This window comes from Colletes gigas, unplaced genomic scaffold, assembly GCF_013123115.1.
Source record: "Colletes gigas isolate AHSC1104 unplaced genomic scaffold, ASM1312311v1 Colletes_gigas_Sc00001, whole genome shotgun sequence".
Lineage (NCBI taxonomy): Eukaryota > Metazoa > Arthropoda > Insecta > Hymenoptera > Colletidae > Colletes > Colletes gigas.
Window position 1 is genome coordinate 3,058,390 of NW_025106630.1, and position 60,948 is coordinate 3,119,337.

The 60,948-nt window shown below is 40.9% G+C and overlaps 2 protein-coding genes across 2 annotated transcripts; both read right to left on the bottom strand.

Annotated features, from left to right (window-relative positions):
* Window positions 1–16,838: 16,838 nt before the first annotated feature.
* LOC122395675 lies at window positions 16,839–17,135 on the bottom strand. Its single transcript, XM_043393458.1, has one exon. The coding sequence runs from the start codon at window positions 17,133–17,135 to the stop codon at window positions 16,839–16,841; it is 297 nt and encodes a 98-aa protein (XP_043249393.1).
* Window positions 17,136–17,366: 231 nt separating this feature from the next.
* On the bottom strand, window positions 17,367–60,330 carry LOC122395483 (pituitary homeobox x). Its single transcript, XM_043393108.1, has 4 exons — window positions 60,039–60,330; window positions 41,764–41,961; window positions 38,513–38,769; window positions 17,367–18,140 (listed from the first exon to the last, which is right to left on the bottom strand). The coding sequence occupies exons 1-4, from the start codon at window positions 60,328–60,330 to the stop codon at window positions 17,367–17,369; spliced, it is 1,521 nt and encodes a 506-aa protein (XP_043249043.1).
* Window positions 60,331–60,948: the final 618 nt, after the last annotated feature.

The following is a 60,948-nucleotide window of genomic DNA, read 5'->3' on the forward strand; positions in this document are numbered from 1 at the left end:
GTTGTGGGGCAAGTTGTTATTGCTCTCGGGTAAGTATTACTTTCTAATGAGACATTTCATTCTCTGATGAAGCAAAACACAATTTTATTAATAAAGTTTGGGAAAAATATTAATGGGAGATTCTAGAGGCCAACATAAGACGAAAATCAAGAATACCAATTTGTTGATCGAGGCTTCGTTAAAAAGTTATTAATACCGACAGCCTTACAGTTTTCTGAGTGAAAACCACAGATGAGGTATACGTGTAGACTTTACATCTAATGTATTTATTTGAGCCTTTTTTCTGAGGCTCTACAGCCCCATTAGTACGCGTTGTTTGCATTTTGAAATATTAAAATCGTCCAATCCGTTCAGGAGTTATGATGTTTTAAACATACGCTTGCAGGGGAATCATTCATGTCTCTGGTCAGACGTTGTATTTTCGGTAAGGAATTTTTTTCTCGAAAGTGTGTAGGAATTTGGGGATATGTCTAATAATCAAAAATGATTGTAATTGGCCCCTGCAACTAAAAATATTTTTTTTTAAACGATTTGAAAGTTTTTAGTTTTGTCAAAAAATTTCACACCTTCTCGAATTTTTTTCTTGAAAGTGGTTAGAATTTCGGGAGTATGTCTAATGATAAAAAATTATTGGAATTGACCCCCACTACTGAAAATAATTTTTCCAGGACGATTTGAAATTTTTTTTTTGCCAGAAAAATTTAGGCATCACCCCCCCGTGTCGATTTTTCTTAGAATTTCGTTTCTCATTTTTAATAAATTTGGTTGACTTTGTACAGAAAAGTTGTCTAATACTTTTTTGTAGATATTCACTGACTCTACTTCCGAAAAAAATTTCATTGAAATATATTCACTATTCTAGGAGTTATGGACGTTTGAAAATTGGACAAGTTTTATGGGGTTTTTCTCAATTTACGGTGTCAAAGAACAACTTTTCCAACATTGTTAGAATTTCTACATATTCTCCACTAAAATATGCGTTATTTGCATTTCGAAAAATTAAAATCGTCCAATCTGTTCAGAAGTTATGACGTTTTAAAGATACGCATGAAATTTCGAAGATACATTTCTGGTCTGAACTTATATTTTCAGTAAGCAATTCTTTTCTCGAAAATGGTTAGGATTTCGGGGATATGTCTATTGACCAAAAATTATTATAATTGATCTCCACCATTGAAAATAATTTTTCCAAGTCGATTTGAAATTTTTTAATTTTGTCGATAAATTTCATACCTTCTCGAATTTTTTTCTAGAAGGTGGGTAGGAATTCGAGGGTATGTCTATTCACCAAAAATGATCGTAACTTATCCCTGCAACCGAAAATAATTTTTCTAGAATGATTTGAAATTTTGTAATTTAATTTTTTAATAATTTTTCAACGAAGCCTCAATCAAGAAATTGATATTCTTAATTTCATTAAAATGTTTCCTATAGGTTGCCGAACACCCTGTATATGTCAGAGAAACAACATCGTCCTCTCGGGCGACCAATGCTTCGTCTCGTAATTCGTTTCATATTATTTAAAATTTTCGTCCAGATTATTGAACGACGCGAAGGGATGCAATTAAGAAAAATCTGCATCTATTTATAGCGGACAGATTGATGTGATTCGAGTGAATGAAACGTCCTCACGCCTGATAAGGCGAGCCTATCGCGACTATTCTAACATAGGAGTTTTATGGCCGACTTAATTTCGAGGCGATTGTACATACATGCATGGCCATAATTCTCGCGCGACGACGGAACGGTAAAGTACACAGTACACGCAATAGACGCGTATGACAAAACTGTTTCTTCAACTTCAAACAAGACAGTTTATCTTGAACATCTAAATGTTTCGTTTCTCGTATTAAGAAACATCGAACATACTTATCGACCCTTAACACTAGAACTACCAAACCAGTCAAAATGATCCATTCGTAATTTCTAATAAAACCTGTAAAAAATTTACTCGACTGAATTTTTGGAAATTTACCATAATTTTCTATAAGAGAATGAATAAATACTTATTTCCATTGCATTACACATTTCTTCACGCACCTATCGTTTCAATTCCCTTGATACAAATAAACACACTATAATTGTCGGTAGTTCTAGTGTTAAACATCGTAATTTTTAAAACGTAGAATCGAATCGAACGACTACACAACAACGATAGATTTTAGTTTCCAGAATGTTGTTCGTGTAAGAGTAAATACGTTTTATTGTTAAGTCATCGTTTTGTAAATGTAAGAGATAAGAAGTCTCGTAAAGATTAGTGCAGTCGAGGGAGGAGGAGAATTTGCAATAAAGCGAGAAAACTTGACGGTTTGTTGGATTCTTATCTTCTTCTCGATCACAAGGCGAACGATGATTCACTTTTACGCTAAATACGTAATTGTTATGTAACGTTCGGTAACTATATAAACGTTGTTTTGCAAATATATCGAATATATTCGAATTCATTATTTTTCTCTCGATACCAACGAAATGTTCAGGTTACTCGCGTAAACGTGAAACTTTTACGCGCGTCGCTGCACGCTCATTCGCATTATTCAAATTGTCTCCGCGCGTATGTAGGGAAAGCAAAGTCTATTTTCATTCGAGGCTAGGCTTCTAGCATGTAAGTTTCAGTTACTTCGCATAGTCGTCGAAGAAGCTGATTACCCGAGACCAACTACGGGCTCTTTGTATTTCTACCCACGTCTTTCTTCCTTTTCTGAGTTCTATTTAGGGCTACGTCCACTGGTTCAATACGCTAACGCAACGATTAAAATGTACTAAATTTCGTCAAATTGTTCGAAACGCTTCCCCAAGTTATCCTACCTTTAGCATTCACGGGAAAGAACATTTATATTAATTATTGGAGCGATATAAGCAGTTCGACTCCGAGTAGATGCAGACATTCGTAGCCAGACACAGCCAGTGACAGGATCCACTAAATGTTTCTCGATGCTTATAAATATTTTTAGCGTGCTCTATCTCGGGGTAAAGTACTAATTGTATACATAAAAGCAAGTTGATATAGATAGATAGACATTTATTCAAATCTCAACAAAATCTTGGGTTAGATGTAGTAATAATTGATCGCTAAATCTCGAAATGGTTAAAAAACATCTTTTAATGACGCCCTTTAGTCGAAATGGGCTCGAAAAGAGATTCTGCGTTTCGATTTGAAATTACCAGCGAGCGTCTGTTTAATTTCGACGAACTCGCCGATAGGCAACGGTCGGGATCAAGGAATCAGAAACGACGATGGTTTCGTTGTTGCATTCCCGTCGCGAGTCCGAAGTATTTGTACGCGGCTGTTTTCGGGGGTGGCAGAGCAAAGGGGACTCTTAAAATACTCCAAGAGCTTCTAAATCATGGAGGCTTAGTAGCCGTCGTGCGAGCAGGGATTACCTACCTTACTTCAAAGTGCCCTGCAGGTGCGGGCTCTCCGTTTCGGATCCTCTTCCACGACAGAACGTTGAATGATGCGTCAGTTGCACTTAACGATACCGTGCGTGCGTGCTCGTCGACTCTCTGCTCCTTTTCCCAAAAGATATTTCTCGTTTCCGGCCCCCCTCGCCTTGTTTTCGATATGCACGGTCTCCTGGTCGCAGGATCCGCTCGAAACTATCGCCGATTCGCGTTCGTTGTTCGCGAGATTTTGGAAATGGTTCGCGCGGAAGAACCATTTTGGTTTTTCGTTTGTGACAGTGACGGGAAAATGGCCGAAGAGGTATGGTAATCGACGTTGGGAAGGATCAAAATGGAATCGTTAAATGGATTCGAGAACACATTCTAATTTTTATTCTATGTTTAAGGAATTTTGTTTATTGTGGTGTGACTGTGTAACGCGAACGTCAGAGTCTTGTTTTCATTATCCATTCGACGTAGGGAATACAGTAGCATGATTATTGGTGAATTATAAATGAAATTTCGATGTCGTTGTGTGCCTGTGACTCGACAGGTGCACCGTGGATACTAAATTGTGCTAAACTTTGCATTTTCTTTCGTAAAGAGTTTCCTTATGTTTGTTGTACTTTGGTTCTGTCGAGATATTTAGCTGAAAGTGTAGGAAAGTAGAATATTGATATGCAAATAAAATTTTCATTATTTTAGTGATAAACAGAAAGTGAAACTCAGGGGAGTATTTTGAAAATTAATGATAATATTGATAATTACTTCTTTGTATCGTCGAAACCGTACTTTGCAACCATTTTGTAAAACGCAATCTCAACAGTTGTTAACACTCATAAATTGCACAATAGTCCTATCATCGCAGTTAAATAAATTATTTCGACCATTATTGTATTATGTAGATAAAAGAAATTAAATAGTGCCATTTTTACCATTTCAATTGAACTTATAATTGTACGTTAAATTGTTTTATAAATTGGTAAGTTTTTAAGTAATTCATTTTAAAGTGATAATAAATGGTCCTTTTACCATATACATCGCATAATTAAAAAATCGTCAAGCGAAACTGAGCACCGTCATTGCAATTTGTGATAACACAATAATTTTGGACAGCCTTCGGGAGAGACAAAACATTATTACATTATATACATAAAGGAAATTAAGTAGTGCCATTTTTACCATTTGCACTTATAATTGTATGTTAAATTGTTTCATAACTTCGCAAAGTAGTTCGACTTCGAGTAGATACAGACATTCCTAGCCAGACACAGCCAGTGACAAAATCTACTAAATGTTTCTCGATTCTTATAAATATTTTTAGCGTGCTATATCTTGGGCAAATTTCTAATTGTATACATAAATTTAGTAAGTTGATATACAGATAACTCTAATTTCAACTACGAATGGAGTGTTAGAAAATATAAAGTCCAATTTAAAGTCCCATAACATTAATTCAAATCTTTAAAAAATCTTGGGTTAGATTTTTATTTCTATAGATTTATAGTTAGAGGTTAGGACAGCTATTGTTTCATTTTTATCCAGGTATATGCATATTCTACTGTTTGATATTCGCGAAATGAATCTTATCGCTTTAGGGTCGATTAGTTTTCGGTTAGATTTAGTAATAATTGATTGTTGAATCTCGAATACTATATTGTCAAAAAAACACCGATGACTTCGTTAGTGAGTCGATTGGAAAATAATATTATTCTTTACCGTATAAAATGTCTGTGGCACCCCAGGTGATAATACTTCAGGTTCGAGTGTCGGTCGTCGGTAATCTAATTTCGCGGGGAAGTAACATATTTTCGACCCTCGAGCCGCCCCCACGGCGCGATTAAAGCAAAGAAGGTAATCGCGGGGACCGAAAACGGGGACAAGGTTAAATCTTCAATTCTATTACCCAAACCCTGAGCTTCCGTTACGGAAAATACTCGATTACCGGGATATCCGTGGGCGCCGGAGCCGTGAGATTATTCGCGGGGCGGCAAATTCAAAAGCAGGAATGGCGATTACCATGAGAATTAAACGAGGCTCCCGTGGTGGCGTAGGGAGATCGCGGCCGTCTCGAACGCGTACCCGGGGGCCCCGTGTCATTTCATTTTCGACGGAAACGAAGACGGCGGAAGAATACTCTCGATTCTCTAAGTCCCGGGCACCTTAAGCCCTCAATTTCACTGGAGTAAAAGCTGAACGGAGAGCGTGATAAAACGGCTTCTTATTCCCGCGTTTATATTCAATCTCGGTCGGCCCCCGGCGGCCACAAAGGGCTCCATTTGAAACGCGTTAGTCGATGCCGTATATGCAGGACAGATACACCCCCTCGCGAGGGACGTGGGGTGGTGGCGGAGGGTACGTTGGAGGGAGGGACGCGGCGATGCATTATGTAGCGCCACGCTGATCCTCGTATGCATCTATGCATGGGGCTCCGCGGGCAAGTTTACGGTGTGCGACCCGGTACCAACACCCACGCACGATCCGAAAAACGTTAATGCACGCAACCCGTGCTGGCGGCCTACGCGCGGCGTTTCCCGGCCGCGCAACGGCATATTTCAAAACCTACCCCCCCTCCCCAACCGAAACTCCACCCGAAGCCCCACGGTACTCGAGATTAGTTTTATCGTCTTACTTCGGGGGAGGATCGTCTCGAAAAAAGTTTCCAGCGAAATTATGCGACCGCGGGGCCGCGTGTGCCCCGAACCGCAAGTAGCCTCTTTAACTTCCTCCGGGAACTTCGCCGGCTAAATTAATATCTACACGCGCGGCATTTAGAACGAAAGCCTTACGTTCCCGTCACGCGAGAATAATACTAAAACGGAGGGTAACAGGGTCTTCGAAGAACGTTCCTCTTTTTGGGGAGGAAATTGGGGAATCGAGGAAACAGCGAAGTGCTGTCTTTTAAGGGTGTCTTCTCCTGTAAACCACCAAAAGACTCGATTTTTTTGTTTGCATTTGCTTAAAAGATATAATCTTAGAGATATAAATGTATAAAAGCATATCACTGAACTTCTGAAATTAACGAAAGTATGAGTATTGTTCGGTCGAGGTTCCTTCTGTTTAGATGTGTTTTTCTCAAAACTATCGTATCTTAATTGGCTTCCATGATATCTTAAGATTTACTTGACCAATTTCGTTCAAATTTGGCGTGTACCTTCGGTACATGTGTCGTTATAGCCCGTACTCGGATGAAGTCAAAATCATTATTCTTTCTATTTTTTTTTTTTGCCTGCTAAAGTTAAAACCAAGAAGGAAATCGATAATTCAACTTCGAAAGCCATTTTTTTAATTATCAATCCTTTTCTGTCCTTTTACGTTTTAACAATATTAAATAATAGAGTTGTTCGACATTTCACACTTATCTCTGATAATAAAACATTGAGTTCTATTAAATTAACTTCATCCAAGGTATAGAATCGCTGTCAGTTCATTTGAGAAGAGTACACACTTCGGTTTTATACTAGCGTGCATACGAAAGTGCTATCACGTTTTGCACTCACGCTGATTGCGACCGAGCAAAGGCTGTCAAGTATATTAAATGGAGAACAATTCGTGCATAGTAACTGTCGGAGGAGGTAAAGGAGAAGCACACTGTTCGGTTTCATTTTTTAAAAAAATAAGAACTATAACTCTCTGTTTAATTATTACTCATTAAAATAACAGGAGTAGAATCAAATCAAATATACTTAATATAGATCAGAAAATACTACAAATATTCACATCTGGAAACTAATGAAGTTCTTTATACATTTATCTGTTAATGCTCAATAACAAAAGAAAGCAAACGTTCTATTACTAAAAACTAATTCATTTTTCCTCAATTTTTTTTTAAGTCACACCCCACCTAAATGTTTCACAGATTTTTACAGAAAAAGAAACGTCTGCTAGTATAAAAAACAGTGGTGATTTTTTAACTGTATGACAAAGTAATTTTTTAATTATTCCAAAAATATTGAAAACTACCCCCTCTGTAGAGGGGACGTCTTACTTTGGGAAACGCCAGCCTAATCGCTAATTGTAAGATCTCTTGAGCGTTTCTTGCTGTTAATTCGGAGTGAAGCTTGTTATTTTCATCGCTAATTTCGAAAACGCGATCAAGCTATTAGTTTCTAGCGAACGAATCGTTCGCATGGCTGCTTCGTGCTGCTTCGAGCCAGCTGGTATCGAATGTAAGCCGAAGACGGAGTACGGTCCGCTGGTTTGGTTCGATTCAAGCCAGCGTACCGCCAATAAATAACGTGCTGCCCGAGATCCACTCTATACAGTATATACAGGATACACCATGGCGTAATTCGTACTAGAGAATCTGGGAGGGGGGAGAAAAAAGCCAGGGAAAATCGCTAGTGAACTTTTGGCATTTGACGACGAGCATTTATTGAATCATCTTCAACTTATCGCGACAATATTTCTTAACTAATTGTCAAACGCGTATATTCTTGACGAATAATTTACAGCACCAACCTACCATGTACACCTATTTTCGTCTTTTTTAATTTGAGAAAAGAAAAGAAATTCTGCTTCAACTTCTTCTTTTTTCATTAAGTCAAAGAACGGATATAATGCGTACTAATTTGTTCCAGAACAGCTGACATAAGTAGAATATAAATTTCTATAAAAACAATCATAGAAAAAATGTTCTGAGATCGCGATTAGAAAATTGAAATTTATGAATTATAAATTTTACGTGAATCGAACGAAAAGAATTGCACGCGAGTAACGAACAAAATGAGGGGTATTGTAGACAATGAGCTGATCGGTATCAAGTTGATAATGTTTAAACCGGAGTGTCAAATAAAATGAAGTGACGAAGGGGCAATCAAGGATCGTAGTCATTTTAATTATCCGGCCGAACGAAAGTTTCACGGTGAAATTAATGAAACAACTTAAACGAAATCCAATAAGTGAATTATACAAAACGGAACAGATGGGCGTTTCGATTAAGTTGATTAAACTGCAATTAAGTCGATTAAAACGAGGCATAGATTAATAACAAAGTTGACGGCGCTTAATTAAACGGAATAACTCCGAGTCTCTCGAAAGCCTGGGGCCGTTTTGATTTTCAAACGTAGAAATTATTCGCGGCAATTGCGAGTTCGGGTTTTAAATCGTCCGAAACTTCAATCTCGTTTCGCGCCTTATCTCTCCCAAGATTGTCTTTCGTTTTGAAGTAATTTGTTGCGCTTTTTTTTTATCGCTCGACTGCCACCGAAAACGGAATATCGTTCGAAAAAGAGATCGAAAGAGGCTTTTATCACAAGCCGTTGCGTGGAAATTAATTAAAGCTGGACGAAGATCTACGAACCACGCGAGCCTGAAAATGAAAAGACGAAACATAAGCGTCGCGCGATGATCGCGAATACATTGAAAACGACGATCGTTGAAAAAAATAAAATGGACGCCCTTCGAAGAACCAAACATATTCGCAGGTGTTGTTATTTTCGCGTGTTAATCCGGTAAAGAGTCATCGTAGATTGGCCAACATCACTGATCTCGGACAAAGCGATTCGCCAAAGGCATTTGGAGACGTTTCGAAGGCCGCGCGAACGGGATCAGAGACTACGCCAATGGCCGCGGACAATGATAATGTCGCGATGATGTTAGCGGAGATACGAGGCTTGGTATCTTTATTACCCTACGCGAGACACGTTGCTCAAGTTAATATTAATTGCCATTTTATCTTGCTCAGACGCCTGATATTTCGAACGAGTAATCTTCGAAAATTTTATGACACTCGAACCGGCGCGGAACTAGACCTTCGAACTTCGAGAACAAACTTCGGCCGGTGTTTCGCTTAATATTTGCAGACCCCGATTCCATTGACAACCACCTTGCGCTCTTAAAGAATTTTACGACCGTACCAGAGACTTTGACGTGATTGCATCGTCTGTCGAGCGGGGCTGTAGCACAGAACATCGTGTCAAATTTAATAGTACGCCATTCAAATAATTGTCAAATAGTAAGAATTCCTGGCAAACGATAATTTAGGTTTTTGTAATTATATTGCGATATTTTTTATTTCAAATTCGATGCCTGTCTTCGTAAGCTATATTATTCTTCGGTCAGCCATCTTGTCATAACCCCTTAAGAGGGTGGCAAACAAATACCCAACATCAAATTTCCTAATACGCCATTCAAATAATCGTCAAATAATAAATATTCCTAGCAAACGACACTTTTTGTAATTATATTGCTATATCTTTGATCTCATGTTTGATCAAATTCGATGCCTGTCTTCGTAAGCTATGTTATTCTTCGGTCAGCCATCTTGTCATAACCTCTTAAGAGGGAGGCAAACAAATACCTAACATCAGATTTACTAATACGCCATTCAAATAAATGTCAAATAGTAAGTATTCCTGGCAAACGATAATTTAGGTTTTTGTAATTATATTGCGATATTTTTTATTTCAAATTCGATGCCTGTCTTCGTAAGCTATGTTATTCTTCGGTCAGCCATCTTGTCATAACCCCTTAAGAGGGAGGCAAACAAATACCTAACATCAAATTTCCTAATACGCCATTCAAATAATCGTCAAATAGTAAATATTCCTAGCAAACGACACGTTTTGTAATTATATTGCTATATCTTTGATCTCTTGTTTGATCAAATTCGATGTCTGTCTTCGAAAGCTATATTATCCTTCGGTCAGCCATCTTGTCATAACCCCTTAAGAGGGAGACAAACAAATACCTAACATCACTAATACGCCATTCAAATAATTGTCAAATAGTAAATATTCCTAGCAAACGATAATTTATGTTTTTGTAATTATATTGCGATATTTTTTATTTTAAATTCGATGCCTGTCTTCAAAAGCTATGTTATTCTTCGGTCAGCCATCTTGTCATAACCTCTTAAGAGGGAGTAAAACAAATATCTAACATCAAATTTCCTAATACGCCATTCAAATAATTGTCAAATAGTAAATATTCCTGGCAAACGATAATTTAAGTTTTTGTAATTATATTGCGATATTTTTTATTTTAAATTCGATGCCTGTCTTCAAAAGCTATGTTATTCTTTGGTCAGCCATCTTGTCATAACCCCTTAAGAGGGAGGCAAACAAATACCTAACATCGAATTTCCTAATACGCCATTCAAATAATCATCAAATAATAAATATTCCTAGCAAACGACACTTTTTGTAATTATATTGCTATATCTTTGATCTCATGTTTGATCAAATTCGATGCCTGTCTTCGTAAGCTATGTTATTCTTCGGTCAGCGATCTTGTCATAACCCCTTAAGAGGGAGGCAAACAAATACCTAACATCAAATTTCCTAATACGTCATTCAAATAATCATCAAATAATAAATATTCCTAGCAAACGACACTTTTTGTAATTATATTGCCATATATTTGATCTCATATTCGATGAAATTCGATGCCTGTGTTTGAAATCAATTTTGGAAAGCTGCGTTATTCTTCGTCTTGTCGTAACCCCTTAAGAGGGAGGCAAACAAATTCCCAACGTTTACCCCGTATTCTATTTCCCTTTCCCGGCTTGCTCAACGTCGGCGTCATCAACTTCCAGATTAGAGTCAGCGTCGTAGCGAACCGTCGAGGAAACGACTCGGGGAAGGAATGTTAGCCCGGGAACGAGCTACGATATTTGTTTCGCCCGTCGAACGTCAGAGTTCCAGTGATTCTCTGGGGAGAGCGTCACCGTGGGGAAACGCAGGACAGCATATTCACGAGGCTGTATCGGATTTTATTCCGTCGCTAAATCCTCGAATCTCTGCGGGTGCGGGCCTCCTCAGCCAGTTTCGAGCTCCGCGAGGACGGTTCCTGGGCACGCAGTCGAAATAAAAGGCGGAGAGAAGTTTCGGGAGTTACGACGACTCTTCCTAAGCCGATATCGACTATGACAATCCCGGCGCAGTCTTTTCACCGGGGAAAGTCATTTCATCGGCGAAACGACGCCTAGGAACGGTAGCCTGTCCCTTCGTGCCGTTTCAACGTGTTTCTTCTCGCGTTGAAATCTTGTCCGTATTCAAATGCTTCTAGCAACACAACTGGACAGCTCAAAGATTTAAAAAGTACAAATTTAAAAGCGGATATTTTAGCGGATTCTGTATGAAATGGTAAATGAAAAATAGAGAGTAAAAAGGCTTTATTGTCAAGAAAACCAACGTTGAAAATTTGTAGAATTAGAATAGTGAGAGGAAAGATAGCAACAAGTAATTTGTTCATAATTTTTATCTTCGAAATTGGTATCTGAATGAAATTTGAAATCTTCGTAAGGGTGTAGAGCGTATTAAGGGTTGCAAAAGTGAAGATTTAATTACCAGGTGGATAAAGGGAGGATAGTTTGCTGGCAACGAATTTCTTATTTTTGTAAACCAAAGTGTACGACGCAGGTTGAAAAGAATCTGAGATTACAGAAGTACGCCTATTTAATATAGTGCAATCTGTTAGACAGTCGAATATTAACAAATGGGTGGAAAGATTTGATGGAGATACAAATGTAATTATCATGTGTTTGTTGTTCAGAATGATCGATGCAACGTTGACTTCTTAAGAACCAAATGAGTTTTTTGCAACCGAGATAAGACAGCCAATGGTGTAACGAAACAAATATTTTATCATCGAGAAACGATTTTGCCCCAGAAGCTTTGGTTTATTAAAATATTTTATTCATTCAACGACTATGGTATTGAAGCTTTTCAAATTTATACGTAGTATTGGTGTATTTCTGATGAAGATTGCTGATTGTGTGAAAGAATTTTGCGAAATGAGATATGAATGGAAGGGGAATGCAATAAATGCGTAGCTCTTTTGATGTATCGAAGAAACAATACAGTTTAAACTAATATTTGAAAGATACGTATGATTCGAATGTTTCTTATTTTTCTTTGTTTTCGAATACTTAAACAAAGGAGAATAATAAAGCGACACGTGCCGCGGAAAGGAAGTGCAACGAAGTTTAGTAGAATCCTCATTTTACGCGGAGATTTTTGGTATAAGTGTGTCGTGCGCCAGTTAGGTGATAAGATTACGGAAGAAGATAAGTTACAGAGAGATAAAACGCTGTTTGTACATTGGACCTATAATTAATAGGAGTTTTTAAGCGTCCGTTGGAATCTTGATGAAATTAGAACATTAATCATAGTCATTTATCTTTGTTTCGTTTTGTTTCGAATGTAAATACATAGTGTAATTTTTCTAATTGAGAATTTACGCTTTGCAAAGAGCTTTTCAATGTTAAAGTGTCTCGAACGACGACGAGAAAATGAATCGTTGCGCTTGGTATTTGAAAACTTTAAGAAAAAGAAGGCTTTGGATGTAATTTTGGGGTTATTTATACTTGGCAGGAGCTATTTTCATCGGTCAAATAAAAATAAAACACTAACAATTGTATATCTTAATTACCAAATTGGACGATAGGTTGATAGAATTCTTCGAGTTGTATTGAGAAAGTCGATAAAATTTTGTCACGAGCATATACTATTTGTTTCAGAGTTTCTTGCAATTACGTTATGAAAATTATGCATGTGGGTGTACCGAGTTAAACGTTTCGAATGGCGAGAATTGTCCCGATGTGGTATACAATTGGTAACATACGGACTGCAATATCTTATGACTGCCATACCATTAACGGTACGACGATCATCGTAATATACGTTTAGTTTAGTTTAGCAGACGAGGGGTTGCGAGGCACGGAGAGTCGACCCTTCGGGTGCCACCGGAGGGTGCATAATTTATCGCTTTTCCCCCGACCACCATAATGCAACACGTTACACGCTTGGTATGCATGTAGATTCCGAAGGTTATCGATGCCCCCTCAGTGTCCGAGGGTATAATGGGGCGCCTAACTGCCGATAAATAGCCTAATCATCGATCGGAATTCATTGCCGCGGCTTCTGTCTTAATTCAATATCAATCGCGTATAATTAGAACACCCGATCGAAAAAGAGCTGCTCGTATCTTGAGTGGACGAGGCCTTCGATTGCGCGCAGTTAAAATTTCGATCGGCCAATCGTCGCTTCGGGGGACATTCGCAAAATCGCACAATCACTGGGAATTAAATCAATGTAATTCCTGGTGATCGAACAACAAAACATTCTAATCTACAGTCTCGCGCAGGCCAATTTATATAATCAAAGCACGAGTCTGCTACTATGGACAAAAATGTGAAGTAAAATTAATACAGAAATGGAAACTATGGATAGCAAATATTAATTAAATAAAAGAAAGGAGGGTTGAAAATTCTTCGTTACGGTGAAAGATTAAATTTTTCATTTGTATTAACCGTACTGATTTTTAAAACGGTGTGCAACAAACATAACAACGTTGGAGGAAGATAACGAAAGGCAACGGTGAATATCGAATTATTTTTTAATTTAAATTACGTAGTCTTTACCCACCCCTTTGTTGTAACGTTTAACACGCATATTTCGTTAGTTGAGTGTTACAAATGTAACTCGTTCGAATATTCAGAAAATAAAACTAACTTAGACGTCGAACTGAAAACAACGAGGATAGTATACGAATGAGACGACTTGGCTTAGAATACAATTGGTTTTTATTGTGACTAGATTACAAACGGGGCCTTTCGGCGCTCAATATCGCCCAGTAGGAACGTTTACACGTAGTGAGTGAAACGGCAACGGGAATGAGGACATTCTTTGCGGGCATTTGCAATCACTCACCGCGGGAACTGGGATATGTGATTACGACGAACATTTGTACGACATCGGGATTCATACAAAATAGCGGTCGTTTCTTACGTCTAGCTTACGTCAATATTTGATGTATAGCGTTTAGTATGCATCGACTCTCGAAGTTCATCGTCGTCCCGTTCACCTCTGTTTGATGTCTTTGGTTGTAGCGCGTCGTATCGAGCCGACGACTGTAAAAATTGCGACTCGCGCGCGAGCACGGTACACGTTCAGGTTCAATTTGCCAAACGATCCGATTGATTCGTCGGCGTTCTGTCTATAAATTATCGACGAATAATAATACACATTCGTGGTTAGACGAATCTCGGATATAATAAAATAATAATAACGGTCGAGGGATTATGGGTTGACGGACTTCAAGGGTCCAATCACACGCGCCCTGCAAGGATACCGAATATAGTTTATAATTATTCAATAATGTTAATAATATTTATAACGTACGCCTAGCCGATAAAGTGATTTCTTTCCTCGTACACTGTACAAAGCGCCGAACGCTTGTCGCGACGGCGCCCATTTCGTTTACTTACAGCCTGCAAGGTTTTTGGTATTCTGCTGAATAATGTTATTATTATCATTACAATATAACAATTCCGATAGATATTTACGAATCGCGTAAAATCAGCGTCTACTATACATATATCTACAGAATAGTGAGTACGTGATCCGCGCGGGATCTTTTATTAAAGTCGTAATCAGGACAATCGGCCTATCGAGGACTTCGAGGAGCGAACCCCGTCTCTTGAAGAATTCAGGAACGATTTTTGTTAGAAAATTAGGAACAGTTCGAATGTATATAACATAAAACAAGTACATTTCAAACTTTGAATTTCCTGGAAAAATCTTCGATTTGACTGATACTTCCAAACGCGTCTAAGATATTAATTACTTTTTCTGTCTCGTTTCTAGATTTAAACGGTCGAAATAAATAGATCTAGCGTCCTTCTGTTCGAACAAAATCACGATTTCCCAATAACCGGACACCCGAGACACGTTCTTAGCACGCCAGTTTGTCTGACTACAACTTTAGTCATCCCCCATTTCTCTCTTCCTTCTCTCTCTTCTTATTCGTTTAGTTCGCGATCAAGTCTTTGAAGACCTGCACGCGACGCGGCAGATATCGACGTTGCTCGTGAATTCTGTTTCGAAACGCACGATATTCCGTGTCGGGAAGGAACGTAAACATGGTAAACGTTTAACGAAATAAGGCTCGCGGACCTCTCGACGGTCTCCGAGAAAACCGACGAAAATATTGCACTTCAGCTCGAGTATTTTGTCTAAGACCGTGACGGTATACGTGCTGGAACAAATATAGCGCTCGCGTGAAAACTGCATCGCCATTTGGGCGCGGATCTCGTTAACGCGAGGGGAAGACAACGGATCGGAACGAAAAACCTCTCGAAACTGATCGCGGTCGATCGCTATATTTGCTTCACCAACAATATCTGCGCGTCGTTAATTTCCAAACGAAAGTTCGCCGAACCAAATCCATCAGGAAAACCTAAAATTCTTGCTACGCGAACGTCGTCCATCGTTTACGGAGGAAAGCACGTACCTCGAAACATTAAATATATACGAATATAACCGTTCGATCGTCTGTGTGCATTTACATCGTATGTACAACGCGGTTCTCGTCCGTCCGTTACGCTGGGAAGAACGTCGTTAAATAGTGGTAAATAATTCGACGGACGAACGAGGAACAGCGCAACGGTCCAACCTGTCCGACTAGCGAACGACAGACCTGGGCACTTCTGAAATAATGCTATTTGAAGTATTATTTCAAATAACATGTTATTTTATTTTATAATTATTTGAAATAATTATGAAATTAATATTTGGATGTGCTACTTAGTTATGTTACAAAAGCCTGTTTGAAAGTGACGAAGATGAGAGAAGAAATAATTCCACATTCCTTGTCCAATTGCAAGAGGAAATAAATGCATTGACATTTTTGCAAGATAAAAGGACTGATCTGTCTATGTTAAATGATTATCCGATAATCAAAAACGTTTTTACGAAGTATAACACCCCTCTTCTATCCTCCGCACCAGTGGAACGTTCATTTTCTTTTATAACAATATTAGATGGACCTAAACAAAAATCTCTTACGGATGAACTTTTTGAGGAGAGTTTCGCTCAAAGGAAATTATCGTAATTTTTTCATAAAATAAAATCTTTTTGTTGATTATTTATTTTGATCAATTTGTAACAAAGAAATAACGAAATTACTTATTATTTGAAATTGCTTTATCTCAAATACATCGACATTATTCTTATTTTTAAACAAAGTGTTGAGAATAAGCATTGCATGTACATATGTACTTTTAATGAAAATTTGTATCCATTGGTGCAGTCCCCTAACTTGCAAAGGTCAGTACTACCTGAGGAGGACACTCGTTTATTGCATCCCCTGAGTGTCTTGTTTTTTTCCCCAGCCTCAAGCTCAGCAGAAAACCATCAAGCTAAGAACAGCATTTTCGTTTTGTAAAACTACATTAATTAAATACATACTTAGGTCGAAACTCTGTTGTATTTATTTAGCAAATAAATATTCAACACAAAGGTACTGAAAATAAAGGTCTAAAACAAATTATTTCAAATAACTATTTCTCATTGTTCTTTCAAATGAAATTTGCCCAGGTCTGGCGAACGCTAGAGAACGGAAACCGAATCGGAAACGGAAGAAAGATACTCAACGATCGTTGGTACCTCGGACAGCGGGACCGATCGTCAATCACGAGGGCAACGCCGTCGTCGTGACGACGCGCGTCGCTTTCAGTTCTCGTCCCGCGGCAGAGAGAGTGTCTGCGAGCCGGAAGTGATAGGCGGCGTGGCCCAGCAGTCGAACAGCGACGGCCAATAACCGGTGGCGGTGGTGGCGTGTTGCCAATATCCGGCCAGACCCGCGCCACCCCCGGCGCCGGACCCTGAGCCGCCGATCCCGATCCCGACGCCGACGCCTATGCCCCCGGCCGTCGCGATGACCTGCTCGCCGTTGATGCCATCCGCCTCTATCACGCTTCTGTCGTCCTCCATCTTTTGGTCCGCCGTGGCTCCGTCGTCGTCGTACATGAGGTAAGAGGGGTGGGAGGTGGTCGACGAGGGGCTCGACGACAAGGTCGGCGAGGCGGCGGACCGAGACCTGGGTCACTCTTGCGACCTCAGTTGATTGTCGTTTTGCTGTCCGGAAGAGACGCCGGGCGCGGACCCGACGGGCACCACCTGGCTGCCTCCGCCCAGAGAGTTTCCGGAGTTCGCGGTCACCGTGTGGTGATGGGGGCTAGACGTAGCCCCCGCTTCACCTCAGACTTGAGTCCTCGCGGTTGCGTTCGCGTGGGCCTCTGCACTTCCGGGCGAGTGCGGGTTCGCCTCCCCGGTCGTCGTCAGCGCGTATTGACACGCGCTCAGCCCGCCGACGAATCCCACGGAAGACGCCCTGGAGCTGACCGGGCTTCCGGCCGCGGAGCTGCCGCTGAGGCCGCTGTACCCGCTGCTGTGCTGCCTGGCCTTCAGTCGCAGCGAGGCGATGCTGCTCGAGGTCATCTCCGGGGCCGCCGTCGTTCTATGGTGCGATGTGTACACCGGTGGTCCGTAAGGGTGATGGGGGGCGGCGGGCGTCGCGTAAGGACACGCAGCGCCGGACGCCGCCACCGGTGAACCGGCCACCCCCAGGCCGGATCCCATCCCGGGCAACATGGACGTGGCCGCCTGGCCCACCGACACCGACATCCCACCCATGTGGCTGCCAGCGACGGACGTGGCCGCGGCGTTGAAGCAGTTCACGGGGTTCACCTGCGTGTGATGGTGATGGTGGGACGCCGTGGGCACCACGGAGCCCAGAGTGTTCACCCAGGGGAAGCTCTTGCTGCCCAGGGGCGACGGTACCTTTGCCGCCCAATTGTTGTACGTGCTGTACGAACTGTAGAGCGCGTCGGGGTCGGCGAACGGCTGGCCGATGAAACCGTTCAAACTGGCTGTGCTGAAGCCGGCCTTGAAGTCCGCCGCCGCCGCCGCTGCCACGTTCATCACATTCCGCTCTTTCTTCCGCCATTTCGCTCTTCTGTTCTTGAACCATACCTGCGAACAGAACGAAACGTTTTTGTTAGGTACAACGAATCGTCACGATTCGATGACTGTGGGGTATCATTTAGTGTCTTGGAGAAATAGTGATAGGTAGGGGAGACCGGGGTCAATAGTAACACGAAGAAATAGTTCCAGTAAGCCGAATGAGAAATGGGTGAAAAACTTTTTATCCCAAGTGTAATACTTTTTGAGTTATTGTATTCCAAAGTCAAAGTATTGCTATTGATCCCGGTCTCCTCTATGAGTCAATTGTTATTGTTATTTAATTAACGTGTTTCTTGTCGATTCAAAGAACGCGTTCAACGTCTTTGGAGAATATACGATACGTATCTTTCCGCGAGAGAATCATGTCGCGCATAAAAAAATGAAAGAACGCTGCCGAGTACAACAATTAACAGTAATTATCTTATCTAATCTGGCGAGAAGTCGTTACGAGTCCGTAGAAAAAGCAATAGCACCATATCAAAAAAGATACCCACCTCCGAACCGCGCATACACACAGTTGCTTTTCTTAATCAATCTCGGTCGTAATTTATTGTGAAACGTTTCACGTCTGTCCCAGTATGACTACCTTCTACTTGGAGCTCGCCTAATCGTTCAGACGCGTGATGCTGCCAAAAAATCATACGGCAAGACCTCTCTCCTCTTTTTCTCCATTGTAGCCACATATTGTTTTTATCGTAGCCACATGACCATATATTTACAATTATTTAACGAAGTTTATGCTGTCATTTAGATTTACAAATCTGAAATATTATTCAGACATATATTTAAAAAATTCGTGATACACTAGAATGCGTTGCCATTAGATATTTAGAGACAGTATTTCAATGTAAACTTTTAGGTCTTTTTTGGTAATTTTGTAAAAGTTTGTCCACTCCTGAGGATGTCGAGTAATTCTACTATACATCCAATGCTCATTCCGTGCAGTGAAGCGTCAGGCGGATCAAATTTATTTGGTCCGCAATAATTTGCGAACGAGCTAACAAATGCCCTTCGTACATCGCGATCCCGAGGAAAGGAACGAATCGTGGAGACGTGGATGTCGCGTTACCGTGTTTCGCCAGATTTCGCGGGGACCCGTTTCGCCGGTGGGCATTACTCATGCACGAACAGGGAAGAGAGCAAAGGCGGTTCCGCGCGGTAGACGGCTAGTCCCGAGACAAATGGCAAGAAAACCCCGGCGAGCTCCTCCATCCTGAAATATGATGGCGTTAATTCAAGGCGGCCCTCTCTCGCGTTCGATACCGTACGGTGGAGCGAGGGCGAACCTCGTCAGCCGTTTCCACCCTCTTCCCGTTCCCATTCGCCCTTCAACCTCGACGCCATATCCCTCGTCCCCGTTCGCCCCGTCTCGTTCCTTCGCGTTGCTTTTCCCGTGACGCTCGCCTCGCTCGACCCCCCCTCGACAATTATACGGGTGGTTGCACTTAGATACACGTCGGTCTCGCGTAACTGTAAGGCAACGAGCGGCAGAATATCGCGCGAGGAGGGTTCCAACGGAGAGAGAAAGAGCTGAGCACCGGGAAGGGAAGTTTGACCGAAAAAGAAAGGAAGAAGGACGATATCGAGGGGGCGGCGGAGGCAGTCGGAGGATCCTCCGCAAGATGGATGGGCCCACGATCGCGCCGTGGAGACGCTAAGAGGCGCGACGAGTCATTGAAAGTGGGGAAGAAGACTGGCTAATGAAGAATAATGTCCTTCCTTTTCCGATTAGTGTCGAATCGTGGCGCAGCCGCGGGCTTCTTGACCTTACGCGTCGTTATGATGCGCTTCGGCGACTGGGATTAATGGGTTCGACGATGGACCTTTGCTCCAACCTGACGGAATTACGCTCACACTGAGTGCCACCATTAATTTCTCCGTTTCTAGCAAAACTGAGTTCACTGGCTTAAGGGGTCAGTTTTATGTGAGACTTGAAAAAAATCAATTTTTAAAAGTATATATATTTAAGAATGTACTGTTAAACTTTGAGAGATAAATGTCAAGTATTGTGGATTGTAGAACATTTTTCGTAAAAAATGTAATTTTCTTAAATGGCGTGGACGAAATCTCAAAAACTATACGTTCGATCGATAATTCTCATCTCTTTTATTAAAAAGTTGCGGGAAAACTGACAAAATTTTGCAATTAATTTAATTTAAATTAATTATTTTGGTTCAGGCGATAACAGGAAACAGGATTTAGTCGACTTTGAGGGCGAAATAACAACACGAAAAGTCAATAAATATGATTAAAAATTTATTTTTTTATTCCCAGAGGATAGTTAAATAAACTGCGAAAATGAATTATAGCGTTAGATGTAACATTTACTTTAAAAAAATAAATAAAGATGATTAAATTTCGCAACGTTCACATGAGACTGCCCCCTTAAGTAACACTAATGATAGTAAAATAAAGTACATAAAATACCCATCGATGCAATAAAATATTTACTTTCGTTTATGTCGCTTTTGGGATTGGTCTGAGTAGCGTTTGGCTACAGTTTGGTAAACGGTGCGTCGGAATCGTGGAAGTGACGGCGTTTTCCCCCGCAACGGTAGGAAATCTAAATAGCAAAGAAGACGCGGGAATTCGTGGGGGGGGTGGAAAAAATATTTCTCGTTCGTTCGTATAACCAAACTTTTCCTCGCGAGGAACATCATTGGATTTCACGAAGCAACCCCGTAGACATGACACGGGGCGACGGTAAGCCAAGAGGGGGAGTAAACTCGATAGGGCAGAACGGCAGTACGGCGGGCGAAAGATGCCGTGGCTCGAGAATCAATAAACTCTCGGAAGGCGCGCGCGAGTCGTTGGTATACACACAAGGCCGCGCCCATAAACTTTAACAGCATCGCGAGAGAATCTCTGCTCCGGGCTTGGTCGAGGACGAGAACCCGTGTGGCTCATAAACTTGATGAATGAACTTTTCGATCGCGAACGCCAGGACAGAAGTCAACGGATTAACCGCCGTGCCAGCACTTTTGAGCCGGCTATTGGCACCGTATAGCGGTTATGAGACTTCCTTGTATCTTGAAACACGACTGTAATTACCGTTTACAAGAAGGCCACGGGATACGTAACACAACGATTTTATCGAAACTAACTGGACGGACTACCTGGAGAATATTTTCTTCGATGGTTTACGAGGTGTTAATCACTTCGTTATTCGAGTATAACGTATACAGTGGGGGACTTGCTTTTTATATTTTTACGATCCGATAAATATATAATCGAAATTGCCTGAAGTAACATTTTATTTCATTTGCGATATTTTTAAATGTGTATTTTAATCGAAGATTGCACCTTGGTGCATCCTGCACTACAGGACTAAGAGATGAGCGAAAAGTGAAAAAAGTAACTGCATTATTTCTTAGTAATTTTCTATGTTTTCTCAAAATCGGAACTTCTAGCCCCGGTCTACCTTACATTAAGTTTACAAGTTACATATAGTAATCTTTATGTTGTGAAGGAGGGTTAAGAAACGCAAGTTCTATGAAAGTTTAAATTTTACTTTGAAGAAACAGAGTTAAGGGGTTGGGTATTTGAGGATCATTTGAAGATGGTTGCTGAAAGTACTGGAAACGTTAGTCTGCCGTTCGAATCGAGCCAGCAGACACCATAAATCGAATCCAATGTTTTCCGCTCGACAACCGCTTGAACAATGGCTCCCGTCACGTCATCCAAGCAAGAAAACCTCATCAAATCACGACCCCTCGCCACCGCGTAAGCCTCCGCGCACGGCTCAATCTACGAAAGCTTATATAAATGTAATGAGACCGTGACCGGGCCTACCTCATCAATCAACCCCCACGCCAGCCAGCCTTTACTTCCCCAACTCGTGCACCATCGGTTTCTCTTGGCCTTCTTCCGTGCCACGTATAAACGTTCGGACATTATATACAAAGACACCCCTCCCAAAAACGCTGCCCCATACGAGGTAATCCCATGACTTAACAACGGGCCCCGAACAATCGGATAAGCACGATTCGTTTCATACGGCTGTTTTGTACCAGCACCGTTAGCCTCTTTTTATTGCCCGAGCGTCTCAATTACTGACAAATTTACGAACATCTCGATATTTGATCACGTTTCCGCGACAAGCAGGAAAGCTTCTTTACTACTCATTATTTTGGGATACTTGTCTTGAGAATAAATTTTCTAAAATTCATTTATATATTTTAAAACTGTTAACGCTATTTTAAGAGCAGCTGTACAAAATATAAAATCAAACATCACGATAAAATGGTTTATTATTCTTCAGAAAAAGCCACTAGGGGGTGGTAAAATTGAACGTGTAGTTATATTAATAATTACAATACAAACCGAGGTACGACTGTATAATTGTTTTGTAAACTTCAAATATTAGCTTATATAAATTTCATCGAACGTGTCAATAATCTGCTAAAAAATTCTGCAAAAGCGTCAGGGGCTTTTCGCCCTCCGGGGCACGTGTTACTGAAAGTATACCTCCGGAACGCGATCCCCGGAAATTCACTATACCTCAACGGTTCCAATCGTTTCGCATTTCAATTCTCTCCTTCCTCTATCTCAACGAGCCGTATATTCGACAAAATGCGCCACCAACGGGAGAACCGAATATTTTCATGCTGAAATGCAACCCCCGACTGCTGCACTTACCCGGAAGCAACGATCCTGATCCAATGCTTCCGGAAACATCCTAGACTGCGAACGAGGAATCGTTCGTGTTTACTGTTACGATAAAATAACTATAAACTATACTTTTTCCACAGTCATATTCTCTGTTGTTAATATTTCTTTCACTTTATTCAACATTAAATCTACCACGATCGGTCAAATGACCGTTTTTAAAATTCCGTTTTATTTATATTTATTTTAGCGTCCTTTAATTTCACGACTTTTTTTATAGTATACGCACAATGAATTTTGCAATATTCACTGCTATTCTTATCGTTTGTTTTCTGAGAAAAATTATATAGTCTGTATTGTCCACCATGATTTATATTTTTCTGTAAAAAACTGGACAAATTCTGGTTATAAAGCAAAAATAAGAGGAGAGAATCTTTAGTTTTCACTTAGATAGTCTGACAGAGCGCATTAAAAATAGTTAAACTTTACACGCGTGTAGTTCCGAACCTACTAGTATTTTCCACATAATTGAACCACTGTTAGAAGTGGCAAAGCTTCCTCTTTGAAATGGTTTTTGGTTTTTGACGATCGGACTTTCCGTTTTCGAGATATCGTAATTTATGTAAAAGGGTATTTTTCTTAATTTGACTATCTCTGTCTCCGTCTGATGCGTCGCGCTGGACCTCCTTCTCGCACGTGAGTCGAGACAGTCGTGACCAGGAAGTCGTAGTATTTCCAAGAATTTACTACGCACTGTTTACTATTTACGCGCGCGCGAGTTCATTCGCCTCGCGTCAATGAAACGTAAACAAAGCTTCGGACCTTTATATCTACGAAACTAGCCACCGCAACGACTTGAAACTAAAATCGTCATATCTCCGGAACTAATTATGCTACCGGCTTGTTTGAACGCTCATTTTAAAGGGCATTTCATCCTCTATCCGATGACTATATCAACGATTATAATTTATGCTATCTTCTATGTTTATTTTGACATTTACTTTGACACTACAGAAGTTTCAACAATTCCTATTGATTATACGATTGATGTGCGATAAAACTGGATTATAAATTGTTTATTTAATCGAAAAAGAATTATAATTTATGTACAGGATGTCTACATAATTAGGAGCCACCAATTTAATTGTTTTTTCAGGAACTAACTATGGTATCGACTTGAAAAAAAATTCGTTTTCAAAGACGTATCTTTCATCCGCCGAAAATTAAGAAATTTTCGACATAGACTTGGTGATAAAGAGGGCCACGATATAAACAAACGAAGATCGATCCTCCAGATCGTCACAGACTGAAGACTCATTTATTTTTGTGTTTTGATAGTTTCTGGAGTAATATTAGTACAAAGTCTCTTATCCTTCGTGTTTCTATCGTTTGCTCGTGGGTGCCAATAATTTTGACTCGCTGTATACGCCCGAAACAATCGAGTGCGTTGAAAAACGTTTATAGGAAAACAAAAACACGGTTCTAGAAGCGCCTGGCGCATACGTTAGATGGACGGGTCCGACGCTGATAGGAAATCCCACCTTAAGAAGTAGACGAGAGGCGTCGGTGAGAAGGACGCGGTGGCGAAGGAGGAACGATAGGTGGTGGGGAGAGAAGGTCGACGTTGTAGGGTGGAGACGACGATGGTGGCGGCGAACTGGAGGAACGAGGGGAATACCCGAGGGAAGGTTGCCGGCTCGGTGAGGAGCGGGGTACGGAGGACCGAGAGCCGAGGTGGAGGTGGAGGAGGATAATATTGATCCCCTCGTAGCCCCGCCCCTCCTTGCCAAGCCGACGCCATCATTATATTATCCACCATCCCTCCGTCTATCCGACATATGCGCACACCTACGACCTCCAAGTCTACGGGACTCCCTGGTCCACGCACATCTGCTTGTCACTCTTCTCTACGAACGGGCGCACCTCTCTCGGGGAACGAGGGACCACGGAAAAATTTCGGGTTTCTCGCGTTCCTCATCCCCGGGGCTCGTCGACCCTCTTCCCGTCTCGTTTCACCGAAGACGGACGCGGTTGTTCCGCGGCACGCGATAGAACGGAATCCCCGAAACGTGACCGAAATTATTTCCAAAGTAATTACGAAATTCGTAAAATAAACCCGAGCATGGCCGACATTTGGGTCCCCGTTGACGCTCGTGTGCGATTAGCCTCCGTGGATGTCGGATCAAGATTGATTTATTAGGAGAATTCATCAAATTAAAATGTATACGTTGGATATAGTAATATTTAAGAAGGTATCTTTTAACCTGGAGAAATGCTCAGCGAAGAAGAAATAAATTCTGTGGCCTACAAGCAGGTAGTGGAGGGTATAAAACTAATTATGAGTTAAGTTTTTATCAAGCTTCGAAAGATACCACTTTTTAGACTTGGTTAAAAATAAATTCCCGCAAAGAGCAGTTTTGTTGGACATCCGCGTGCCACCATTCCTCCAGCGGCCCCATCGAGGCTAACTTTTCAACTCTATACATCTTCGACGAGCCCGTTTCTGGACGATTACCGTCCCTATTCCCTCGTCTCCGTGCTTCCTTTCGTTTACATCGTCACGGATCGTAGTTGGAATTCTAGGTGAACGGTTCCCCGGAGGATTTACGAGAGCACGTCGCGCGCTGTTGCGTTTTTGTTTCTGTCGCCTCTCGCGGAACGCGCTGATGGAGAATTCATTTTAGTGCTGCTCGCGGAAGCGCGGAATATAGAAGGGAACGTTTGAAAATTATCGTCGATTCGTCTAACATATTTTTTTTGCCTTTGTAATTTACGATGGTGTCTTCGGGAATATTAATAGAATTTCGTGCCTCTCGGTTCTTGGTTCATTGAGCGATAAAATGCGTCGTTTTCTCGGTGTATTTGAGATCTTGTACTTTGGAAATAAATCACAAGAAATTCGAATTTCATATTCTGAATATGTATAATTACGATTATAGAAAACTAGTATAACGACGATTGCTTGATAGTCTTTTGTTAGGTACAAATGTTTGAACATATCACAATTAAATTGATAAAATCGAAGTGGTACAGTTGGAGACCTTCCTGTAGAAGGCTTATGGTCTTAAGGAGACCATGTAATGCTGGAAAATCGACTGCAAGGACACCGTTGCGTTAAAAATAAGTTCGGGATACACTTGGACATCTTGGTCTTCGAGAGGATTTGACGCTGTCAGTTTTCTTCTTTCTTTCGTTCGCGCTTGATCAGATCTTCGAGATCTCTTGTCAGGATATTCTGGCGATGTTTGTTATCCACGCAACTTCACAAAACTTTATATCTTTTGTCAGTGATTAAAAATACTTTGTTCTGTGAGCTGTTCAACTGCGCATAAGAGGACGAATTGCAAAGTCGTCGACTATCACGATTGATTCGAATTCGTTCTAAACGATCCCAAAATGCTGTAAATCTGTGATTAATTATTGTTATCTGCAACGCTTCTTAATAGCTCCTCGATTAGCTATCGAATAGCTGGCTTTTCTCGCGGATAGTCGAGATTAATTTCAACGTCGAAGAGAAATCCGATTATAAAATTGCAAAGCAGATCGTCGAGTTTACACCCGATTAAAAACGAATTTCTTAGCACTTCGATGAAGTAATGGCTGTTTCTCAAGAATTTAATTCCGCAAAGATAGAGACGTCGAAATTGATTGAGACGCATAAGAAAAACAATGTAGTTAATCCTTTCAGATAGCTACGATTATGTAGTAGGTACATGATAATATGTTCTTATTAGAGACAATATTTTCAGCATGATTCTACAGTTCTATTTCATTCGATATTTTTCGTTCCCTTTAACAAGAAACAAGAACGAAAAACTTGTCCAACTTAAAAAAAAATGTATTCCAGACATTTTCTGTTATACTCTTCTGCTATACGTTCGTTTAATTGATTATCTATTAGTCGAATAAAATGCAGTCCACCTCTGCCCAAAAATATTATGATTTCACAACGATAAGTCGGTTTGTTCAACTTCATACATCGTTCACGAGTTGCCAGGCGTCGAAATTCGATTTCGTATAATCAGATCGACGAGACGCGCGTATCTCAGCGAGCCAACCCGATGCAAAGATCCCTCGCCGAGTTTTTAAAGCAAGAAGAACAGCCACTCGAGCCGCGCCAGGAAAGCATCATGGCCACCGGAACAAATCCTTTTTGTCTTACGCCTCATCCTTTCATTCCGTGGCCTTTTTTTCTGCAACCATGCGTTTATATATCTCTCCCCGTCCGCGTACAGTGAGTACACCGTCCTTCCTTCGTCTCGTTTCTGCTCCTTTTTTTTCTTCCGCTCTCGTCCCTGCCGCCCTCGGATCGGCAGTCTCAGTTTCCAACGGCACCGTCTCCATAAATCTCACTATAACGGCGAGATGGATCAAGGAGGATGGCCACATCCCACGCAAAGGGAGCCAGCCCGCACTTGTATCGCGTTCCCGTGAACGTGTGTGCTCGCTTGTAAGCGCACGCGCGACTATATCCTCGAGGATCGCTATGAATATGCGGCTGCGTGCTGAGATATCGGGATGCCCGACTGGATATCAAAGGGAATGGCGCTTAGTGCCAGATCAACTCGATAATTACGAGATACGTGGCCAGACTATGCGAACACGCGTTTGCAACGAGACGAGAAAAATGTGAACAAAGTTCCTTAATCGTCTGAAGTGCCCAGGTCAGAAATTTAACATCAATGAATGCCTTCAAGACGAATGGGAACCAATGTTCCGTGACTTTTTGGAAGATCAGAGACTTTGTTGAGACGAAGAAAAAATTAGACCCCCAGATACTGCAAAATTAATGCCTGATACCATTGGAGGTCTAGAACTGGCTGAAACTGGAAGGCAAAGAATTCTTTGGTGTTGATTGAGAACATTAGTACAGTATACGATTGTAGCAATTATGTCAAAAGCTAGGTAAATTGCGATATTCGTTGATCGAATCATATTAAAACAACTGTTGTCCCTTTATTCATCGAATGACGCTCGTACGTTCGAATTAAATTCGCAACGAAATGGAAAAATAACGCGTTACGTGGCCAGAGTATGCGAACACGCGTTTGCAACGAGATGAGAAAAGTGTGAACAAAGTTCCTTAATCGTCTGAAGTGTCCAGGTCAGAAATTTAACATCAATGAATGCCTTCAAGACGAATGGGAACCAATGTTCCGTGACTTTTTGGAAGATCAGAGACTTTGTTGAGACGAAGAAAAAATTAGTCCCCCAGATACTGCAAAATTAATGCCTGATACCATTGGAGGTCTAGAACTGGCTGAAACTGGAAGGCAAAGAATTCTTTGGTGTTGATTGAGAACATTAGTACAGTATACGATTGTAGCAATTATGTCAAAAGCTAGGTAAATTGCGATATTCGTTGATCGAATCATATTAAAACAACTGTTGTCCCTTTATTCATCGAATGACGCTCGTACGTTCGAATTAAATTCGCAACGAAATGGAAAAATAACGCGTTACGTGGCCAGAGTATGCGAACACGCGTTTGCAACGAGATGAGAAAAGTGTGAACAAAGTTCCTTAATCGTCTGAAGTGTCCAGGTCAGAAATTTAACATCAATGAATGCCTTCAAGACGAATGGGAACCAATGTTCCGTGACTTTTTGGAAGATCAGAGACTTTGTTGAGACGAAGAAAAAATTAGTCCCCTAGATACTGCAAAATTAATGCCTGATACCATTGGAGGTCTAGAACTGGCTGAAACTGGAAGGCAAAGAATTCTTTGGTGTTGATTGAGAACATTAGTACAGTATACGATTGTAGCAATTATGTCAAAAGCTAGGTAAATTGCGATATTCGTTGATCGAATCATATTAAAACAACTGTTGTCCCTTTATTCATCGAATGACGCTCGTACGTTCGAATTAAATTCGCAACGAAATGGAAAAATAACGCGTTACGTGGCCAGAGTATGCGAACACGCGTTTGCAACGAGATGAGAAAAGTGTGAACAAAGTTTCTTAATCGTCTGAAGTGTCCAGGTCAGAAATTTAACATCAATGAATGCCTTCAAGACGAATGGGAACCAATGTTCCGTGACTTTTTGGAAGATCAGAGACTTTGTTGAGACGAAGAAAAAATTAGACCCCCAGATACTGCAAAATTAATGCCTGATACCATTGGAGGTCTAGAACTGGCTGAAACTGGAAGGCAAAGAATTCTTTGGTGTTGATTGAGAACATTAGTACAGTATACGATTGTAGCAATTATGTCAAAAGCTAGGTAAATTGCGATATTCGTTGATCGAATCATATTAAAACAACTGTTGTCCCTTTATTCATCGAATGACGCTCGTACGTTCGAATTAAATTCGCAACGAAATGGAAAAATAACGCGTTACGTGGCCAGAGTATGCGAACACGCGTTTGCAACGAGATGAGAAAAGTGTGAACAAAGTTTCTTAATCGTCTGAAGTGTCCAGGTCAGAAATTTAACATCAATGAATGCCTTCAAGACGAATGGGAACCAATGTTCCGTGACTTTTTGGAAGATCAGAGACTTTGTTGAGACGAAGAAAAAATTAGTCCCCCAGATACTGCAAAATTAATGCCTGATACCATTGGAGGTCTAGAACTGGCTGAAACTGGAAGGCAAAGAATTCTTTGGTGTTGGTTGAGAACATTAGTACAGTATATGATTGTAGCAATTATGTCAAAAGCTAGGTAAATTGCGATATTCGTTGATCGAATCATATTAAAACAACTGTTGTCCCTTTATTCATCGAATGACGCTCGTACGTTCGAATTAAATTCGCAACGAAATGGAAAAATAACGCGTTACGTGGCCAGAGTATGCGAACACGCGTTTGCAACGAGACGAGAAAAGTGTGAACAAAGTTCCTTAATCGTCTGAAGTGCCCAAGTCAGAAATTTAACATCAATGAATGCCTTCAAGACGAATGGGAACCAATGTTACGTGACTTTTTGGAAGATCAGAAACTTTGTTGAGACGAAGAAAAAATTAGTCCCCTAGATACTGCAAAATTAATGCCTGATACCATTGGAGGTCTAGAACTGGCTGAAACTGGAAGGCAAAGAATTCTTTGGTGTTGGTTGAGAACATTAGTACAGTATACGATTGTAGCAAATATATCAAAAGCTAGGTAAATTGCGATATTCGTTGATCGAATCATATTAAAACAACTGTTGTCCCTTTATTCATCGAATGACGCTCGTACGTTCGCATTAAATTCGCAACGAAGTGGAAAAATAACGCGTTACGTGGTCTCTGTTTACTTTCGAATTACGGTGTTGGCCTCGAGTGTAAAACAACCCCTAAAGTTTTGACCGAATATAAAAAGGCGTGCTTTTAATCCTCTTTTCCGACAAAACCGGAGACGAATGCGTCGTAATACTTCCCGACATATCTTACTCGTTAATTTTCCATTTATGTATAACTGTTGAAACATAAAGTAGTAAAAACAACCTCAAACAAAATATTTAGCATAAGTACCCAAAAAATTGCAATAAACGAATTGAAAATAAAATGGTACTTTTTTTTTGGTAGAAATGGTTTCACGTTCGGTGTATTTTCAATTCTCAAATTTCTCAGTAATAATTAGATCGACCATCGTACAGTAGCGAAACGAGGAAAACAATTACGAGCGTTTGCAATTGATGCTGGTCGACGCGAGAATTGCGGATCAAGGATCGCGATCGCCTAACGCGAGCAGACGAATCCTTGACGGCAGGATCGCGGAAAAAGAGGCAAAACGGCGGAAACGAGTATTATCGTTTGTATTAAAGCGGTCCGGAGGGCGACGCTGAACGATACAAACGGCATATGAGCCAGCGTACGACATGGAGTGGGTAGCTAGCTCTCGGTGTGAGCAATTTTATGGATTTTTTTTATCGTTGTGGTAGTGGACTGTACAGCTGCAGCCAGTGGGATTCGGATATTCAATGTCGGCGTACCTGTATGGATATTAAATTAACACCCGTAAGCCGCGAGTATTAACAACTTTGCAAAAGATTATACGAGATTATGAGCTCAAGCGGAACACGTGATTTTTAATGCCGTCCCGCCTAGCTCTCGTGCCTCCTCCGTTCCTTTGTAATTTATAAATAGTTACGGCTCATTGCGCCGCTGCCCGCCGCCCCCGCGTTATCGATTCCCTTCGAATTGAAACCTTCCTTTTTTATTTCATTCCCTGTTTGTTTCACTCTTTTTTTTATTCCCGACGATCGAAACTTGTTTCCGTCGATCGCTTCGAAGATCGCCTCGAACGCGTTCCCGCGATGAAAGAGTTTACGAGAAGCTGTTGATTCCCTCATACCTGTTTCATTTTTTTTTCTACTTTTTCCAACGTTTCTCCGATTTTTATAACTAATTCAACAGTTGATAGATTTCGTCGTCAATTATCAATCGAAGATCGCCGTTTACTTGTTTACATTTTTTTCGTTCGATTTTGCACACGAAATGCAATTGAATTCGGTAATATCAACCCCTCGACGTATGATTTAATTACAAGTCATTTCTCAAACGTATACTATTTCGTTTAAATTTGTACAATGCTCGCAAAATAGAAGTTTTATTGTACGTATACCTTGCAAATACCAAATTGTGTTGATTTTAATATTATTAGACCCCGCAAAGGGATAAAATCGAGTTTTTGGGGAAATTGTAATTGCACGAAAAAGTTTTATTCCACGTTTTCGATTTGTTTTCGTCCTTGGAATATAGTTCTATTTAATTGCGCCGCTCGTCTCAGGATACCGCGATAATGTGACGCATTATATCACGGGTATCTCGCGGATATCGCGGCGAAATAAATCTGAAAATTCGATACGTTACTTCGGGACTACAATTCACCGTAAAAGGTTAATATTCGGTGCGGTAATCCACCAACGGAATATCGCAGATCACGCATAGCGGCCTTCGACGTTTTCCGAGCCCCGTCTGCAGCGGTATTAACTTCGTGCGCGATTTACAGCGTACCGGCTCGCCACCGTTTCGGTGGAACTCGAAATCTCCGATAGAACCGTCATATCGTTTCATGAATGAATGCGTTTGGCTCAAAATCCCCAAGTCGGCCTTCTGATCCCTTTGCGCGGGCAACAGCTTGCGATTTAACTATCGAGAACACAGAGCGCCTCGCTATTTTTAGGTATCACATGCTAGAAAAGTTTCCATGAACACCGGGAACATTTCAAATAAAGATATTCTAAATTTGTAACTGGTGTAATGAAGTACTTTTCGTGGATTTTCACGGATCCAGTAGCTTTCAAATGCTGCATAGACATTGTTTACGAGCACGATAAGCGTCATAAGTCGCTCGACAAACAGTATTTTAGCCGTAAGTGCATACGCACAAAGCAGATCTTCGAACTCGATTCTCTTGGAATCGATCTCGTAATGTAAAAAAATGGATTCTATATTTTTTAATACGGAACTACTTGACTATTGTACACAACGTTCGAGGAATAAATTCTTCTAGTTAGTTTTTATAATCGGCGAAGCGAGAATACTGCGAAAAATTACATCGAACGCAGTCGAGGAACGAAATTTACCTTGCAACCTGCTGTTAGCGTGTGTGTCGAGGGAAGTTTTTACATGAATTCCTTTTTACTTCCTTTGGAAACAACTCTTAAAGTATTTCTCGAGAGGGGGACCACTTTCCTGCACTTAAATGAGGGAAGTTCAGGATCGTGGTTCAGGAAACTTGAAGAGGACTCGAGAATTTTAGAATTTATATGACTTTGACTTTTCGGTACATAACAAAAAGTATTGCTCCACTGGATATCTATCGATCAAGTATAATGCTATGCAAATTAAAGAACACCGTGTTTCAGCCCTTATTTACTGAGTCTGGTAGATGATGAAAATGATTTAAAAATATCAAAACTAAATTAACAATAGAATACTTGTTGGCGAATTTATATATTTATATATTTCTTCGAGTACACTCTTCAATAGAAAGTTGATCACACTATTATTAGAGTCGTCTTTCAACTATATTCTGCGAATTGGAAAATCGAAACATCTGTAAGTAAAATCACTACCTTCGATCGAAGGACACTGTATTTATATATTTGCGTGTAATTTGTCTGAAAATAAAAGGAAATCTTCACGAATCTGACTCGTGACAAAGATTTTGGCCCAAAAATAAATATCACGAGCCAGCATATCGCGGACAGCAAATCGCGACCGTGATTGAGTTTTAGTTCCTATCGGTACGCCACAAGAGTCGGTCACGATTCTTATAACCTCCGTTACAAAGCAGTGTAGCATCAGTCTGGTGTGTTTATCGCGCGTCGAGGCCTACCGTTTGGGCCCGGATTTCGTCTAGCTAAATGCCACGCGAAGGGGTTAATTTCTAGATCTTTTCTCGGTCCGGGAACCTTCATAACGCGTCGCGGAGTAAAATCCCGAGGACAGCCGGTTGATCCTTTTGTGCACACGAGAACTTACGAGGTGGCAAGTGCACGCGCGGCTGCCAACAACGGGTTCGACGCTAAACCCGCGAAACTGGAATGCTGGAGCGAGAGGAACACGCCGTTGCAAAAAGATTAGCGTGACGGAGAGACGGGAAAGGAAGGTGAACGGAGGAGAGAGAGCCGAGAGCGGTCGCATACTAGATGCAAATCGGCCTACGGAAGAGATATGCACCGAACGACCGCAGTGCAGTGCAGCAACGCGTGGATCGGAATGCAACCAGCCGTTGCAATGGCAAAGGTAATAATTGATATATAGCGATGGCATTGGCCGCTGACAGCCGCTAACCCGGCCGAATACGGATGACACTCGGTAATCCTCACTCTCATACCGGTTAGTGTCCACCTATATTCCGTGGCGTCCCATTTCCCATTCCCATGGCGTGTAAGCTCAACCTCTCTCTCGTCCTCTCTCTCTCGCCCTCGTTCACCCTCCACCCACTGTTACATTACATATACGTAACTTCCCTCCCTCCGTCTCTTCTTCTTCTCTCTCTCTACGGGCCAGATATACCAACACGGATCAGCGGCGTGTGTACGTCGCGGGGGTGGCGAGGGTGGTTGGTACAAGGGAGAGCGACGCGGAGCCAACAGAGCCAGGGAATGCACCCCGTGGAAGAGGGAGACAGCCGTGCTTGCAGCCAGAGGATGCCAGCATAGAGAGAGTCTCGTGCAGCGACGCCACCGCGCGGTATGCGATGCAACCATACTAATCCGCCGATGGATTTATGGTCTTAATCACCGGCGGATTATCTCGGACAGCCGCGCTCTGCTGCCACCGACCGAAACATACGCCTGCCTCTTTGCAGATAACTGTACCTAGCTTCCCATCCCCCTTGGGCTTCCCTAGCTTTCTCTCTCTCCCTCTCTCTCATTGTCTCTCTCTCGAGTTTTCGACGTCGTCCCTCCGACTCTCTCTCAGCTGCCCCGGCTGTCTCGTCCTCTTTCCCCGTTTCTCAGCCTATGATGTCTGGGATCTTTTATCCGTCGCCAGCCACGAACCGATAGAGCGCCGTGAAGGCGAAAATCGAATCCGTCGGCCGGATAGTCCCGAGCAAGATTCTTTTTCAGTCCTTCCGCTTAATCCTTGTGTTGATTACCGAGCAAACCGCCCCTTTCCATATCTCCTTTACAAACTTTAACGCACTCCTGCGCAGGCATACTTTAGACGATCTATTTGCGTTTTGAAAATAACAAATTTACGAACTACGGGGACTTGAAATATACGCTTCTTCGATCACCCGGGGTACGAAGGTTCTGGTCAGATTATAAACAGTCGCGTAAGAACGTTTTATCTGTAAATTGTACACGATATTTGTATCGAATCTTTGAAAAATTTGCGTTTTAATATTTACGAGGAATTTACCGAGTAATCGCAAATTCATTTACAAGATACAAGAATTGTCGTCCATTGGAAGTAAATAGTTTCAATAAAAAATTTGATATCGTGTACAATTTACTGATAAAACGTACTCGTGCCATTGTTTACAACTTGCTGTATGATCTTAATACACTTCGTTTTCATCCATTGTTATATAGTCTCATATTTCCCCTCCACAGATTATTTATTGCCCGCAATATACCACGTTTAACCCTAATCGTACCACAATCTGACTCTCACTTATTAGAATCATGGAAGTAATTAAAATGCTATTGTTTCTGTTTTTCAAACAAGCTGTATATAAACATATAATATTATATACAGGCCATATAATTTTTGATTTCGAATTATATGAAAGGATTTAAGGATTAAGTCCCTTCCTAAATATGTAATGGGCTTCAAAATAATAAATAAAATTCGCGTCGCGACTCATAGTACGACGAATTTTTTCTTCAGCCATTTTTCTAAAAGGGGCTTACAACGCAGGTTAATTTTTTATGCAATAAACGCCGGAAAACTAAATAAATCGATAAATAAATATCCATTTTATTACCACAACGACTATCAACTGAACATAAGCTTCTCACGTGTTGAACTAATTGAATACATACACCTCCCATTTAACAGTGCCTGTATGAAACAATATAACTGTACTTCCTGTGGTGCACGTGCAGCGGCAAGTACTATAATAATTCTCACATGATTGCATGCAAGTTAGAACATGTAACGTAATAATATACTGAGTGGCTGTGAGTCACATCGTGGTATAATAATATACATTCTGTGAAAAAGGTTAATTTTTATATCATGACTAACTCCAAAACGAATACTTATTTTTTCAGTATTAGTTGTGGCAATTTAAAGTAAAAACCCCCAAAATGAAATAATCAAAAAATTTAAGTTCAAAGTTCTAATGCGACTCAGAGCCACATCGTGGTACGATTTGAGTTAAGGTAGATGTTATTTGCCCCATGACCACAAGCCACGAAATTATTAACTTTGAAATATGAACGCGTTGGATTGGAAAGTGTAACGTCTTCGAGCAGGACGAAATCGTCCGTGGTCGTTGAAAGGGTGGAGTTTTCTGAATCGAACCGATTACAGGTAGCACGCTGGCTGGATTCCCATTCAGATTTTATCCGAAATGCCGGGGTCAAATCCGCGGACAAAATAGATAAGCTTCGACGCGGTTATCGGCGAGCATTAAATGTTGCATCGGGATTAATTAAGCGTAATGCAACGACTAGAACTGACTAAATGCGCCCGCAATCGCGACCGAGCGCCCGTAAATTTCCGTATCTGGAAGTTCGCGTGTTGCCCAGAAATTTCCGAACGAAGAATGACACGGTGCAACGTCACGGTTCGACGAGTCGTACAACTATCGCGGTTCCGGTCGGGAACGATTATGGCACGCGGTGGATGGCGAAGTGACAGGAACACGACGGTGTCGATTATGGTTTTCGAACCCCTGGGGGAAAAACGATCGTAGGCCTGCGTGATAAGGAAATTCTAGGAATATTCTAAATTACGTTCATTTTTTAAAAGTCGATAAAATCTTAGTACTGATTTTGTTAATATGCTTAAGTGGAAAAGAAGCTGGGAGAATCGAAACATTAACTTTCGAGTGCCATATTTTTATTTATCAAGATTCTTCTCCTTCATACCTCGATTACACATTTTTTGGTATCATATCAGCCATGTGGACACGTTTTTTCAAGGGATCTTTCTTTTCTGTTAAAAAAATACTGTCTACAAAGCAGTCTTTCCTTTTTAAGAAATATCAAAGGCCTAAATATAACATGTCTAGAATAGCTCCTCGATGTAACAACGATGATCTTCGAAAATAGAATTGGAAAATTACGATCTGCAAGTTTTACGGGGGTCGAAATATTCAGTTCCAAGGGGAGGAGGGGTCTTAAAATAATATAAAAAATTCGCAAGCGCGTCCGTGGGTTCCACGATAGTCGGGATCTGCAGCATTTTGGTACATGGCGTATAGCACCGTGGCGGGAACACCGTGCCATGCTCTGTGTGGTTCTATAAATCCAGGAGGGCTTACCGGCGCAAAGCTTCCCTTGTGAGCTGCGCAACCCCACGTGACCTCATGCCTGGCCACTTCCATTCCCGTTTCTCTTCCACCCCGATCTCCGGCGTTCTGTCCAAGCTCTTGTCTCGCGATATGACCGTTTCTAAAGGTCTTGCTGAAACGCACGGAACCGCAAGGCTTGTCAAGTCGTGAAACATGTCCTGCCGCTTGATCCGGCTCAAACTGCGGAACAAGCCGCGGATTCGCCTTGTTTGCTCGCGTATCTTAACGTAACTCCGCGCCAAGAGTTCATCCGGCATTCCGTGGCACCGAGATCTCTGTTACTTCTCTCTTGGAACTCCTTTGATCCACGAGCTACGGTTTCCGGTGATCGCGAATGTGGGAAAAGTGCGTTGCAACCGACCCGGAGAGACCTCTCCATTCGGGGAAAAAAATCCTACTTTATACTTTGTACCTTTCAACAGCATTTTAGTACATTCTTTTTCTCGATTAAAAAACCAGTTACGCAATTTGTAATTTTACAAATCTTATGTGCACTAAAAGTTGTAATGAAATCAACTGACATATTCTCAGTTATTATTATTAACTAAATATTATAGAATAATAAATAATTTTATCGAATGATCGCAAACAGAAATATACCGTAATGAACAGAGAAAATAATTGTAGCTCGGTTATAGTTGTATTGTTAGTACGCATCGAAATCCGATAATTTTCTCAAATAATTGAAAACCGTCGCTGGTGGTGTTATTTTTGGTATCTAACGTTTCGAATGGAGAGCTCGAGAGTGTTTTTTTCTCGAAATTATCGGTAGCAGTAGGCGAAGGAATGCCATTTTCCGGAGACGAGCCATGTCTGCAGACACGGTACCTCGAGGTATCAGGCAGGAAGAGCATGAATTGTTGCCTTTGTAATCGATACTTCAAGGCATCAATGCGTCCATTGTAGGTTTCTGTTGCTACTTCGATCAACTCGAATCGAGAGTTGCTCCGATTCGAGCTCGAGCAGGGCGGCCGCGTTACCGACCATGTGCCGGCGAATTTTTTTCGCAACGGAAAACGATGAGTCGCGATCGGAGCAGATAAAAGGCGTTTCCGTTAGTACGAAATTGTTTGTCCGAAATCAGAAGTATGATCGATAGGGGCTCGTTCGATCGGCAGATAACGCGACAAGAGCACGATAGCGGTGTCTTTCGACGGCAACAAAATTTAACAACCGATATCGAGAATCGACTCGTTTTTCGCTTTTTAATCGAATGTAATTAGTCACGAACCGACGTGACTCAGTAGCTTAAATCGATGAGTGTCTGATTCTCGTTCCGTGCGATCCTCCGAATAAAATATCATCTTAATTACCGTATTTCATTGAAAACAAAAAAAAAAAGAAAATAAATCGTATTCGTGCGATTATTAGGCTCGTTTTGTTTATTTGAACAGTTACACGAATTTTTCGGATCTGTATCTTAATCGCGGTTTTCGGTCGAGTTCCAGTAACTGATAATTTCTATTTGCCAACAGTGGTAGACAAATTGTAAATGTACGGCGTGAAATATATCGGGAAAGATCATTGGATAGATTCATAAGTACAGATGTAGACATAACATGTATGTGTAAATATATACTATAGATTACAAGATTATTGACTCTGAAGTATCGCGCACGAATGTTACCATCATGTTTCTTTTAATCGTTACTATTAATTATATCGATCGATCGATAATAAAGTCCAAAAAATAAAATAAAAAAACAATTTTAATTTATTCTTTTAGATACGTTATACAAAATTTTCCTCGGTCTGAATGGCTCTTTAATGCATTCGTAATGGAGGTTGGTTCACAAACGAATATAAAATTTGCTCGACCCTGCTCGTAATGGAATTAAGATTCGATCGTTAAAATATTGTCACTCACCCTGACTCGAGCTTCTTGAAGATTCATCCACTGTCCCAGCTCTTCCCTGGTCGGCATGTCTGGGTACCGATTCCTCGTGAACAAAGCCTCCATCTCCTGAATCTGGTGCGTCGTGAAATGTGTCCTCTGCCGCCTCTGGCGTTTCTTCTTCTTTCCGTCCTTATCGTCCGCGTCGTTTACCCCGACCACACCAGCGGGCGAAACTACCCCTCCGCCGGCTTCCAATTCGTGTTTCACTTCTGTCGGTGTCCGACCACCTGAAACGTGTTAAGATATCACGTTCTTCACGAAACACACACTCACCCTACGGAAATAGTACGTGGTAAAATAATGCCAAATGACCAAAACGCACCTCTATCCGGATAAAAACTTTACATTTTATCATTGGCGCAGAACAAACATATCAGATAAGTTTTATTTCACAATTTTCTTAAATTATTACTCGCGAAAAGGACTACACAATATCACGGTGAAACGTTGCAAATGGTTAATTACGTTAATTATAGAATATTTTTAACCATGCAATATACATATAAGACTAGCACGAGTCGATTTTGCGCGATATCCAAACTATTATTATTATGCATTACATCACTTTGGCGCCTTAAAATCTCGATAAATATTATTTATATCTATTCCTGGCCGCGATAAAAATTAACGTGGCCGATAATGAAAATATTTTATCGCCGATAAAATTGATCGCGGTCCTCTTTTCAACCTTTCCTTTCATCACGATGTGAAACTTTACATGATCTGGCGGAATTAAATTGCAAAATAAATTCGAAGTAGCTTCATAAAGATTCTGATATTTTTGTTCAAATAAATTCTATTCGCGAAAGACGTATGCAGATACATGCACAATATTAATCGACCACACAGTGGCCATTTTCTCGTGCGATCTTTTCATTATATTGGTTTATTTTTAAAGCCTTGTTTAGTGTTTAATTAAGGAGTTTTGATTTGTAAAAGTTTGACGAAATGAACGAAATTGTTAAAAGAGGGTCGTAACCATTTTTCATTATTTCTTCATGTTAAGTCTGCAGAGATTATACGATCCGAAGTTGTTGAAATTCTCAGACGATTATTAATATTTCGAACGTATCAAAAAATTATTTATTAATGGAAAACGTATCCCGCAACTTCCTGTAATTAAATTCTCATTCGAGGAATCGTATTTTGAAACGTCTGTAATGGAAGCACGTAAATCGACGCCGAATGATCGTAGATCGTTCGATCGTTAATCTCTGCTGCAACGAGGCTGTGCCCTGGCTGTTGGAGAGTAACACGAATGCGTTTGTCATGAGTGTGACAGTGACAGGTGAGGACGTATCACCCCTGACTCTGCATCAGCGAATCGCCAGTTTCCCTTACCAGCCATTGACAGCCGTGTGATCGATCGCCTCCTTTTTCAAAGAGTACCGCTATCACTGCCTCTGATGATGCCGCTAACTATCTCCCAGGTCGGAACGACCCTGCTATTTACAGAGGTGCCTAATCGACATAAGGTCGCGCCGATATCAGTACCGTTCCGCGGCGAAGATCGTTCGATTTCTCTATCGCCATATTTCAATTTGTTCAGTATTAGCCCAATCTACCGCCTTGGAATATCACGCTCGGGATTCTACTATTTTAATAAAACCAGACGTTCAACCTCCCGTTAAAGGCAAGCCGCAGACCTTGCGAAGCAGCGATCATTAATTATTTTAAACCATTAATTATCTACCTCTAAAGCTCCTGGGGTAATTAACTTGGGAATTCTTTTTTTTTTTTAATTCTCACTGTTTGGAGGATCATTTATTGGGCTTGTGTTATTAAAATTGCGAAAAACTCTGTCGTTTTTACCCTTATAATGTCGATGTTGAAGTTAAAAGAACCCCTTTCTATTACGAAAACACTCGACCATATGCAGCGATCGCGACTCGAAACGAGGCCCACGATTTGAACTGGGAAGTAATTAGTCATCCGCCATATCCTCCTAAGTTGACGTCAAAATTTTTTAACCGTCGGACGGAGGAAGGTTCGATGGTAAGACGCAAGGGGAAACCGGATCCACTGATAATACGGATAATGGAGACTGCTTTATTCTTTTCGAATATTTCTTATTATTTATTCGCGTTAGCATGTTATATAAAGATAAAAAGAAGGGCCTCAAAGAAGGGCAAAAAATTGAAATACTATTTAGTGAAAAATAGGGGGTTTATTCCACTATTTATAAAACAGGTTCCACGCAAATAAAGTATTTTAACTATGTATCTAATTTGTTACATTCAGTCGGAATCATTGCGAACTTTGAGGTGCTGATTTCGATATAACACATCGTAAATATTAATCATACAAATTCCAATGTTGCTCTCAAGTCTTTAATATTTCTATTTACAGTTTCTAAGGGTGCGTTATCGAATCTCCCTTATTTAAATTCGTTAATACATCATCGAGGTGTGCAGTTGCCCCCCGAATGACAATTGTAGAACGAACGTAGGATAATTTATCGAGAGGAGGTCGCGGAAGTAGTTCGCCGTGGCCGATGGGGAGTTTTGAATCCAGGCACACTCGCGGGCTTTAGCGGCAACAAGAGGAACGTGCTGGACTCGCGCAAGGAGCACGAGAGGCCTCGCCCTCGTCTCGGGATTACAACGAGTGAAGTGAGATCCGTCCCCGGGGTTTGTTGTTAACCAGGACCGTAAGACTCCGGAGAGATATTTCAATTTGCGGGGATTTGGGGCGGCTGTGAGAGCGTCGGCTAAGTGCCGAACAAACGTGCAAACAAACGACGACAGCATTTTCCTCGCCTTTCTCCTGCTGCAACCGACGACACTCTCTATTATCATTTGATTTCAGAGCCCGTGAGAACGGGAGACGATCGCGTTCCACGGAATTTCCTTCCTATCCTGTTCTATTGACTCACCGATCTTTCCGCAAAAATGACAAAAGTTAAGAAAAACACGCCCCCGGAATTTTCACAGCGTGTCTTCGATCCACCCACGAAAGCCACCCCTTACGATCCTAATTTCATATTATTTTCTAAGATCAATCGTCTTTTCTCCATTTGTTACTCTAATTAAATGGCTCTCTAATAATTTAGAAACATGATATACGTAGCGTGGAAAATATTTGGTCACGGGATCATTTTTTAAATAATTACAGAAAATGTATTCGAGTAACACGCATCTTGACAAAGCTACGGATTTCGAGGATCTTTCGAACGGTCGATAAGAGGTTTTGTGGGGGGGCGATAAAAAAGTTGTTCGTACCTTTTCGGATGTCTGGCCTGTGCGTGGTGTTGGTGCGGGACCTGGACTGAGCGGTAGAGAATCCACCGGAGGGTGTCGTGGGTGTCGCACCCGGTGTGCTGGGGTTGCTTCCACCCGGGGTGTGAGCTCCGTGACCCGTCGAGTCGAGCCTCGCCAACCCCCCGTTCGTGTCGTCTCTGAAGTCGCCTTGCGTCCATACTGGAAAACGCATCACACCTTCTTGCAACGTCGTCTAAGCTCCGCCGTAATCTCCACTATTTACTAACTTATTTTGTTATTAAGCCGGGATTTCGCGCAACCACTTTCGCCGTGTCGGAACGAGGATGTAAACAGTCTTCGTACACGAAACTGTAGCTAATAGCGCCGGATGTCTGAGACCCGTTAATTCGACCGCTTAATTCTTGATCGTTCAATTTAACGTCATGGCTACATTCACCTATGAACTTTACACCACGATTGAAACTAACCGCGAACCACAATGTTTTCGTATCTACTTCGTTTACTCGTTACTGCATTGTACTTCGTTCCTCGACTTCATCAAATTCTCAGTTTCTTATAATTTATACTTTTAATATGGTAAATATTAAATCGAAAACACCGAGAAAATAACGCTTATCTGGATTTTATAATAAATAAAGTGTTTTTATTACTTTAACACTAGATTTACGGAAGTCGTCAATTTGACGGATGTCAGATTCTTTTTTAACAACTTATGTTGAATTTGTTTGATGCAATGGCATGAATACATATTCTAATTAAAAGAAAAATCGTATTTTAAGGTAATCGTCAACATAAAAGGTATCAATAAATATGCGTTCGATCAGTGCCCGTAATTCTAATGTTAAATACACAACACAATGGTGTCGATAAAGTAAGTTCTATGTAAGATACAACATTATTATATTTTTCCTATAGAATTGAATGTTTAAACCCCCCCAGTAGCTGCGAATGCATCTGTTTGCCGCGTTCGAGAATCAAACTATTTTAAATGCTTCTCTAAAGAGATACCTGGTGGCCTATTTCAATACACCGTTCGCATTTGTCACGATGATTTATCGGAAACGTTTACACGGAGACAACGATTTTGCCGGATATCGTGTCGCTCGCGAATAATATCGGAGTAGATTCGAAGTTGCGGGATCTTAAGGCGTCGACAAGAGCTGTGGGTGGGCAAAGAAAGTTTACGTGCCCAGGGAGTCTCGTCTATTTTCTCTTTTAATCGCGAGTCCCCTCGATTTACTCAAGTCTGTCCGCGACCATTTTAAATATCGCGCGGTCACGCGTGTACTTTTCAGAGAATCGTCTTCTAAATTTTTCGCAGCCCCCGCGAACGCGAATGTTATTTAACGCGACGATCCATCGCGTGCACGATCAACTGAGTGTTCTTTTTCGAACTACACGTGTACACGAAACTAATCGAAATCGTAAAAAATGCGTTTTACTCCTCGTTCAGGAGCTGCAGTAATTTATTAGAGGTTTTTGCTTGAATTATTTTAGAATAGAAAATATTTAAAATATTTACAGACTTTAAACACTGTACTATTTTAGTAGAGATCATTTGTAACACACAATTTGGTAATTTTCTTTATTCTTAGAATTCCTATCTGTTATTCTTATGTCTACTGTACAAAATATTATAACTTATGAAAAATAAGAAACCCCTTTTGTTCTCGAATGAGGGCAGCTATCACGCTTCAATTATATCATTTAGTTACATCGTTTTAACCCTTTGCACTCGTCATTTATTAATTACATTTCATATTTTTCCATGGCGTCGCGAGTAGTATTCCGAAAAGAGTGAAAAGGTTCAATAATTCAAAAAAATCCACACACGTTACGATGGTCCAATCGCCAAGTAATAAATCCAAGCTGCTTATTTTATTCGCGCGTTAAAAATATTTATTTGAGACTTTGGAATTGGTCGGATCTTAAATGGATCACTGCGCGAAAGTGGTTCGATCGATCCTTTTTGTTAATTCGCGAAAGAACACGTCGAAAATGGTCGTCTAGACGAGAATACCCCGTTAAAGACAACTAACGTACATGTTGGGTCGTAACACACTTGGCAATATACTGGAAGAGTGACACGCGCGTCTTCGTCGTTCGTAGTCGGCACCGTGGCACTAAATCAGCCCGAGTTACGCGCCGACTAATTGTGAACCACGTCCCTCCTCTTTGCCGCCCCCGTAGAAACCAAATATAACTAAACGGAGCGAAACTAAACGACTGGGCCGATTAACGTCTCCGTTGGCTGGCTACCACCGACAGCTCACACTCGCGACCCCTATTCTCGACTACACGTCGAAGGTGGGGAAAAGCTTCCCTTTCTTTCTTTTTTTTACCACGGTAGTATACTGGCGTAGATAAATAATCTCTCGACGAGCGCAAGAGAGAAAGAAAGAGAGAATCAACAGCGTGAAACACGACTTCGTTGTTCGTCGATGACGAAAGTTAGTTTACGACTTAATAACGCTGTTCCTCACGGTTCAGCCATAACGCAAGAGTATACGATTAAGCGAAAATTATAGTCTATGAAGTAAATATTCCGAACGGTGAATTTTTATACGAGTTATCGTTTTGTTTTGGTTTACTAATCACCGGTTGAACAAACAATAATTTTATTTTTATAATCGTTCTATACGACTCGACATTTTATCTTTGTCATTGGAACAATTGATCCCTTTCGAACATAAACACAGTTTACTTTGATTTTTCATATCGTGTCGTACGAGTGCAGGCTTGCACGAGAGACTGTATGCCCCAATAAATAGTCTTCGAGTGCGATCGGTATCGGCTCTGCTCCGTCTTTTATTTGTTTATGGCGCAGAAGTACTAGAAAGCGTATCTAAAATAAAGTTGTCAATCTGGAGAATAGAATTCTCGGAATGTCTACTACAACTAATAAATCTAGAACGCGCTATCGTTCGAATAATTACGAGCGCCATTGTACATCGTGATTAATCGCCGATAACATCAAGAAAATCGAACAACAGCTCCCCGATAGTACCTGCATTTTTGCGCGATCGTTATTGCGCAATTACGAGGCGTTACTTCCGCGCAAATTGAGTTAATCAATTCAGCGTTATATCTGTCGAGGGCAATGAAAATGTTTTAAAAGAATTATATAGACCATGATAAAGCATTATCATAATCGTTTATTTACCATAAAAATATACTTAACGCGTAGGTAATAGTTTCTTTGTTTCACAAATATCAAATGTTTGTCACTATGTAAAGTCATTCTCAATGGGCTACGAAAGTTTGTAGAGTAAGGTAGTAAAAAATTCTTCGAACAACATAATTTCCATGGAGGGGTTCTAAGAGTTTCGATGACACTGTTAGTTGGCCAAAATGTTCGTCCAATGAGTTAGTAAAAATAAAGTCTCGTTTATATTTGAACGAGGCTGGTAATTCCGTGTAGCGGGCCGATTTCCCCGATAATGCTGGCCTTAAATAAACCGCGCGGAATAGTTTCTTAATCTACGATGGGCAAACAGATCGGTTACCTATTTGGTCGGCTGACCGGAGAACACGTGTAAAGAGCTACGAATGGCCATAGGAGGATAAGCTGCCAACCCTGGAGGAGGGTGGCCGGAGCGGTTTGTTTGTCAGGGCAGTCCCCGAGGAAAAGCGTACGCGCCGCCGTGATGTCGCGTTATCGTCGATGCCTCCTAGGCAAACAACATCTGAACACGGAACATGGACTCCGTGCAATTTATCACGATCCACGTAACTTGACAACTATGCTGGAGAACTCGAGAAAATGTCGTTTGGAAGTTCAAGCTAACACGCCTTGGCTCGCGAAGGAAGCTTTCTTCGGAACGATCAACGTTTAACAAAGTAGAAATCGTGAAATAAACACTTCAGACTCGTTTTTATATCGTAATTTTTATTATAGGAAATTTGACAAAAAGAAATAAATTTGAGTGACCAGTAATAGAAAATGTACCCCTTGCAAAAATTTCTCATAGAACAGCAAAATAGAAAAAGTGTATTTTAGTGGATCATATTCTTATTTCTCAGATATGAAAAAAACACAATTCTTAATAATAGTGAGATGGTTGATGAACAGTTTCGAAAGTAGTTTGAAACCATCGCGAGTGAAACGAATCGAGTTCGACGTCCATCTCGCATCCTATTTTTGAAAATAGGACGCGATCGGTATTACTGATTTCAGAGATTCCTTTCGAAAGATTTCGAAATATGGCTGGGAATATTTCGAGTTCCGAGAAACGCTGAAAATATTGGAATCGGTGGAGGAAAAGTTCGTGTTTACTTTCCCAGTTCGTGGACACGGTTTCATCTTCGAGTTCCTAAAATAATAAACTACAGCACGGTAAATACTAAGCGGTCTTCGACGCAATTGCTTCGTTTAGCTTCTGTTCTTCGCGTACGATCGTAAATATCCCGGTGATCCTGTGAATATCGGATAACCGGGGAATCACGTTATTGACGAACGACATAATGTTTCGGTGGCTACTAAAAATGTATCGTTCGTTGCTTGTTTGATAAAACCGGCGAACGCTGCTCGAACTTCCTCGTTCCGACGCGTGTGTATTATTTCAAGATTAGAGTTAATCTTATAATCTACATCCTGATCCGACACACGCTATTTAAGCGACCTACTCAACCAGTGAAATTTATAGACCGCCATTTCTCACGTTTCAATATCTTGCTCCACGCCGCGCTAAGGCGATCCTCTCCGCGTAAGGCTCTTTTCTCCGCGAAACTCCATCATTTTGTAGAGAAACGCATACAAATATTGAAATCCATGACTGACCGAAAAAATATGAAAATTAATGGAGAAAAACGCTTAACCCTCTGATCGCCAGACCAAATCCCTGAAACTATCCACGAAACAGAAACTTTGTTTTTAGACAATTGTCTTATTCTAGATTTATTTTCTTCGACATCCAATTTTGAGAATTTTTTTATTTCGTAAATAAAACGACATTCTCAAGTTACTTTTGATGAAATTTTTAAACGCTATCTGTGCAAGAAATCGTTAAAATCGTCTAGAAATAATCGTTTAGAGCGTGTATGGCACTCGAAGACAAAGGGCTGCTGTTATGAAGCTTTCCTATTTTGTACGATATAACCTCGAATGTAGTTCCCACGAGATCCCCTGCAGAGTTCTCAGAGGCTTAAGATGTCGTATCGTTTGACGGTCGTAGTGTTCGCTACTACGGATTCGTGGCAGAGTTACACGATACGAGAAAGCGGAAGATCCTTGAAAGGCGGAATATGGCCAAGAACAAACCCACCCTTCCCTGTCAAACATTCGACACCCACGGTGGTCAGCGGCCCGAAGATATTTCACGTTCCTCGTTTACCAAGAAGATCGTTTATCGATCCTCGATTCTTGCGAATTCCACCATACGGTCACACGAGCATTTACACCCTTCGAATATCGACCTCAAACGATTGGTATTTCTTCAGATCATAAATTAAATTTCAGCGCTCTTTTAAATCGCAAAGCTGAAAAATATCTTAATTTATTTTCCACTTGGAAAGAATTCGTGATAGATCGTACGAAGCGTTCGAACGCTAAACTATTCAAATGGTCCCAGCTTTACTGCGCGATAGAAAATTTCACTAACCTTCGGGATAATAAATATTTATCGGTCCCGCTGGATCCTAACGTCCCGAGGACCGAGTCTATCGCGCACGAAAGAGATTCATAATCGATCCCCGCCGATATCCTTCGCAAACGAAAAGACAAAACTCTCACCCAGGTATCCGGTGGATTTTTCCCATAGCCTTCGACCGGGTCGTGGCCGTTTCTCGGGGTCGAAATTTTTCGTCGCCCCGTTTCCGGGAAGGAGAAAACTGGAGGCTGGAGAGTCCGTGACGCCGCTGCGCCCTGTTTCGCGGCGAGGTGTCCCGTTGCAGGGGTTCGCACGTGTTTTCACACGGAAAAAGAATCGCCGTTTCGGCCGGGGAACGCGGGACGAAAAGGTGGAGAAGAAATAAAGAAAGGGGAGAGGCAAGGGATGGTAACTAGAGGGCCGACGAGACAGGTTGTAACTCACAAATTTATTACTTTACCCCGCGAGCTTCGAGTTATTTTATGCCAAAGACAAACCGACCGCGTCCAAACCGAGGGGGAGACGACGAAACGAATATCTCAGCTGCTTCGTCGCGTTTTTACGCCCGCGGGATATATTAGTGGACCGCTAATCCGCACGGATTTTACGGGGCGGCTGTGCATGCGACGTCGACGACGAAGAAGACGACTCACGGCCGAGGCGAACGCCTCTTTTTTCGGTCGTCGACGCATAACTCCGCCATTTGTTGCTAAACGTTTTCGAAATTCGCTCCTACGTACAGTGGAGCCTCGATTCGTCGGGATCGAGACTGTCCGGATGATCGAGACCTCGAGGGAGAAGCTTAAAATCCACTTCGTATACAAAATAACGAATTCCACATTTATATTTAAAATTATCCAGCTACCCTCGCGGTACATTTTATTAGAAAATTGTAAGAGTTTTATCTGGGAAATTGGGCCACTGGAAAAACCATTCGTTAGTGATTTTGTTAAATGTCTTTCGACTTGGACTTAGACCAGGATTACTTCTGTTTCTATTCTACTCTTTTCCAAAATTACTAATGTTCGATTCGTATAGATCGAGTTATTTCCGGAGATTCCATACGTTTTTGCATAAATTTCTATATTAACGTGGCGGATAAAAAGATATGCACCGCAAAAAAAGGTTTTATGTTTCACCATACCGAGTCGATAATTGACAAGCAATGAGAAGGTAATGCTCGAGCATGAATAAAATGACACGTGGTGTAAAAATTGTGGGTGTTTAGTGGACCGTATCGTGATGTAACACAACAATGAAGAGGGTTATACAAGGGTCGTTGAAATGTTCCTTTCGTGCAGCTGTGAGGTCCTTCGAAAGTCGCACGAAATTAGTCATTCGTAGAAAATTCTTGCACTTGTCCCCGAGCAAGACCTTTATGAATACTATGAATTCATAATAAAAAATTTTGCTGATCAAATATGAATTTTACCAATGACTAAAACAAATTTTTAAGAAAAATAAGAAAAGGCTTGGTGAAATTTTTCGGCGAAAAAAAAAATTTCAAATCGTTCTGGAAAAATTATTTTTGACTACAGGGGTTAATTACAGTCGTATTTGGTGAATAGACATACCCTCGAATTCCTACCCACTTTCTAGAAAAAATTCGAGAAGGTGTGAAATTTTTCGACAAAATTAAAAAATTTCAAAGCGTTCTAAAAAAATTATTTTTGACTACAGGGGTCAATTACAGTCATATTTGGTGAATAGACATACCCTCGAATTCCTACCCACTTTCTAGAAAAAAATTCGAGAAGGTGTGAAATTTTTCGACAAAATTAAAAAATTTCAAATCATTCTAAAAAAATTATTTTTGATTGCAGGGGTCAATTATAATCATTTTTTGTCAATAGACATACCCCCGAAATCCTAACCATTTTCGAGAAAAAAATTCCTTACTGAAAGTATAAATTCAGGCCAGAATGTCTCTCTACATGAGTATCTTTAAAACGTCATAACTTTTGAACAGATTGAAGGATTTTAATTTTTCAAAATGCAAATGACGCGTATTTTAGTGAAGAATATATAGAAATTCTAACAATATTGAAAAAGTTGTTCCTTGACCCCGTACAAGTGAGAGAAACCCCATAAAAGTGGTCCAATTTTTAAATAACCATAACTCTTACAATAGTGAATATATTTAAATGAAACTTTTTTCTTAAATAGAGCTCATGGGTGCCTATAAAAAAGTATTAGACAACTTTTCTATAGGGCGTCAAACAATATTAAAAATGAAAAACGAATTTCCAATAAAAATCGACAGGGGGTAGGTGTCTTTTTTCGTCGAAAAAAAAAATTTCAAATCGTTCTGGAAAATTTATTTTCGGTTGCGGGGGTGAATTATAATCATTTTTGGTGAATAGGTATACCCTCGAATTCCTACCCACTTTCTAGAAAAAAAATTGGAGAAATTTTTCGACCAAATAAAAAAATTTCAAATCGTTTTAAAAAAATTAGTTTTGGCTATACGGGTCAATTACAATCATTTTTTATGAATAGACATACCCTCAAATTCCTAACCATTTTCGAGAAAAAAATTCTTTACCTAAAATATAATGTGTTGTCAGAAATGTTTCTGTAATTTCATTTTCCGTCCCAATTCCTCTTGGGCCGAAAAATATACATTGAATGTAAGGTCTTCTCGTATACTTCGTCTGTGATTATATTTCTCGTTTTTATCATTTTATATGTAGGTATATTTCAATTATCCGGTATTGTCCCAATCTTGAGTATGCCGGATAATTGAAATGTTACTGTATACTGTTGGATTTTATGTAATTTTTCTTACGCGTATAAGTACTTCTATTTTTAGTACATTCCCCTGAAGAGACTCTTCGATGAATATCCAGTTATTAAATTTTCAAGCATTTTCCTTGTTACATTACTCTTTTCGATTCTGTGTTCACTGACAGTCTCGCCATTTTGTCGGTTGAACCATTTAGTTCCGAATATTACCTATTATTTCTAGCATCAGAAGTATCCTAAATTGCAAATACAATAAATGATGACTCAAAGAGAATCCGGACTCAATAATTATAACAAGTATACCTACTACAATGCATGCTTTCAGAGAAATATGTATTCCAGTTAACAGCCAACATGTTTTGTTCTATTTTATATTATTCTTCGTTGGAAGTAGCCCCTGTAAGACACGATCATCCGCGAAGAATATAATTCTGATCGAGATAAAGTTCAGATTTACTACTATCCAAATAATTATGTACTGTTAGAAGCAAAGTAGAGAATGACTGCTTTGTTTTCCCTAGCCTTCGCGAGTACCGTTTAACGTCCACCGTTGTTCAAACGATTAGATGAATGTGTTAGGAAAGAAAATATTACCGTAATAATAAATCTCACCGGCGGGAAATGTCTGTCCTCGCCAAATATCTCTTGATCGATGTCGCGGATATTGGTACAGGCTTTATTACCGCGCGAGTAAAATTTCCGGGTAATGAAAGCAGGACCGAAATAACGCTCCATCGATAATTTTATATCGGAGATTACAGAGTGCAGTGGCGCGGATTATAATCCCACGGGTTTTACAACCTTGATAGATTGAATTCGTCAGGATTTCAATTTGTCGAAGAGTTTGAAAAAGGACCCCTTCTCGTGTTCAGACTGTCTGAGACATCGCATTTCCTTCCACTCGATTCCATGTCAGCCATTTTACAAGGTTTACAGACAGTTACGAGAATATTTTACTATCAAGAAACTATATACTCGAGCACTATTGATAAGCAATAAGAATAAACTTGTTAGACTCAAGTTCTAAAAGTAATATTGCTACTAGGAGACACAAGTATCATTATATATGCAATATTTGAAGCGAATCTGATAATATTTGTGGAAGAATATGTCCTGAAACAGGATCAAACAGGATTAAACAAAAAATTGACTACCAAAAATTAGTTAATAATGACAGTACTAGTTGCTGGTATTGCAAATCTAGTTTTTTAACATCCTATATATTGGATTTTCGTTTTCCATTATTTCTCAGCAGTTCTTCAGTAATATTATCAATATTCTTGCCATCTTTCTGCAAAAATAAGACACTGTAATACGAGTGTCTCGTTTGTGGGTTCCCTCGAGCTTGTATAGTCCGGTCCACAATATAGCGAGGTCGTAAACTAAACTCTTGAGGGTTGGGACCGACTACTGCTGCAACACTTAGGGCCGTACATGTCCGTAACTGCACTATCTTTTTTCATTTTCTACATGCATATATTATAAGCAGGTAAATTAAGATATTAAAGACTTGAGTAAGACCTTCAGCTGTTACGATACCTTTAAAGATGGCGACACTAGATAAAACATTTCTTTTTACAGCCCTGACTATGGTCTAAGGCCCTTAGCTACTCGTATTTCTGTCAATTCACTTGTTTCGGAAGCTGAAACGTGTAAATTTTGGCACCTACTCGAGTTTACGACCTCGCTATATCGTGGCCCGGACTATACCTACAGTTTATTTACACCCACTAGAATTCCTGAGCATCGATACGGTAATTTATACTACCCCGCCTCTCGCGTGACATCCAAGTGTTTCCCCAAGACATTGACCGCACGCATTTCCTGTATCCGGGCCTCCCCGGGTCAGGACACGCCTGGTGAAACCCAAAGTGCGTCACGTAGTGGGCGACTGCTTCATCGAAGCGATTCTCCAGTGACGGACGAGCGCAGCCGTGCTGCCGATAATTGCTAAACCGTCCCAAACCCCCGACGAGGAAAAACGTCGGGGGTTGAAGTACGACGGCTCGTCGAGGGCACCTGTGAGCTCAGGCTGCTCACGATCACCGGGAGTCGCAGTCTGCTGCTCGGTCTCCGCTCCTAATCTCGTAATCCTTGGCTTCCTTAGGAAGTCGTTTATTAGTCAACCATGCTGGGCGATACGCGTCACTGGGACAACGACCAAGACGAGTATACTTCGCGCGGATGCCCCAAAGTCTGGCTCCGTTTATAAATATTCGGAAACGCTCGATCGATGATATTTTTGGTCCGAGCCCTGTCAAAAGGGAATCTCTTCTTCCAGAGCAACGGGTGCTCGATCATCGTACCAACGAACCTCACCAACGTTTACAGAGAAAATATTTCAAATCCCTCGCAATTCGAACAAAAGAATATTTAACCTTAAAATAAAATACTGTTTCAAAGATATTTTTCAACGAATAAAACGTTTTATTTTTGGAAGTGCTTGCGATCTAAAATTATTTGTTTGCTATTTACGGATTAAAACAGTATTTTACCTGTGACGACGAAGGTCACATTGATAAGATAACATTGTGGTAAACTTTTCCTTAAAAACAATTCATAATTTTGATTTTTAAGAAGCAGTTAGCAATTAGTTTGTGTGGCTACATATTTCCATATTTAATACCTTGCTATATAATGTCAAGTCTCACAATTATGAGGCTGCTCACTTGTCATCAAGTCTCATAAATTGAAATCAATATATTTTTATATTCACGAGGTATTCGTAAAACAAATCTACTTTTTTCGTGACCGTTCCTTGTATGCATAAATTTAAACGAAAATAGTATGTCAAGGGGTTAAGAGAAGGTTTATATGTTATTGAAGAGGGATGACAATTTTTCGTTTACTCGTTGGGGGAAGTTGACGTCGATATGCAAGTGTCAAGGCAAATAGCGCGTTTGTTTAGCAATTCCACGGATAGGTTTCGGTAGCGCTCGTCGAGCAATTTGTTTAGTTTCAACTTGACAGAAGGGCGAGCACATGGAACCGATAAGTAATCTGAGACGCAGTGTATCTTTCTAGTTTAACACGCGTGTCACAACCGTTTCGGGAAAATCTGCGGATAGAATGTCCTACGAGTTTTTCGGGCGGCTTGGCGCTACCTAGGAATCCCCCTGCGGTCACTATAACAATTAATTAGGGTATAACCGGGTGTCCCCGTGTCTTCGAAACACGACAAATGTCCACGACGATGTTAGGCTGTTTTTACGACCGCCTTTACGACACATTTTTCTCCTTTATCGTTATTTAAAGTTACAAATTTATTTTACCCTATTCTGAACACTAAACAGGTAGCGGAATAATCGTACAAAAATGATTACAAATCGAAATTTCGAAGTATCATTTTCGTTTGCAATCTGTTCTTAAGATTTTTGAAACACCTGGGCTCGAATGTGAAAAGATAATCGTAAAAAGATAATTATTTCGTTCAGAAATCGGTAGTTATAGACTGCGAGCGCAAACATGGTAGACGTTTGTAGCAAGACCATTAACTTATTCGCGTCTTATCGAGGTTCGTCCAATAATGAAGGTAACCAATCACACAGTATGTATATCTTCACTACCTATGGTCACTGCACAACTCATTCCCCTCTCCAATTTTGCTCGTTGCTAAGTGACCATCCCTTCCACTTTCCGGGTTTGCAATGCCCGAGGCTCCCGTGCAATAATTGAAGTTGCAATAATCGAGATTCTACCGTACTATTAATTTCAAAACACATATGACACTCTGCGTTCATTTGGTTAACGCGTTGACTGTCGGATCAAAGAGTTCTATGGGGTTAACCTATTGTTTGCAGACAATTGGAATCTACTTAATCTAGCGTTCCTCGTAGCACCTATTTCTATTTTTGTAAGTTCATCAAAGTTCACGAGTACCATCCAGATCTACATATGGGCCGTTTATTTTGAAACTGGTGTAAGTCCATTTTCTCTTGTTTCGAGAAAATTAATGGCTAACATATCTGTTAATTAAAAAATTTAGGCAAATTATATGAAGTCTGACAATGTTTCTACTGTTTTATCAATATGTAATTTGGTTATATAAATTTGTTTTAGACGTATTTTACTAAACTGATGTATATTTACGGGCTGCAAATGGACTTACACCACTTTCAAAATTAGACAGTTGTAAAAGTCGTTTAATTTCAATTTTGAAAAATCAAATATCACTTAAAATATACTTCATATTGATCCAATTTTGTTTTCAAATAATGACACGACACAAAATAGAAGTAGTATTTTTAATTTTAGACGCTAATTACATTGTTAAAATTACAAGATATTGATAGTATTTACTTATGCTCTGCATGTGGCAGTGTTTCGAAATATGCATGATGCACCGGAGGTATATAAGGTAATAACTGCTTGATGTCTTTATATTTTTCATAAGTTATAGGCCTGGCATCATGGTACAAAGACGCCAGGGCGATTTTTTCAAATTTTAGCGGTCTTAAATGACGTGTAGGTAATAAATTTATAGTTTTAAATTCTTTGTCCTTCATCGATGTTTTATATAAAATAGTGTATGGTGCACTTTTGAGAAATCTCATCCAACATATTTGCAACCAATTTACCTGTTCTTCATTAGTGTTTTTTCTTATCTGTTTTTTAATCGCATTTTGAAGATTTTTTATTGAAACCAAATTGACTCGTTTCATTTCATGTAAAATGCATTTATCATGTTTTCTACATTGTGTTATTACATCATAATAACCATCGGCAACCATCTGCTAAGCCACCTACACCTGTCAATTGGACTTACACCACTTTCATAATCGATGATTATGCAATTTCATTTACCAACCAATTTTAAATTGTACAAAACATGGGAATTTTTTAAGAAATTAAACACGGACTAGTTATACATGAAAAATTTACATTAAATTAAGCATGAACCACTTTCAAAATAAACGGTCCATATATTTTTTAATTACTCACATTATATGGCTTGAATGTTGATAGTTTCCAATCGCCTGGAAACAAAAGAGCTTGCAGAACATTTCACGGATTTTAAATAAAATTCTTTCTCTTATGAAAAAATATGAAAACGTCGCTTCGGGTTGGAAAGAACCTGCTATATTTTGAAACACTTCTAAAATTACACCTCGAGGGGTAGCAAACTTTCGCGACGGTAGCATGGTTTCCTTTCGTTCGGGAGCCCCGGTTCTCACACATCGGCACGCACAGAAATTTCCTCGACGGAACGACCCTCGACACCGACCCAGCCCACTTCAATCGAAACCCACTGAGTACACAAACCTCGTTCCTGAGGTAGACGGGCTCCTACCTTGCCACGGCAGCTGAGATAATGGGAAGGAAATCAGTTCATTTCTATGTTGATCCTACGGGCTTGGTTCCTGTCGCGCTTAGAAGACCGCCACGATTGCCTCGGTGATCGAGAAAATCGAGCCGGAAAATCGACTTGATGGCTCGGCTCATCGAGCAACTTAACTAGCTCCGGCTAGTCTATAATATTCCTACTACGCGTGGAAAAAGGTACGCCATTAGAAAATTGCCAATTTATCCAAACATCTTCAACGCTTTTCAAAAATTTTAACCCCTTGAAATTCCATTCATTTACTTAGTTTTTTAAAATTCGCTTTTGAGAATGTATGCCCAAGAGTTCGTACTCCCAAACATTGGAGTTTGTTGTTCGAATCAAACAAGAATTTTGATAATAAATTTTAATAAATGCTTCGCGTCGAGCAACTGTGTATTCCATTACGATGAGTTTTAACTTTGATTCGTCACTGAATGCAAACGTCACGTGACTCGAAGAATGACAAATGTGGCGACCATGACGATTCCAATTGCTCAGCGCGCGTTAGGATTTATATGGCGAAAAATCGAGGCTGAAAGGACCCCGATGCATCTTATTCCGATGGTGCAGTGATCCGAAAGATCGCGCGTCTAAATGCCAATGAGTCTGTGGCCTAGAAGAGTTTCACTGCGGCGTCCCTGGGGAAGACCTAGCGGCTAGCCGAGCAATTTGTCAACACCATTAGACGAAGGCACCAAGGGTTGACTTTGGCGCATCTGCCAGACTCGATCGCAGAGACCGCGCTATAATAAAGGGGTAGTTAATGACTACGGAGGGGGGCAGGATCGAAAAGCCAGAGCAGCCCGTATGCCACCCTGTTGACAAAATATTGGGATATTGGCGTTGGTCGAAAGGGATAACAGATTTTCCGAAGGGTTCCCTTTTCCTCGAAATCGAAGCCGGATTTCGACGCTGGACAAACCGTGCTAATAACACCTTGCACTGATAGGGCATGTAAGCTTATTAAAAATTTCTCGACATATTTGTTCCTTGCGTTTCTTAAAGGAAAAATCGTTGGTAATCGAACACCCCTGGCCCTCTAAAATCAGTGACTCGATATCGTTTATTAATCACGCACGAGAGTCAACGAGTTTCTACTTTTCTGAAAGTAAATGAAGATTATTCCGGAGGATCGTCTTACAGTCGTTAAACAGAACATCCGGGTAGCTGGCGTCGGTCGACGCAAATCCCAATTCACTTAACCGATCAACGCGGCCCGGCGCACCGAATTCGAGTCGAATTAATCGGATGAGCCCAGGCACGAGGAGGTGGGTGGTGGTACGATCGGGCGAACGCGTAACGGAGAAAAGTCCGCGATTTTCGTAAAGAGCGGAACCGAAGTACCTGCGGCGTGGAAGTGGGAGCTACTGGCTCCGGGACTGAAACTGAAACGGGGATAGGTGGGATGCCATTGGAATAAGATCGGGTTTAGCCGCAGTGTCGGGTTCGAGCCCCGGATAAGTCTGCCTTATCCCGATAAGCCGGTGAGTTAATGAATCACAAAACAGGTGGTGGCGCCACTGAGAGATCGTCTTCGTCCTCGACTTCGCTGTACGTGCAGCTGAATTCTTCCACGGTCGATGAAATAAACGACTCTCTCTTTATTCGTTTTCTTTTGCCGCGTAGCACCGACGACTGATACCGGAATTTGGCTTCAATGTTTGTTCACGCACTGTTTGTCTCGTTCTTTATCTCGGGCCCGACGCATCGCTCGTCCCGTTAACGGTGTGTTTTACTCTTAAATGACAAAATCGGGTCGCGACGGACTAATGGTGCCACGGGAGACGATAAGCGCCAAACTTCCACTGGAATTTTCTGTTTCGTCGATTCCGTCGTTTAAATATTTTTATTTATCGTGCTTGTTGATATTTAGTGGCGCGGTAGAGATACTGATAGTGTTTAATACCTTGTAATCGTACGAAAGTACGTTTAAATAATTTGCAATGTCTATTAATCGACGTTTCATTACGGAGAAAAGGATATTGCAGTACAAATTCTGAATTTTCTCACGCGTTTAAGAAACTCTTACTATCAAGATAACTAAGATAGGTGAGCTAGCTCGTGAAATACTATTTTTTAAACATCGTACCCTTACACCTTTCCATGCAGAATACTCCAAAGAATTGATACGCAAAAGAGAAATATGCAAAATTGACAATAATATTTTACCAATAAGTATTCGTATTACTATATTATCGTTCAGGTCACATTTAAAGCAAAAATCTGTCACTTTCGTTGCACTTAACACAGAATTAGTTTGCTCGGTTAATATTTAAAATCATTAATCGTCGATTTCTCCGAGAAGAATATTTCAACAGCCGCTCAATTAAACGAGAAGAAAATGCGCTGATACGGTCAGCCGAACGAGAGATCCGCTCGATTTATCGAATAGTTTTAATCCGTTTTCGGCGGTAGCTAATTCTCCGATCGCATTAACACGGAACGGGTCCGAAATTTTATTCGTCATGTCGTATCAGAGCTGGAATAACACGATGGGCGCGGTGCTTATCAAAGCTATTCGTACTAATGTTTTATCTGTACACGGCTGGCACCTGACAAGCACCGACGTACTATGTTGCTTCATCGCACGAAAATGTTCACTGATATTGCAACAAAAATGTCATGCAACGTTTATATCGAGCACCGTTAATTTAGTTCAAAATACATCGGCGTCGAACGAATCGAGAATTTGATTTTCGACGCCCTATTAATTCGAATCGAAATTGAAATTTATTGTATCCTTCGGACATATTCAGGCTTGGAAAATTCATAAGATCTTAACGAAGTAGAAAATAACGCAGCTGAAGTTTCTCGAATTCTATTCTAATACTGTATCTATTTTTTATTATCGTGTTACGGTCAAGATTCTGAAATTTTATAGTAGTCGAGAAGGAATATGCAAACAATGGCAAGCGCTTGGAACAAAGCAGAATAGTATCAATTCCGCTTGGCGGGCGTCATGGTTGCTGCGTCAAACGATACGAGATTTTCTGAAAAGATGAACGATAACGCGAACGACGCAGTGCACGATTTGGGAACAGGAATGCGACGTGTATTTGTCGCTGGAATGAACGAAATCGATGATATCGCAAATAACAAAACCAGATGAATTGACAAGCTCGTACAAGCGATTATCGCGATACCGTGGATACGCGACGAAGGAGAAAGCAACGAGCCTCCTATCGACTCTCGATTGAGACACAAAAGAAAGCAATTATACTTGTGTCACCTTTCTTGACACTCGACTTAATCCCAGTTGTCGAATGCTTAGGTTCTTTTCACTGATTTCCATGTTAAACGAAAGCGTGGTTACGTTTCGACGCTTCGTGTCACAGAATACGAGCGCTTACATCGTTTTAAAATTATTTGTTAATAGCACTGGTTGCTGATAGTAAGAAAATTAATTAACATACTGCTAAAATGTAGTTTGAAAATATTTGGCAACATAGGTATCCGAGGTTAAAGACTACTTATATTTTCATATTCGTTAATTCAATTTTAACTACAGTTACGATTGAATTATATTATAAATTAAAATATTTCCGTTTATGGGAATAAATTATGTTTATGGCGATAAAAATTTATAATCGTGTTTGGACTGAAAATGAACGTTAAAAATATACATTTGTTGTTCTTTCTTTACTCGTGTCGTATAGAATGCGTTATGTAAAGGTAGAGAAATTTATTTGGAAATAATGAACAGTTTGACAGTTAGGGGATTAATGTACGACTAAACCAATGTTTAAACCGAAAGCTGTGTAGTCCTTTTCAGAGTTACAAAGTAAAATACTTCTAAAGCACGAAGTATAATAAGGCATATATACTTCAGTGAGAGTATACGTTAGTTAAAATAAACATTCGTCAGAAAGTAGTCTTCGAGGATCGGTCGAGACCTAACATAGCAACCAAAATTTGATACAGTGAAATAAATATTGTTCTGCAATTTCCCATTATAAATCAGAGAATCATCGACGAACTTCCATTTCTTATTTATATTTGTATGAACCCTGGTAGTAAAAAACTCATTCAATTTTTCTCACAGTATAATTTTGAAAACTCTCAAACTGTATACAATATTGCACATTGGACTTCGTTTGTAGCCAAATAATTATGAAGGGATGTTATTTTCTGGTTTTATAACCTTCACCAACCCGGTTTAACACGGTCACTCCAGCTTGATTCACCAATGGCTGCTGTGCACAACGTATACAGTCTGTAATGCACCAATTGCACTTGTAATTACGACCACGTAAAGAGATTTAGAGTCTCCTATGTTAGTTTTCGACGTTAGAATTCGTACGATTCTACAAGATCGAGTATCAAAGTTCGCGGATTCTATTGCTCGATATAAAAATGTATTAACCCTCTATTGCACGAGTAGTTATCTTTCGAAAAACAAATTATTGCGTCTGTAACAAAAGATTGTGATTGAACCCAGTAAAATGTTCTTCTCGAGCTTGTAGGAACGAATTAATATTCGACGCAAACAATAATTGTGATCTAGTAAACCGTACACCTTTGCGGGGATTGTTTTCATGAGGCTCCCGATCGGTTATGCAATAGAGGGTTAAGGATCAAGTAGGAGGGTCGAACGACCCTCGGTGTTGTGACCGACTCACCACGTTTTAGTTTCTCCAGAGGTTCGTGAAGCAGCTGGTAACTGGAGTTGTGTAACATGGACGCGTCGTGGTGCGGGTTTCCGTAAAGATTGAGATTTTGCATCGGCGCCTGAATGTGTTCGCCCTGGTGTCCGGCCATGGACCCCGTGGCAGACGTGTGCTGATGATGCTGGACCGATAGACCGGTTGTCGATCCCGTAACGAGATCCTGAAGGCACAAATCCGCGTTGCCACCACCGCCTCCGCCCCCGGCAAGTTCGAGGCTCCCCCCGCCCCCGCCGCCCCGCTCCATACTATAGAACAACGCGACGCAGGATCAACCACCGGCCCGCGGCAGGCCAAATTACGCGCGAGATCTCGTCGAACGAGACGTCCTTTCGACTCTTCGTTTCACGGTCGCATCCGCCTGTCGCACACCTGATCGCGAACCTAGTCCTTCCCTCGTTAAACGGTGCTCCTCCACTGGCGATGGCCGTCGGCTGGAGTTCCTTCGTCACCGTCGACGAACGGGCATTCGCTTCCTCGCGTCGGAAACTCAACGATCCCGGTTCCTACGTTTCGTCGATCTCGTTTGGCTAACGACACTGGTGATAACGTCTTCGTCATAGGTTCGGTCGGCCAAAATCTCGTCAGAGTCGAAGCCCGATGATGCGACGCGTACCGTCGCTACGCGTTGGCCAGCGATCGACGCGCGGCGTCCTGCGACTCTTCGTAACGCGCTCCGTTTCGTGACGGGGAAGCCGGTGGATCGCGAAGACTGTTTCCATGGATCGGTCTCGATCGTGGTCGCGACTTTACCGCGAATCCGGCTGTACCGTCGAAGGATCCCGCGAGACACACGCGTGCTCCAACGCTTCGTTACAAGCTACTGATAAACAATCAGGTAACTGCGGATCGACGACGACTGACG

Coding starts and splice junctions, on each gene's coding strand:
- LOC122395675 (XM_043393458.1), bottom strand. CDS start 17,135: ATGTACGACGACGACGGAGCCACGGCGGACCAAAAGATGGAGGACGAC.
- LOC122395483 (XM_043393108.1), bottom strand. CDS start 60,330: ATGGAGCGGGGCGGCGGGGGCGGGGGGAGCCTCGAACTTGCCGGGGGC. Junction 38,770..41,763: donor CAGGCCAGACATCCGAAAAG/GTACGAACAACT, acceptor AACACGTTTCAG/GTGGTCGGACACCGACAGAA. Junction 18,141..38,512: donor TTCAAGAAGCTCGAGTCAGG/GTGAGTGACAAT, acceptor TTCTGTTCGCAG/GTATGGTTCAAGAACAGAAG.